Source organism: Phyllostomus hastatus, unplaced genomic scaffold (genome assembly GCF_019186645.2).
Source record: "Phyllostomus hastatus isolate PE091 unplaced genomic scaffold, TTU_PhHast_1.1 phas_contig_159, whole genome shotgun sequence".
Classification (NCBI taxonomy): Eukaryota; Metazoa; Chordata; class Mammalia; order Chiroptera; family Phyllostomidae; genus Phyllostomus; species Phyllostomus hastatus.
Genome location: NW_025333640.1, coordinates 6,181,750 through 6,245,688, shown reverse-complemented (window position 1 = coordinate 6,245,688; position 63,939 = coordinate 6,181,750). Strand labels below are relative to the sequence as shown.

The 63,939-nt window shown below is 48.7% G+C and overlaps 1 protein-coding gene across 6 annotated transcripts; it reads left to right on the top strand.

Annotated features, from left to right (window-relative positions):
- The first annotated feature begins 21,624 nt into the window (after nucleotides 1–21,624).
- ZNF395 (zinc finger protein 395) lies at nucleotides 21,625–62,814 on the top strand. 6 transcript variants are annotated; one of them, XM_045831162.1, is made up of 11 exons: nucleotides 21,625–21,709; nucleotides 35,849–35,993; nucleotides 47,568–47,814; nucleotides 49,175–49,410; nucleotides 51,398–51,507; nucleotides 54,853–55,088; nucleotides 55,606–55,706; nucleotides 56,444–56,732; nucleotides 58,064–58,156; nucleotides 59,033–59,136; nucleotides 59,428–62,814. In XM_045831162.1, exons 3-11 carry the CDS (start codon nucleotides 47,581–47,583, stop codon nucleotides 59,537–59,539), a joined length of 1,515 nt encoding a protein of 504 aa, XP_045687118.1. In that variant the 5' UTR covers nucleotides 21,625–21,709; nucleotides 35,849–35,993; nucleotides 47,568–47,580; the 3' UTR covers nucleotides 59,540–62,814. The 6 variants fall into 6 exon arrangements, with proteins under 6 accessions (XP_045687118.1, XP_045687117.1, XP_045687119.1 ...); XM_045831161.1 differs by lacking the exon at nucleotides 21,625–21,709 and adding an exon at nucleotides 21,825–21,917; XM_045831160.1 differs by lacking the exon at nucleotides 21,625–21,709 and adding an exon at nucleotides 21,944–22,080.
- Nucleotides 62,815–63,939: the final 1,125 nt, after the last annotated feature.

Here is a 63,939-nt window from a genome sequence, read left to right as displayed (position 1 = left end):
CTTGAGCAAAAGGTCCTGCGTTTTCATTTTGCACTGGACCCTGCCCATTATGCAGCTGGTTCTGGGTGATGGAACAAGTGTAAACTGTTCTTTCCTTTGGGAATATTTATTGGTGACAGTGACAGAGGCCAGTATCTTGTCCCAGTGGCAAAGTAGAGTTCAGAAGTAATTGGGCATATGTGTTGGCAGACGGCAGAGGTGGGAGGAGATTACCGAAACTGGTGGAGATTTACAGAAGAGGGGGAAGATGAGTTCAAGGCCCCTGGTGAGTCAGACTTAGCCTGGACTGGAGGCAAGTAGAGGCAGAAAGCCAGCTCACGAGCAAGCGCCAACATAGAATCTGGTCTGGTGCCTAGTACTGAGCGTGCCTTTACGATCGAAAGCGCTCTTGGACAGCCCGCGGAATCAGGCTCCAGGGTGCATGCGGGGAGAGGCCGGGCAGCCTCCCCGACGACAGCCCACACCGGCGCCAAAGCGCGCGCACAGCTCGACAACGCGATTATGAGCCTCTGGCCGAGCTCGACTGTGGGACAAAGGGGCTGAATGAGCAGCCGGGAGGGCCAAGCGCTGCGGCCGCGGGGCTGGATCGAGGTCCCCTGCCTCCGTTTCGTCCCCTCCGCAGGGCAGGCGGCCAGGGGAGAGAGAGCCCTCTGCGACTCCAGACCGCAGGCCGACCGAGGGTGGCGCAAGGAGGCCTCCGTGGGCCGGAGCACGTCCGCGCCTCCCTCCCGGCCTTGCGCGCCCGGAGGCCGAGCTGTCGGGGAGGGGCCTCGCTTTCCCTCCCCCGCACCGGAGATTCTGCTGGCCGCGGCCAGGCCCAAGGCGCAAGGCCGGGGGAGTGGACAGAGCCGGAGACTCTGCGCAGCGGCGGCGCGCGCGGCCTCCCGCTCCGGGGCAGGGCCGGGCTGGGCGGCGCGCGAGGAGGCCGGCGAGCCCCAGCACGGCTGCGCTGCGAGGGGCGGTCCCGGCCGCAGCTGCTGGTAGGACCGGAGAGAACTGCCTCTTCTGCGCCCGCGGTCTGGGGGAGGAGCGGGTGGGAGGGGAGGCGCAGAAACCAGTCCGAGCCAGATACCCCCCCCGGTCTCCTCGGCCTCTCAGATCTTCCTTTCTGAAGGCCCCGTGTAGCCTTCCGAACTTTTAAGCGGTGGCCTGGAGGAAGTGAAGCAGAGTCAAAGCGTTGAGAAAGAAACGGAGAACATTGGAGGCCGGTTTCAACCTCTGCCTGCCACCGTGTAATCACAGAAATAGGTGCTTACTGCCTACACTGTGGCAAACACAGAAAAGTATAAACATTTAGACAAAAAAAGCACCAAGATTCCACCACCCACAAGCAAACACTCCGCGTATTGCATTTTGCAATGTTGCTGTGCACATGTTTCTTTACATAAGTGATCGTTCTGTGCCCATTATTCGGTATCTTGCTTTTTTGTGCTTAGTGTCTTACATTTCCCAGTTCCTTGAACACGTCATAAATACGTTTAATGGTTCTATGATAACATCGTAGAGCTGGACCAAAAATGTGACCATCTCCATTTTTAAAGATCCAAAGGATACAAATATTTTTAAAGTTCTTGATTATTCATATTAGATTGTTCTTCAGAAACTCTGTCCTTACATGGTCAGTTGTGCCAGATGAATGTCCAGTCACTCTGTACCTGTGAGTGTTGACCCGGGCCTGACACTTGGCCCTGAGCAGGTAACCCCGCCTCTCCCTCTAGGCACCAAACCTCTGCTCTGCCGTCCTCCTTTCATTAAAAATGCAAAGAAAGATTCAGACTCTTTTAGCCTTGGGCATTCAGACTATTGGAGACACCAGCCAGTTCTTGTTTCTGTTTCCCCCATCACTTCCTATTCCTGTAAAGCTTCAGAACAATACTACCCAATAGTATCTTAAAAACGGAAGAGGATTCAGCCAGATGCTTATCTTCTCTGGAACGCCGCCGTCCCCTGCCACCAGGTGAGCCTCTGTCAGTGTGTGGTCACCTCTGTCAGCGTGTTTCCTTAGGAGCCTCTGTCTGCAATGGCTGCAGTGGCTCCCATGGGGCTGGCCAGGTGGGAAAGACCTCAAAGCTTAGGTGTTCAATAATTATTCCTATTAAGAATCCCCTGCAGTAACAGTCTAAGTGCATGTCAACAGATGAATGGATGAAGAAGATGTCACACACACACAGAGGAATTATCATTCAGCCAGGAGAAGGAAGGAGGTCCTGCCGTTTGTGACAACATGAATGGACCTTGAGGACATTATGGTACGTGAGATAAGTCAGAGAAAGACAATACTGCATGATGTCACTTATATGTGGAATCTTTAAAAAGCCAAACTCGTAAAAGCAGAGAGCAAAACGGTGGTTGCCAGTGGCTGGTGGGGAGGGAGGGAGTGGGAGGGAAGCTGTGTAAGGGTGCAGGCCTGCAACCGGTGGACAAGTAAGTCCTGGACTTCTGATGCTTAGCATAGTGACTACAGACAATGATAGTATATTGCAGACATTGAACTTGTTACAAGTCTAGATCTTAATTATTCCCATTTCACAAAAGAAATGGTAATTATGCCGTGGCTGGTGTGGTTCAATGGATTGAGTGCCGGCCTGTGAACCAAAGAGTCACTGGTTCAATTCCCAATCAGTTCACATGCCTGGGTTGCAGGCCAGGTCCCTAGTGGTGGACACACAAGAGGCAACCACACATTGATGTTTCTCTCCCTCTCTTTCCCCCTGCCTTCCCCTGTCTAAAAATAAATAAATAAATAAATAAATAAAATCTTTTAAAAAAGAAAGAAATGATAATTATATGTAGTGATAGAGGTGCTAGCTAATGCTACAATGGCAATCATACTGCAATATATAAATGTCAAATCAACATGTACATCTTAAACTTACATAATATTATATGTCAAATATATTTAAATCAAAGGTCCCTTATAACTGGGACCTTAGAGAATGAAATGAATTGGAGAGAAAAGAAGCAATGTTCTGCACACAAATGACCTCACTCTCAGCCTCATCCCGCAAAAGAAAGTACCTTTAAATGGACAAGTGCTATAGTGAAGGTAAATACTAAATGCCAAGCAGGGATGGGGGTGTGTGGGAGGGAGAAACATCCCCTGGAAAACTAAGTGTCTCTCCACTCAGGACTCTTGGGCAAGGCACAGTCCTGGAAAAATTTAATCCCCAAATCTGAGTGTCTGGGGGGGCTCTGAGTGACTGTGGGAGCTTGGGCACTGCGCTATAAGAATCTATCACCACGGGCACTCTGCTGAGCACTCGCTTGCACGCTCAGAGTGTTTGGTCATAACCACCCTTTGCGGAAGGCACGATGACGGCCCTCATTTTACCCATGAGGAAACCGGAGCTCCAAGTGGTCTAATTCCTTGATACTCTGTAACTAGGAGCATCAGTTGCTTACCTTTTCTTTCCCACCTTTGCAACTGTGACAGAGAGAGAAAGCGAATCCGATCTGCACTTGTTCTTATATTTTAAACCCTTGGTGCACTGTGTCAACCCAACCATAGCACAGCCCTGACGGGATCGAAACATACAGCAGCAGCAACCACTTTTCATTTGTTTACTTCTGTTTGGCTGCAAGTTTGTTATGTTGTAGTTTTTCACCACATTCTGTCCATTAAGCCCGCCTGCTTCCCTAGCCCAGTAAATTCACCTCCCTTCCGCTGCTGCACCTGGAGCCTCCTGTTCTGCTGTTATCTTTGAAGTCAGTTATTGTAGTCCCCCTCACCTGCGGGGCATGTGTTCCAAGACCCTGAGTGGAGGCCTGCAACTATCGAAAGCACCAAACACAGTACGGACTATTTTTCCCCCTTAAAGTTGTACTTATAAATTAGGTGCAGCAAGAGATTCATAACAATAACTAACTTTATAGTAAAATAAAACCATCGTGAGTGGCTTTGGGGTTATTGTTAAGTAAAATAAGGGATACTTAAACACAAGTTCTGGGATATTTCAGTGGTCCATCTGATGGCCGGGACAGCTACCGAGTTACTGCCAGGAAGGCAGCGTCTACAGGGCGGAAAACACACCGGTACACAAAGGGGTGGTTCCTGTCCCAAGCAGGATGGAAGAGGATGGTGCGAGATTTCATCACGCTCCTCGGGACAGTGCGCAATTTAAAACTTATGAATTATTTCTGGAATTTTCCACTTAATATTTACAGGCGTGGTCAGCTGTGGGTAACTGAAACCACAGAAAGCAAAGCCGAAGATAAGAGGGGGTTACTGTATATTGATTTACCTTGTGTCCCCCATTCGGGCCTCTGGCGCTTTTGAAGACTGCTTTGTTTTTTTTAGAGTTGGCCTGTTGTTTAATTCTTCTTTCCAGTCTCCTTAAGACTATTATCCGTCCTCTTTGTATCACTAAGTCACAAAATGATTGCACTTTCAAGCTGTAAAGAGCACATCCATTGTGTAGTCATCATTTTACAGAGGAGGTACTCTGGTCTTTCTTCCAGTTGAGGCACCAAGGCTAGGATGCAGGTGTCCAGTGCTCTTCTGCGGCATCCGGTCACTGGCTGTTTCCTGGGCCCCAGGCTCCCTGGAGCTAGCATCCCCGATAGGAGCAGGTGACCCTCCAGTGCCTGAGACTGAATGGCGGCCTCTATCTCTTCGCCGCTCAGGTGGTTGCTCGGCGAATTCTTGGGCAATGCGGATTTTGCCTCTATTAATTCTGCAAAATATCCTAATAAAATGTCTTTTTTGATGTATTTGCTCTGGCTAGCACCTGACTCTTGGTAATATGGCAGGAAGAAGAGCAGGTACAAAGGAGTACCTTACAAAACTCCTAGTATGTCTGGCAGAAGAAACAAGCTTTGTTCCTCCTGGCCTAAGTCTTAAAGCTTCCTTAGAGCTAGAAAAACCTTTCTTTCTTTTTTAATGATTTAAAATTTATTTAAAAACATAGCCACATATACCATAGTCACACCTTTACAATTCATTGCCAGGAGTTTTTTACATAATATTGTTTGTGGTATATTTTTATGTAATTTATATATTGTTTTGATTCTGCAATTTGCTTTTAAAAATTATTAAATGTATACAGAGATGCAGATATCAAAAGTGTATAGTCTGATGAATTTTCTCAAACCAAACATACCCAATTACTTGCATTCAAATAGTGAAACATTTCCATCACCCCAGAAGGCTCTTTGTAGAGAGCTCTCTGTTGTTATTCTTTCTTCCCTCTTTTCAAAGATTTGTCTAATGTGAAATGGGTTTTTATTTGATGTAAAGATGGCACATTCCCCAGCTTCCTAGCATGCAGAATGCTTGTAATAGAAGAAACAGTTCTTTCCTTCTCACACTTATGAGGCCAACTTAACATCAAGTGCATTAAAAACTTTGACATATTAGGAGAAAGCTTGAGGGTGGAGATGTATATTTAAAGCTGGAAGAGATTTTGGAAAGAGGAGATTATTGGCGAGGTGTTATACCTCTCCAGTGGCAATCTGGAGCTGGAGCCCAGGCCTCCTGATCACCCACCGTTGTTCCTTGCTTTGTTCATGTTGTGAAAATAGCCAAAGCTGAGAATGGAGAGGTGCCAGAAGAGCTACGTAATCAAACAGGGAAAGAGGGTACAAGTATTTCCCTTTTTCCCATTCTCCTGGGAGAATTCTGCTGCCCTCTCTTTGCTTTCTGAATAGTCTATGACAGGTATCTTAAACCTGTAGCTCCCAAATTGTGTGCTGAGGCACCACAGGGCGCTGCAGAAAACTCAACAGGGGCATCTCAGGAGATTTTAAAGTTTTGAAGGAAACACAGTGATACTTGACATCTGTTGCACGCTGCATGAGCTACTAATTAAAGGAAATCCAGTTTCCTCATTAGATTGCGTCACATTCCTTTTGATGACATCCTTCCTTTATGGAGCGGGGTTTTTCGTGGATGCTACATTAAAAAGAAAATTGATGGGGAAAAGGAAATGAGGGTGGTTTTGTGCAATCTGATTCCAGGAGTTGAGAAGGTGTATAGTGAGTGTCCAGCAAGTGCACACATTTCATTAGGAAGTGATTGTAGTTATTTAAGAATAAAACAAAAATATCAATATTTTTCAAAGTACGTGTATATTATTTTTTAAAACAACCACTGAATTGTTAGGATATAAATATTAATTAAATTGTTTAAATCTAACTACTTGATAAATAGACTCATCAGTTGTTTTTGTTTTTGTTTTGCCAAGGGTCTCTGTGAGCTTTTGCCTTAGGCGTAAAGTTAGGTGTAAAGGAGATCAAGTTCTTCAAGTTAAATCAGCAGCTGTAGTACTGTTTGTCAACTGGATGTTTGCTGGTAGACCAGAGTCTGGAATGATTTTATTTAAATAGGGAAACTAAGTCTTAGAACGTAACTCAATGGATGTTATCCAGTCCAGGCAGATCTAGGTTTTTTGGAGGCCTGAAGCATATACAATTGTTGGAAGCCTCCTGAAGAACAGTAATGCACAAATAGAGACTCAGACCTGGGCAGAGGACTTGCCAGGGGCCTATGCAAAAGAAGTGTTCTGAAGCTTTAGGTTCTTTAGCTTGGGAGCAAATCCCCCTCTGGCCACCAGCTCCTAAGTGGTGGAAATGGAATTCAAACCCAGCTTTGTCTGCTTCTAAAGACACAAAATGGGAATTTCCTTTCCTAAAGACAAGAATAGAAAACCCAGGATGTGAAAGCCCTGGCAACGTGAGCCTAGCTGGGTCATGGCTCCCTCCCTAAGAAGGAAACCAGAGTGGGAACGAAATACCTGTATCTTCTCATTAGAGCGCTGTGACAGCGGCCCAGCTGGAAGATAAGGCTTCCATGGCAAAGCTGAGTTTGAATTCTGGCTCCACCACTTCCTAGCTCTGTGATCTGGGAAAGCTGCTTACCATCTCTGGGTGTTAGTGCGGCAACAATACCCACACCCCACGAAACTGTGTGGATTAAATGGGATATCACAGATGACAGTGCCTGGCCTACATCAGGCACACAAACTCTGTTGATCTCTCTCCTTCCTCTGCTCCCACACAGATATTATGGGTATTTGGAGATGAAATAAATATAGACAAGCTGGTTGGTAGAGGTTTCCTTTGTGTGTGGGTAAGTAAATGCACATATATGGCAAGCAACTGTCTAAAAAAGATGCAAATCAGACCAAGCTGGCAGATAGTTGCCTGGTGTGTTGTCTTGGTTCAGTGCTTAGCTCAGTGTCTATTTTCAGGGGTTCCCCATTATCCAGAGACTGAATTCAAAACTCCTTATCCTGGTATTTGAAATTTTCCCAAATCTGACCTCAATTTAACCTTCTGACATTTTCTTCCACTATGATTCAACCCAAACCTCTTTTCTAACCTAACTGGTTTCCTTGCTGACCCTTTAATACCCACCACGGCTTCAGTGGAAAGCCACATGTCCTGCCAGGAATCCTTTCTCCTTTCCGCAGTCCTGAATCCCACCCATCATTCAAGACCAGTTCAAGCCCTTCCGTGGCAGTAAGCATTTTCCGAGTGACCCCAGTCCCTGGGGATTCCTGTCCTCTCAACTCCTACCACTCGTCCCGTTTGTACTATGCATTTGGGTCTTAACCACACACTGCCTTATTTTGTTCTATAGCTTTTAGGGAGTTTGTTTTTCCTTTCAGTTGCATGTAAGTTCAGTGTGGTGTCACGGAAATAATATCAGACCAAAAGCAGAGACTTGGCTTCTGTTTCTAACTTGCTATATAACCCCAAGCAAATAACTTCCTTTAACTCAGAAGTGAGGGGTCTGGATATGGAATCTCTGAGATTCCTTTTCTTAAAATTAGGACTCTCTTCACAAAGCCCAGCTCAGTGATATACATACATAATTCATTTAAAGAACATTCAAACATTTGTTAATCACTTATCCCCAAAGCACTAAGCTAGGTGCTCAAGGATGAATAAAGGGGGTTTTAAATAAAGCTCTTTTTTTTTTTGGTTTTGTTTAAAAACACAGGGCTTACTCTCAAGAAACTTAGGAGGGGGCACTTGTGGGTGACTTATTGAATAGGGTCAGGAGCTCAAAGGTCAGGAACTGGTGGAGTATCTGTCTGACAGTGTGTCTGGTGGATGCCTTTGTCCCCCCACACTACTGTTTGGCCCATGGCTGACTTCATTCTCTGAATCCACTCTTTCCCCCTTTCCCAGCACCCAACCTTGCACAGCTTACAAGGGCAGAACTCAGAAGCTCCCTGCCTCTGTTCTCACTATGCCACACATCCTGTTTCCCTTGGCGTAAATGTCAGCTATACTGCTCTAGACTTGGGGATGTCCCAGTCATGGCTCTCCTGCCCTCTGCCCTTCTGCTTACTCTCTGCTGGCACCTGAAGTCAGTCCTCCCAAGCTGAGCCTGGCCTGGTAGATTCATCTGGCTGCAACATATAATGGGAGGAAAAAGGGATAGAACAGTAAGAAACCCAGCACAGTGGTCAGCCCAGAGCGATTTCTTTGATGGCTTTATTCTGCGTCAAGTGCTGTCCTAAACACTACCTATATTAACTCATTTAATCCCCACATCTCTGAGATAGTCACTATCATTATCTTCGATTTACAAATGCGGCCCTGGAGGCAGAGAGAAGTCAAATGACTTGCCTAAGATAGTTCGTAGGTGGAGAGAAGACTGGAATTCAGACAGTCTGACTCCACAGTCCCCTCCCAGCCTCCAGATGAAAACTGCCTCTCTTTCCTGTACTCTATGAAGGTTTCTGCCAGCTATGATCTGTTTCCTGGAGCTACTTCGAGACAGGCAGAAAGTGATGGACAGATACATTTTCCCTGGGGGAAAGCTCTGGAAGGTGTTAACTGGATAACCAAGACTAAGACCGGAGTTACCGGTTTCAGGGTAGTCAGTCCACCTGGCCCTGAATTGCAGGAAGGGGTCTGCAGAAAAAAGGTCCTGGCAACAGGAGGTCCGAGTTCCGCTCTTGGCTCTGATGTAGGAAATCTTTTCACCTTTCCGAACCTCAAGTTTCCCTACCATTAAAGTAAGAGAAAGGTTAAGGGAGTTGGGCTCGGTGAGCTCCCTGGGAACCTCTCACATTCCGGTAACGGAGCGGTAGGGGAGAGGTGTGGGAAGACCGTACAATACGGGTCTGTGTGTGCTGGAGGACGTCTCCGTGGGCGGAGGCAGGAAGGGGTGTGTTTATGCAGCGGGGGGCTAGTGACTATGAAAGATTCTGTGGAGCCAGCCAGGAAACTTAAGAGGCTCAGCCGAGTGGGACTTGGAGGAGCTAGGAGACAGTCCCGCGGCCCGCTGCGCGCGAAGGCTGCGCAGCAACAGTAACAAAGTCATGGGGGGGGGGGCGGGGCTGGCGTAGCGCTCGCTTGGCAAAGGGCCAGAGCGGGGCCCAAGCTGATCCGGAGGAGGGGGGCGGGGCAAGGTGGGCCCCGCAGGCCGCGGCCTAGGCGGGCTCTGGGGACTGAGGGAGGTGAGGCCTCGGCCCGCCCTCCCCGCAGCCACCGCCCGCTGGGTCCGCGCAGGCTCCGCCCACAACACGAGTCACGTGTGTGCCACGCACCCTCCCTCGGCGCGGGCCAGCGGAGCGCGGGCGGTGAGGGAGTGGTGTCCCAAGGGAGAAGGCTCCGGGGGCGAACTGGGGAGTGGGCACCCGACTGGGGCACCGCCAGGGCAAGCGCATGCCTCGAGGGTTAAAGCCAGCAGCCTGGGCTGAGCGGGGCGGGGCCTGTAGTGAGGGGCGGGGCCTGTTGCTGGGGCTGGCTCAGGAAACGGGGAGGAGGGGTGGAGCCTACCGGCTGCCTGTTTGGACGGCTTGTTTACTCCTGGCGGGGGAGCTTTAACCCGGAGGGCGGAAGGGAGAGAGGGAAAACGCGGACTGGATCCTCGAGCCGCTGGAACAGAAGTGGAGCGGAGGATGGGTGAAGGAGGGGACTGCAGCGGAGATGCCAAGGCCGCAACGTTCCTGGAAGGATCCAGATGAAGACGCCCTGGATAGTTGTTTTTGTGGGGCTTTGTGTGTGTGTGTGTGTGTGTGTGTTTTGAATTTTCCAGCCTGTTTGGCGCTCCCTTCTCCTCCTGCCTCCACCCAGCAAGCGCGCGCGCTCGCGCGCGCGCGCGCACACACACACACACATTAGTTGGTGAGGGGTGTGCTTCAACACAGTCCTTTCGGCCCTGAAATTCCTTAATCCTAGAGTGCTTTCCCTATAGGAGAGTGCAGTGGTGTGCGTACGTGCTCACAGGGATCTCTGCCTTATGAGGTGGTTGTCTGTGTGCGTGTCGTTCCTCAGCGAGGCTCTGTCACTTTTCTTAATCCAGGAAATGATTCAATTGCAGTATCGTCATGTATTTTGTGTGCCTGCGTGTGGCCACAGTTACACAAATGAGTTAATTTTAGTGAAAAGGCATTCTAGTTTCTTGAGCTTCATTTTCTAACTTGTATGGTAGAGGCAGAGCTTTCGTGCGTGTATTGGCATAAAAATAGAGGACGTGGGCACTGTTGCAATGCCTTCCACAGCTAAGGCAGTTTTTCATTATCTGAAAAATCATCTGGTATCTAAAGAGACACTGTAACATACAGTTTAATATTGTACTAGTAACTTCCATGTAACCATTTTATATGGTTAAAGCTCAAAAAGACACACTGGCCTATTGTAGGTGACACAGCCGGTCAAAGAGCACAGGAATACTAGTGTTTTGAATCCCAAAAGGTGTCCTCCTCTCCCTCCCTCCCTCCCACTGTGTAGTGGACATTTGTAATTTTCTCTGTCCATTCATTGCTTTGGAACATCAGTCCTCTAGTCCCTGTGGTTTTTATGTAAGTTCAAAGCCATAGAATGCCATCCCTCAGACAACATTGGTCTGAAATGGTGGGCATTTTAACTAAAAAGAGCCAAGAGCCTTCCTGGAACTAATATATGAATACAAGAGAGAAAAAAATTGTTTTCTGCTGGTGTTACTAAATTGGGATGTCAGAGTTGGTAGCTGCCAGCAATAGTTTTCCCAAGTGTATGAAGAAAGCTCTTTTTTGGGGGGATTGTGGGGAGCTCCTTTGAAGAAGGAAAGAATGGGACTAATAAGAAGGCAACAGAAGTGAAAGATTTAGAGCAAATGCTGACAGCTTTGTTTAAACCTGGGTTCTGGCTGCGTCTGTGGCCAGTACAAACTCCTGGGTTTCCCAGTTAAGTGAGCCAACAAATTCATTTTTTGCTTAAGCTAGCATGAATTGAGTTCCTGTCACTTCTCTCCAAAAGAGAGGCTTGACTAATAAGTCTGGAACAGTGTTATTTATGTATCCCTCAGAAAATAATGAAAGTTGGGCGCCAGCCACATCTATCACTCCTTAAGTGATCTAGTTCCCATGAGTCACACGGTGTGTGAGTCCCATAGATGGGTAGACAGAGGAAAACATAATTCTTCCTCAATATCATTGTGTAATAAACAGGACACAATTCAGCAAACCCATATTGGAAGCTGGATAGATTACATTTCACCTTGGGATGCTGTGACCATCTGAATCTTGAAGAGGATAAAACAGGTTTTTGAGATGAGCTTATTAGAAAGTTTTTAGTGAAATGGTGAAGAAAGAGGGAACGATAACAATTCTCTCAGCTAGTTAAAGCTGAAGAATGGGAGGTGAGTGGTCACTTTTAAAGAAGCAACTGGAAGGATAGGACATTGAACTCTAAGAAGCAGGGACATTTGGAGTCACAGAATTTTAGAGACAGGTGGAATCTCTGACAGATCATTCTTCTTCCTCCTGAACAATTCTGGTAATGGACAGCTAGGTAGGTCACCAAACAAAAGGTGGTCAGTGGTCCAAGGAGAGCAGAGTGGGACAAGACTTCACATCCTTTGTCAGCTGAGAATCTGGAGATAAATTTTAGAGGCCCTGTGTGTGTTCCTCGGGAACTCATCAGAGAGACTGGGACTGGTCTGATACTGTTGTCATGAGAAGAAAAACATATTTTAAATGTGCATGTTACCACCTTGGCTGGTGTAGCTCAGTAGACTGAGCGCGGGCTGTGAACCAAAAGGTTGCTGGTTCGATTCCCAGTCAGGGCACATGCCTGGGTTGCAGACCAGGTCCCTAGTGGGGGCCATGTGAGAGGCAACCACACATGATGTTTCTCTTTCTCTCTTTCTCCTTCCCTTCCCCTCTCTCTAAAAAATAAAATTAAAAAATAACATAAAAATAAATGTGCACAATGCCAATCCCTTGCCACTCCCTGACTTCCAGGAGGAGAATTCTCAGCTGGCTCAGTCAGCTGCTAGGTCTTTCACAAAATTAAGAGACATAGTCAGGAGCAGGCCATATTTTCCCACTTGAGGAAGGAGGAGGGAGAGAGGAAGGAGGTGTAAGGAAGCAAGGAGAAGAAGGTAAAGGACAGTGGAAAAGAGAAGGAGGAGAAAGGGAAAGAAATAGCTGTTGGTGGGGGTCAGGATTTTGGAGACAGAAATATAGAAAGAGGGTTTGGGGAAGCTTTATTGTGTGTGGTGAGCTGAAAGTCCTCCTTGGCTTCCTCCTAAAGAGAATGTCGACAAAGACTGACATGATTTTAAAGGCATTTCTGAACTGAATTTGGTTTTCTCCTGGCTGTGTCACCCAGATGTCACAGGTCTGCCACCAGCAGTTGCACCCCGCCCCCCTCACTGCAGGTGCTGTAGCCCCTCACCTCCTGCACCTCTTCTGTAGAAAGCAGAAATAGTGACAATGACAACTTTACTTATCAAGTGGCAGGCGAACATGTTGGCGATGGGGCCAGTGGATGCTCAAGTTCACAATGGTAATGACTTTCCAGCCGTTTTGGCTCCTAGTATTCCTGTCAAAGAAGCCTGGCAGCTTATTGGCTAGTGAATTTTAAAGATTCTCTTCGGGATGATTAGTTTGGTTTAGGAGGAAAGAAGAGAAATATCACAAATAACAACCTAGAATGGTCTTGGAGTGGGTAGAATTCTGGAGCCTGTACATGGCAGCTCTCTCCCACATTTGGGTGCTAAATTGACTGAAAACTCGGTTGCTGGCCATTTCTCGTGCCCTCAGGAATTAATTAAAGCTTCACAGGAGTGATCTGATAGGCAATCAATTATACTGTCCAGTGGAAAAGTTTGGCTTTTGGTGATTCAGCAGTTTATATGTGAGAATATTGTGAGACTGGCTGTGTCTAAAGCGAGTATTGGGAAAACAGAGTGCTCCCAGGTGGAGAATACAAAAGGGTCATTGAACGGGATTTGATTAATTCACATGACTTCTACTCCAGTGTATTATATGGATTATCAAGGCAGGATGTGGCCTAATGCTGGGTGGACTGTGGGTTAAAATAATAGTGTGGTGCCTGGGTAGACCGTATTTTGCTGTGTGTGATGTGCACTTGGTTGTCCAAATTTTTGAGGGAAAAATAAGGATGCACATTATACATGGGTAGTACTGAATCTGTATTTATATAAATGTTTTAATTCTTTTATTTATGTTTATACATTAAAAGCATAACTTTTTGAAAGCAATAACAATATCTGTATGCAAAATAATACCCTGGAATATGATAATCAGTTTTATATATAAATAAAAAATGAATTTAGAAATTAAAACAGAAGGAAGGAAGGAAGGAATAAATATTGGTATATTGTCAATCCCCTTTTGCATCTGGTGTCTTAGAAACTGGTGGTGTGAGGTCGATTACCCCACTGGGAAGAGGAGGGGCCAGCCTGTGATATGGGAAACTGTGCTGACAACAAATACAATAAGAAGTCTGACGCAAGTAGGGAACAGGACCTGCTATTCAATTCAGAAGAGCCAGAAATTGTCATAAAATGATTGGCAGCTTTTAAAATGCTTTTAGAAACAGGCTTTTATATCTGGAGTTTTGTTTGATTGGCTTATGGACTTTTAAAAAATCTTTTCATTTTGTCAAGAAGCCATTGAGTTGATCAGCCCCAACCCTAAGCAGTAGTTGGCTGGCACATTACAGGCGTGGTCCTGTGGAAGTTGTCTATTTCCCAGTGCTCAGTGGTGCTGCCGCTCCGCAGTCTGTCCTGGGGGTATGAGTTGACCTGTGCCCTCTGCTGCAACATCAAGTACTGCCATGTTCCCCACAGTCAGTCCCTCTGCTAGGGAGCGCCCCTGTAGGAGATAAATGGGGGCTGGGTAGTTCTGGGTGATCTGGGTGGTCTGGATCTGTGGCAGGCACACCTGCCTTGGGCAGCAATTGGTTCTGCAGAAGAGTAAAGAAAAATGGCAGAATGCTTATGTGGGATAGTGAACAAAACAGAACATGTAGGGGATGAAGGTGAGCAGCTGGACAAAAGTAAAACTGGTAAGTTCACTAGAGAAAAGGCCACCAGCCCCTTCTCTGGGGGGTTAGGGGGTCTCACTCTTATGGGAGGGACCGTGAGAATACAAACTGTAAGAGCAAAGTCAAGTGACAGAAAACACAGGGCAGAAAAGCAGTCGTTGTGTGTTGATTGGAACCCAAGAAATTAAAATAGGGGATGGCATGGGTGGGCATTCATAGTGTACACACACATTTCTGTCAAGTCTTTGCTTCTCACTGGTGTTTCTGCCTTTGCTTGATGGCTCCCCTCCCCCTCTTGCTAGCCCCCAATCTGTTTTCTAGTAACATAAGTAACTTCAGGCTCCCCCAACGCACCCCCTGGGGGTATAACTCGGTCTTCTTTTTACGTTCACAGTCTAGGTTTTCTTGTCCCGTCCCATCTTATTTAATACTGTTAATTGCTTAAACAGCTTTGTGTTCTCTCCCTGAAGTGTCAGGAAAGCTGGCTGCTTCAGTCCATTTTAAAGACTTTCTATGAGGAGACTTTTCATGGAGACTAGAATGTGGAAACCTAATGGAGAAGGTCTCCCAGCTACACTGGGAGCTGCTCCCACCATATTTGTTGAGTTGAGCTAAATTGATGTTTTCCCCACGTGGTATTTTCTGTACCTAGCATGCTTCAGAGTGAGAGTCCTGTCTACATAGTCTTAAGCCTGTGCAGGAATTTCTTCCCTGGCCTTCCACTCCTCTGGTCTCAGTTACTAGCACCTCCCCTGGGGCACAGTGTAGGGTGAGGCTGGAGTTGGTCCATTGTCAAAATGGTACTGCTCTGGATTTTATCTTCCTGCCTTGAACAGTGAGATAAACATACTTTTAATCCCCGTTTTTTATGTGCTCACTAGAAAGCAGACAGGGCTGTTCCAGAGTGGATTTCCTGTGTCATAGAAATCACAGATGCATAAAAGGAAAAACCAGATGTGCGCAGAGAGCCTGCCTGGGCTTCCACATTCTTTCATATCCAGAGTCACAGGGCTTGATGGTCTATGTTCCTAAAACCAGCTCATTTTTTCCTCTTTTGAACATGTACGCTTGCTCATACTCAGAGTTTCAGAGCTAGGAGGAAGTAGGCACGGGTCTGGGTGTTTATGCACTGGGGTGTATCTCTGGATATCTTCACACGTGTGGGGGGCTTGTTTGCTTGCAAGTGTGGCTGTGCAGCAAGCTGCTCCAGGGATTCCCTTAAACTTGGAACAACCTACTTGCAACCTATCAATCTTTTCTGTTCAGTGAAATGCAAGGTCCACCTTCTCCAGGAAAGCCTTACAGATTGAATAGATCAGAGAGAGATACCAGTTGCTCCAGGCATATCTGTAAACTACTTTCTCTTCAAATTCCTGGATCTTGTGCCTTCTAGAGTAAAAATGCTTATAATTGGTGCTGGGCCTGTTTTTGTCCACTAGGATGCATTGTGATTTTTCTCCATCAAAAGAAAAAGTATGCAAAATTACCAGTATTTTTTTTTTCATTTGAAACTCATAGTCTGTTTTGTGGTATAGAACTGTGTTTAGAACTGTGTATCATACAGGTTATATAGATCCCCAGTCTAAGTGGATGAGGAGCATTGCAGCCAACAATTAGGCAACTGGTATCTCACTGAAGGAGAGCTAAATTCTGGAGGGATTAGTTGGATGAAAGCAGTGGATAGATACCTAGTTCAGGGGTAACTTTTTGGTAGACTAAGCAGACCCTTGATTCATTATTTCTTGAATGCCTACTTTATGCTCGAATGCCCACTACTGTTTTAGCAGCTATGGACACAACAGTAAACAAAACATATAGACTCTGCTATTTGTGAACTTACAGTTGAGTGGATGGAGATAGGCTGTCAGTGGTAGTAAATGCTAAGAAGAAAAATATAGCAGGGCCTAGGGCAATGTTATTTTAGATAGGTTAGCAAGGGAACTTCTTTTTTATAAAGGATCCATTTGAGCCCTGGCTGGTGTGGCTCAGTGGATTGAATGTTGGACTGCAAACTGAAAGGTCACCAGTTTGATTTCTGGTCAGGGCACATGCCTGGGTTGTGGGCCAGATCCCCTGTTGGGGGTCTGCAAGAGGCAACCAGATGATGTTTCCATCCCTCTCTTTCTCCCTCCCTTCCCCGTCTCTAAAAAAGGATGCATTTGAACAGGGATCTGAATCAAACAATGGAGCTAATCATGTGGATAGCGGAGGAAGAGCATTCCAGTCCAAAGGAATAGCCTTGGAAAGGCTGAGTTGGAAGTCTGTCCAAGGACCAGCAAGGGGGCCAGTGTGGTTGATGCTGGGTGAGGCAGGGAAGAGTGTCAGGCAGTGGGGCCAGAGAACTGGCTGGTGGCAAGACTGTGCAGGGCCTTATAGTGAGGGCAGGGGGAAGTGATGGAAGGTTTTGAGCAGAATAGTGATATGATGTGACTTTAGGTTGTAAAAGGATCACTCTGGCTGCCATGGTGTTGACTAGAGTACAGGGAGGCCACAAAACCAGTCAGCAGCCTATTGTGGAAGTCTAGGGCAGAGAGATGGTGGTCTGGCTAAGGAAGTAGTGCAGGAGATGGAGGGACATAACTGGATTTTGGATATATTTCATAGATAGAACCAACAAGGTTTTCTGATGCATTGGATGTAAAGTAAGAGGAAAAAGAAAGGAGTTAAGATGACTCCAAATTTTTGTTTGTGTGCCTGCTTTTTGAGCAACTAGAAAAATGGAATTGGTGTTTATAGAGATGGGGAGAAGCAGAGTTTGGAAGGAAGTCAAAAGTCTGGTTTTGGACATGGTACATTTGAAATCTGAGTAGACCTCCAAGTGGAGATGTTAAGTAGGTAATTGGTGACAAGAATCTGGAGGTCAGGAAGCCAGGTTAGGTATACAGTGAGACTCTGGTGGAACCTGAGGGCTCAATTCATTCCATGGGCCTCACCCTATTCTAAACAAATGCTTAAAAAGTCTGCGTCAGCCCTAGAATCCACTGAGTGTCTGAGGAATGCTATGGGCCAACCTGGACCCATGGATAGAATAGCTCTAGTCAGTTCCCTGGGTCCAACTAACAATTTATCATTAACCAGTGTTTGTAAGTGCCAACTCTATGGCAGGCATTGTGCCAAATGTTGGGTATCCAGTGGGGAACAAGACATGCTCCTTGTCTTCATAGAATGTTTAGTCTTGGGTGGTGGTGGTGGGGAGATGGAACAAGAGAATGGCGATTTTGGTACGATGCAACGGGGGTCAGTGTAGGGTTCTGTCGGGCATAAAGGAGAGGCACCTAATCCAATCCTGGAGGACAGGAAAAGTACAATCTAAGCTGACTCCTGAAGAATGAGTGGGGCCATGGCCAGGTGGTTCAGTTTTTTGGAGTGTTGTCCCATAAACCAAACGGGCACAAGTTTGATCCCTGGTCAGGGCATACACCTAGGCTGTGGGTTCGATCCCCAGTTGGGACACACATGGGAGGCAACCAACTGATGTTTCTTTCTTACATTGATGTTTGTGTTTGTTTGTTCTCTCTCCCTCTCCCTCTCTAAAATCAATAAACATATCCTTGGGTGAGGATTTAAAAAAAGAAAAGAATGAGTAGAGGTAGCCACCTAAAGAGGTGAGAGAGGGGTGGAGAGTGTTCTAGGCAGAGAAAACAGCATGTATCAAGCAAAGCAAAAGTCTGCAGGCAGAGGACAAAAGTTCAGGTTAGCATGTCTGGAGTGCAGAGTGAGTGAATGGGGTAGAGACAGAGAGGGGAAAGTAGTGGCTGGAGAAGTGGTTAGGAGCCACACGATGAAGGATACTAACGAGCACTGCTGGGACATCGTTATAGCAAAAGCTACAGGAAGCATTTGCATTCTAAGCAGAGGAAAGGGGTTAGTGCATAGAGTGGGTTGGAGGGATGCAAACCTGGAAGCAGTTTCATCAGGGGGTTGGGGATAGTGGCAATTTCACACTCCTACCTCATCTATAAGTGTACCCATATATTATGAGACAGGGCCTGGGTCTGCTGTGCTTAACCTCAAGCTAAGGGGAGATGCTCTCCAAGAAGCTAATTACTTTGATGGAAGAAAGGCACAAGATGCCTGCATTTTAATAGGGAGGAAGCAAGGTGAATCACAGTTCTAGGATGGGCCAGCTTCCAGGAAGGGTAAGCTGTAGTTATGAGGGGTTGAGGAGCCAAGATTGGAAACCAAGTTACAATCTTTCTATGTACATCTTGCTTTTTGTAATATGTATGCTGTGCAGTGTGTGTTTAGGACAGAGCCTAGCTTCTGTGTGAAGGTGCTGAGTGATGGGTGTGTGTTTTGGAATGGATGTTTGCGGTGGGAAGTTCTCCGCGAGTCTGTGTTAATGTGCACAGCTCTGGAATGCATGCCGTGCAAGTACATACCTGCAGCAAAAAGGGAGAGACGTGCACCCTGTGCTGTAAGAGAACACATGCCTTTTGATGGCCTGCATCACAAGGCGCAGCCTCAGACGGAACAAGCTGTGGGTTCTGCTCAAATCTAGGGACTCTTCTGGTTCGCTTTGCCCACAGCAGGCCCTCACATATTTGTCAAGTGGATGACTGGTTCACTTTTATTAAAATTCAATTGTTTTTGGAAATGTATAGGTTTGGTTACAAGTTTGAACAAGAGGTTCTAAGGAAAACAAGCTCACAGTCAGGCACCAACCTCCACTTACAAAGCTAGCCATTTAAATCTGGTCATGAGGTGTGTAGCTATCTTGAGACCTAGCTTGTGTAAAAAACTTTTGCTATTTCATTTTATTCGGCAAACATTTACTGAACACCTCCGCCACATAGGCAATACTGGACTGTTGCTGGTGGAACTCATTGCCCTCTCTTCTGAGCCACCTGCATCTGGGTGTTGCAATTAAGCTTAATTACATACTATCTTGTATTGTTCCTTAATTGTTGCACATGCATTAATCCATTTCCAACTAGGTTGTATGTTCCTTGGGGGCAAAGACTGTATCATAAGCTTCAGGAGAGGTGAGGGACTTAGCAGAAAATATGAGAACACTTCCTTAGCGGGAAGTGAGTGAACACCCACCGTCTGAGGAAGAAGGAAAACAAGACCATAAAGCTATTTATGACCTTTAGCGATACATAATATGTAAGATACCTTAAGAGAAAGGGAGCACGTGTTGTTGGTTGACAAAAATATTCCTTTAATGATAAAATGTAAAATTCAAGTCTGCATCTTCACATGAAGGGGGGGATTTGTGTTTTAATATAATTGTTGTGATCCTCCGAATGCCTTCATTCTTGATGTTGTTTTCAGTGCATAAAAGAATGTTTCCTTGAGGAAGAGAGTTAAAGGGCAGAATTTTCCTATAGCTGGATTTCTCAACAGTGGCATGATTGACATTTTAGACCAGGTCATTCTTTGCAGTGTGTGTGTGTGTGGGGGGGGGCGCTGGGGGGCGGCACTGTCTTGGGCATTGCAGGATCTTAAGTACCATTGTGAGCCTATATTTATTTGATGCTAGTAGCAACCCCCACTTTTGTAACAATCAAAACTGTCTTCTTTTTTGAGAAAGGTTCCTCAAAAAATTAAAAATAGAACTACCTGATGACCCAGCAATTCCACTTCTGGTTATTTATCCAAAGAAATTCAAGAAGATATATGCACCCCTATATTCATTGCAGCATTATTTGCAATACCCAAGATATGGAAGCAACCCTAGTGCCCATCAATAGACAAGTGGATAAAGAAGATGTTGTACATATATACCATGGAAAGTTACTCCGTCATTCAGCCATAAAAAAGAATGAAATCTTGCCATTTGTGACAACATAGATGGACCTACAGGGTATTATGCTGTGTGAGATAAGTCAGAAGAAGACAAAACCATATGATTTTACTTACATGTGGGATCTAAAGAACAAAATAAACAAACAAAACAGAAACAGATGCAGAGATATACAGAGGGCTGCCAGAGGGGAGGGGTGTTGGGGAGCTGGATGAAAAAGGTGGAGGGATTAATGAGGGCAAATCGGTAGTTACAAAATAGTGGAAGGGGTGTAAAGGACAGTGTAAAGAATATAATCAATAATGTAATAACTATGCATGGTGCTAAGTACTACAATTATGGGGGATCACTTCATAAATCATGCAATTCTCTAACCACTATACAGTACACCTGAAACTTTTAAAAAATAATATTGAATATCAAACATAATTAAAAAATGGATATGAGGCAAATTTGACATATACAAATAAAAATATTTCAAAAATATTGAAAAAAAAATGTCTCCACGAATTGCCCTCAGTTGAGAACCAGTATCCTATAGGAATTTTGGTTCTGTTTGGATATTTTTCTTATTTAACGAAATGGTGGGAAATAGGGGAAGGGAAATGATATTTATTACTTCTTTGTTCTGAGCAAGGAGCTCTGCCTCCTTTCTTTTTTAAAAAAATTTCATCCTACAGATTAAGAAGCTGAGGTTCAGGGAGATAAAAGAACCTGCTGAGGCTCATAAAGCTTGTTCAGCAGTTTAATCAGGATCGCATGCCAGGCTTGTCAGACGGGCAAAGCCTTTAGGCCTTTCCAGCACACTCCCCACCGCCCCTCTGCAAGAAAAACAGCATACCTCACATTGGAGGCGAACTGCGCATTCAACAAGTATGCCCCCAAACATTTTAAAACTTTTTGGTGGAGGCAACTATTACTCTCCTAGTCATTAACAGCTATTTAAATATGAATATACAGGCCCACACATATAGACACTGGGGCCCTTCATTACCGTTGTGCCTCTGGTCTTATCTCTGAAAAACACAGAGCAACACAATGGAACAGCTTCAATTCTCCTTGTTACAAATTATACAAAAGCCAGAGCCTAACGGTGCCAAAAGCAACTGGTCTTGTTTACACAGGGCTGAAAGCTAATAGTTAACTTTCTCCCAGTCCAGAAAAAGTAAATAACGCCTCACTTTACAACTACAACGAGTAAAATCGAGTGAAATAATATAAAACGGAGAACACATTAAATCAAAAGAAAGAAGTGGAAAACTTGGTTCTAATGCTCCCTCTTTCTCCAGTCTTCCCTCGCGCCCCGGGCGGGTCCTGGCTGCGAAGCCTGGGTCCCTATCGCCCCCGCCGAGCCGTGTTGCTGGTGCCTGGGGTTTTCTGGCTTCCTTTCCCGCCCTGTGGCAGCGCGGCCTCTCTCGGAGAAGCCTGTCCCAGAGCCAGGCCTGAAAAACAACTGCAAGAAACTTTGGCTCAGTTGGCGGTTCAGTGCAAAAAGACTCTCAAGTTTGATTCGGGGCTGCAGCCACGGGTTCCGATTTTGGGGTGGGGCTGGGGGGTGGGTCATAACGCGGTCAGATTCAAGGGCGCATGTGCTTGAGGAGTCGCTCGGTAACTTATTGAGCGCCCACTGTCTACAAGCGGCCCGGGGGTGTGCATGCAGGCGTGTGGTTGGTGTGCTGGAAGGGCACTGGCGCGCGTGGCCCGCGAGAGGCGCGCAGGCAGCGGGTGCGCGCGGAGCCTGGGGCTGGGGGGCGGGGAAAGGGGGTGGGGGGCAGTGGGAGGGCGGCGGGGGGGTGTGTCCCAGAGTCTAGCTCTTTCACTCGCTGGTTGGCGCGCTCCTCCGCTCCCTTCCTGGGCGGGAATCCGGGCCGGGTTGTGGCCGCGGCCGCGTACGTGAGCGCAGTGTCCCGGAGAGGGAGGGCAGGCCGGCCAGGTGGGCGCGAACGGAGCCTCGGAGGGAGGGCTGCCGGAGCGGAGCCGGGTGGTGGGCCGCGCCGGGTGGGTGGGCAGGGGCGGCGGCAGCTGCAGCCCAGACCCGAGCTGAGCTGTCCAAGCCGGAGCTGTCCGGCCCGCGCTGCTGCTGGTGGCGGGGCGAGGTGAGCTGCGCGGGGACCTCGCGTCTCTGCAGCCCGGGGACGGGGGCGGCCCGGAACTTCCCACGCTCCGCACGCCTGCGGGGGCCGGGTCGGCGGCCTGAGGGCCCTGGAGGCGGGCGCGCGGGGGCAATGGCGAGTCGGGGCGCGGGGACGCTGCGGCAGTGCCCGCGCTGGCTGGGTGGGGGTGGCTGTCCGCTTTCCCATGTAACGCCTTGTTTATCTCGCTCGCCGCGGGCGCTGGCCAAGGCACCCCCTCCCCAACTTTGAACGGTTGTCCAGAGTCGTCTCTCCGACGGAGATTGACCTGCCCCCTCGCTGACCCTTTCCGGCTGGGCCGCCAGCCCAGCCCTCTCGGCGCCCCGCGCGTTCCTGCCCACTCTACCGAGCGAGCGAGTGCCGGGCTCCGGGACGCGCGGCGCGACACACCCTCCACCGCGGGGGCTGGCCCCCACCCTTTCTGTCCTCTTCTGTCCACCCCCACTTCCGCGCCGCTTAACCCTGCCTCTCCCCACTGGTGGCCCCTGGCCCTCCTGGGAGCTGGCACTGTGGGCATGCGGGGTGCCTCGTGGGGGCCTGGATGGGGAGTTTGTCATGTGCAAACAATTTCAAAGGTAGTATTTCCACCTCCTGCCTTGGAGTTTAGGGCGCAGCACCTTCACTTTAGGATTGACGGAGAAATCTTAAGAAGCCCACCTGCCAGGTAGTGAGGGGGTGCTGCTGCCTGCTTGATTTCAGGCAGCTGTGGCCAATTCCTGGGGGCTTTGGAGCACTTCCATCAGGCAGACGCGGTGCCAGGCTGCCAGGGGCAATGGATACCTATAGGCCACCACTATGTTCTTTACACCCCTGTTTCCAGATAAGTGTACCTGGTGTAGTTTGCCTGAAAGTGAGTGATCAACGGATATTGAAGGTCTTTTTTTGACACTCTCCTAAGGTGTGTTGTAAACAGAAGTTTGGGGCTCAAGGAACTTGAAACACAAGGAAACATAGCAATTCAGGTAAACTGCACAGGTACTTTTGGGGGGGCTGCTGCGTTCTCAGCCCCATGCCAGGCTCTCTAGGAGATGATAGGAGGCACAGGAATCTGAGGCCTTAGAAAGCCTGTTGACCAGGTGGAAGTGATTTTGGAGCTCAAGTTCAAATTAATGTGTTATGGCTGCCTAAATTACTGTAAAAGCTGGGGGGCAGAGGGAATATCAAAGGAAAGGTTAGAGCTGGGGAATGGATTTACAGTACTAAGTTCTGAAATAAGTTGTGCACTGGAGAATAACTTGCTGGCAAAGGCCCAAAGGCAGGAGAGGAAGAAGTAACAGGTGCGAGAGGTTGCAAGGGGACTACCAGAGGAGAAGAGGTTCAAACAGGGATCTCAGTGAGGGAGGATATAAAAGATACATGAGATGATGCCCTCTAGGGTTTATAGTCTCATGGAGGAGATGGGAAGACTGGGCAGGTGAAGGAAAACTCAAGATAGGGCACAATTAACTTAAAACGCAGCAACCAGAATAGCTGCTCTTGGAGTTCAGAGAAGGGAGCATGGGCAGAAGTCACCAGGACTATATTCCTGGAGGATGAGACCCTCGACCTGGGCCGTAAGGTGCGAATGAACGTGGCTTTCCCAAGACAAGGAGCTGGCCTTGGCCAGACCAGGGAATGTGTCCTGAACAGTGGTAGATAAAGATGGAGAGGAACAAGGGTGGAGATTGCGAAAGCCAGACTGGGTCCTAGAAAGCCAGACTGGGGAATTGCACTTTACCCTGTGCGTACTGGGGAGACATGAAAGTTTGTGAGGCAGGGAGTGACATAATGAAAGGGTGTTTGGAAAGGCTTTAAAACGTAATGCTAGGAGACAACTCAGTTAGCCAGTTACAGTTGTGGGGTGCCCAAGGTTTGGACTGGGATAACTGGAAATGGAAAAGAGGGTGAGTTTTAGAAACATTACTGTAGCAATAATCTGTTGACAGGGGCAGGGTGAAGGAAAGAGATGAATGGAAATTAATTCCTTGTGGAAATTGATTACACGCCAGGGTCTTGGAGCTGCTATAGTTGGTAACTCAAGAAATAGGAAATGTGTGTTTTGGAGAGAAGTAATTGACACTCAGGCTGCAGAGAAGTTTTCTATTTGCCAAGATAATACAAACAGAGCCATCCTGCAAGAAACTGTGACTCTGAGACTGAGGGGAAACCAGGCTGTGTAGTGTGGGGAAGGCTGCCAAAGCTGGGAGGAGGAAGGCGCTCCCGAGAGAAATGGGGTGTCTTCTGGGTCATAGGGAGGCAGGAGAAGATGGGATGCTAGTGAGGGTCCGAATTGCCTTTCGGGTGACATCACCTGGACCTCAGCCTGCACCTGGCACAACAACTCTGGGAAACTGAGGCTTCAAGGAGAATAGGCCACTTATTCTTCTAACCATGAGGGTGATTGAAGGGGCGTAGAATGGAATTTGGTAAAAACATAAATTGTTGGGTTTTGAAATGAGCTGATTTAAAAACCTCTGGGTTTGCTCTCTGCTGAGAGCTTCAGGCTAGTGTTGGTGTCCCATTCATGGGTGGGTGGGTAGGTGGGAGAGTAAGATCATCCAAAGGGGCAAGGTGGAAATTATGGGTTTAGGGATATTGCCTTTCCCAGGGCCAGGTCAGTCCCAGCCCGAACCATTGCCAGTTCCCAGGAAGCCAGCAACCTGCTGGCAGAGCTTTTTCAGAGCTTCTTCCGGAGCTCTGAATTCTGCCTGCTTGTTGCAAGGGAGACTTAGGGTGATTTGCTGAACAAATTCCCCAAACCTCCACTTGCAACATTTGAGGGCTGGTGAATTTGAAGGGTGATTACGGAAAGTTGCAGAATGAGTAGAGAATGTAATTGCAGTTCTTCAGCCCCTTACTCTGAGATGCAGGATGGGCGAACCAGCAGGGGAAGCTGACTTGCACAGGGAGAGGTGTCCCTCAGATGTTTTTTCTTTATAGGGAATATGTGATGGTCAAAAAAGAAATTCCACGGAGCAGATGTTGAGCTAATTTACTCTTTATAGAGCAGTGTTTTCTGCCCTGCTTTGACCATGACCTACATTAAGAACTAAGATTTATATCACGGCCTAGTATACTCAGTCATGTATGTAAAAATCTAATTTAAGGTCATGAAGTAGTACTTTCCTTGGCTTCATTGCAGTCTCCTCTGATACTTTTATTTTCTATTCTATTACTTTTTATTTAAACATGCCTACTGTCTCCTAATAAATTGGTTTAACCACTCTGTAATGGATCCTAACCCACTGTTTGAAAAACACCGTTATAGAGAATTTTCAAATCTTGTAAGTATTTATTAAGCTGCTCACATGCAGAGCTATGCTTACTGGTGCTGTACGTGGAAGGAAGCACAGGGAAGAGACTGGAAATTGACAGGCTCATTGGGGAGTTAAAATATAGCTGATTATGGAGCAAGGCAAAGTGATCGAATGCCAAAATGGAAAATAAGCACCCGCAGACTTCAGAGGAAGGGTGAGCAGCCTCTGCCGGAGTGGCTTAGAAACACCGTTTTGGAATAGGGAAGGAGGTCTGGGAGGAACCTGTGCCTGGTGCTGCCCAGGTGGGAAGTGTAGCATGGGCAAGGCTTGGAGTTGGGGATGTCCACGCTGTGTCTAGAGCGATGAACGGAGAGTGGGGGGAAATCAGCCTGGTCAGGTGGGTCAGGGTTAAAATGTAGCATAGCGGTTGTAAATAGGTGGCTCGAATGTGTTCAGCCTTCAGACGTGTTACAGTTTGGACTTGGGAGCAATCCAGAAGAACCTCTGGATTTGGGTTGTCTTAAAGAATCAGGTCAGGCAGGCTTCCAGAGCTGAGTGGTGGCTGCTCCCTGGGCATGGGAGTCAGTTGTCATAGACCTCGTGCTCTCTGTTGCCTCAATCCAATCGCTTTACCCTCCCTGCTTAGCCCAGCAGATCTTTGGGTTTGCGACCTGAGTCTTCAAGAGGAGCCTCGCATTATGGGACCTCAGACACTTGTGTGCACATGATTTGTTTCAGGCAAGTCAACAGCCCTTTCTGAGTTGCTGTTGGCTGAGACTTTGCAATACTTTTGGATCGATTGGAATGGCACTAATTGGAGGACTTTGAGACATTCTCTGTAGTGAGGCACATTTCTGGGGACCTCAAGATCTCCCAAGCCTTCCCGCGTTCCACTACTGGCTGCCCCGGTTGGATCGCGGCTCCTGGCAGGTATAAGAACGATGTCGAGGTCATAACTTGGTGAGGTGGGAGTCATGACTGCCGAGTGCCGTCCAACATTAGACTCTAAGGAGCGTTGGTTCTGTGAGTCAGTGATAAAGGAATAGCCTGGAGAGGCGCGGTGCCATTTCTTCTCTTACATCCTTAACCCTAGGGTGGCCCCGGGGTAGGCCTCCAGGACCCAGAGAATCGCAATGTGGAAGAACGGGTCCAAGTGCAGGTGTTAATGCAGACAGCTTCTGGAAAACTCGGCTGCTTTTAGGACCAGCCAAAGTGAGTAAGTTTAGGTCCCCGTGGTCCTGAGACAGTTTGGTTTACCCTGGGAGTCCATAACCACCTGTTATGCTTCCCCAGGTGAGGGACAGGTGAGCAGGGTGGAGCAAAAGCCACCCTGTTTTTCACAGGTTGCACATCTGATTATTTTAAGATTTTATTTATTTATTTATTTATTTTTGGAAGGGGGGAGTGGAAGGGAGGGAGAAAGAGAGGAAGACAAACACCGATCAGTTGCCTCCAGCTGAGGACCTGGCCCGTGAGCCAGGCACGTGCCCTGATCTGGAATCTAACTGGCAGCCTTTCAGTTCACGGGCTGGCACTCAATCCACTGGGCCACACCAGCCAGGGCTAATTATTTTAAAATATTGCTTTTAGTGCCCTGGCTGGTATGGCTCAGTGGATTGAGCACTGACCTTCGAACCAAAGGGTCACCAGTTCGATTCCTAGTCAGGGCACATGGGCTTTGGGCCAGGTCCCCAGTTGGGGTTGTGTGAGGCAACCGATCAATGTATCTCTGACACATTGATGTTTCTCTCTCTCTCCCTTCCTTCCCTTCTCTCTAAAACTAAATAAAATCTTAAAACACTGCTTTTATAACATTAAAACATTTGAAACTGTGGTGCTTTTTGCTAAAAAGTGTGTGGCCCGAGGATGCAAGGATAACCAGGAGCCTGCCGAATTGGATGAAATGAAACCTATTTCCTGTTTTATATGACGGTTTGGTTACTGTGAGGTAGCAGCTATGGTGTGCTTTGGCTTGGTAGGGAAGTCTTTAACAGCTTCTCGAGCTCTGCCGGTCCATATTAACTAAGTGGTAGAATGTGGGCTGGATGGTGTTACTTAATTTGATGGTGTTATTAATAGGCAAAAACTGTTAATTAGTGGCACTGAGTCAGCCTGGAAGGGGGTCTGAGAGTGATTGCCATCCGATTCTATTCTCGGCTTTGAGCTGTTCAACATTTTTTCCAGTGTTGTAGATGAAGCTCCAGAAGGTATGTTTTGTCAGCCTTGTTGTGGTGGGAGGGATTGCTTATCTAGTAGGTAAATCAAGGTTCAACATCACCCAGAATGAGGGTCCAAGCTGAAAAAAGAAATTCAGTAAAAGATACGTGTGAAGTCTGATTTAGTTTTTAAAATTTGAATTATAATGCGTTGAAATGTTCTTACATTCTGATCGGATAATTCTACTTCTAGAGATACAGCTGAGACCATATCTAAAATGTAGATGATGTTTTATGCACAGAGATTATTCAGAGCTTTTTTTAACTATATCAAAAAATTGGAAATAAATGACCAGTGGTATATGAGCTGGCTGGCAGTAGTCTATAAGTGAGTGAATTCTATGAATGTGCCTTTATAATGGAATTATTATATTGTGGCCATTAGAAATAGTGGTCAGGAATAATTTGAAAATAACACGGGCAAGTGTCTCTGGCTAAAAGTTAAGGTGCAGCCCTGGTTGGTGTGGCTTGGATGGTGGGAGCAGCATCCTGTGGCTGAAAGTTTGTGGGTTTGATTTCTGGTCGGGGCACATGCCCAGGTTGTGGATCTGATCCCCAGTGCGGGTACAGGCGTGTGCCACCCCCAGTCCGGGTGCCGGTCCTGGGTCCGGGCATGTGCTGGAGGCAGCCAACTGGTGCTTCTTTCTGCCATCGACGTTTTTCTCCCTCTCACCCTTCCTCTCTGCCTAAGAGCAATGAAAAAAATGTCCTCACGTGAGGATTAAAAAAATAATTGTGCTAAATGCAAATAAACTGAACACTTTTTGAAAAAGTTAACGTGCATCTACAATATGATTTCAAATCTTAAAGAAACAAAAGTATATAGAAAATGACTGGAAGAAAATTACTAATTTTAATACTGAAATACTTAATACTGGTTGCTTCTAGATAGATCGAGTTGAGTGACATTCTTCTTTTCCCACATTGAATGTATCATTTGTATTTTTTTTATAAATCCGTGTATCACAGTGTGGAAACACAGCTATATATGTATATTTAAATATATTTTACTTTTGGAGCAGTTTTAGGTTCATAGCAAATTGAGAGGAAGGTACAGATTTCCCATAACACCCCTGCCCCCACACATTAGCAGCCTCCCCCACTGTCAGCATCCCTGTCAGGGTGGTGCCTTTGTTACCACTGATGAACCAAAAGCAACACATTGTCGCCACTCAAAGTCTGCAGTTCACGTTAGGGCTCACTCTTGCTGGTGTACATTCTGAGTTTGAACAAATGTGTAATGAAATGTATCCACCATTACGGTATCATATAGAGTGCTTTCGCTACCTTCAAACCTCTGTGCTCTGCCTGTTCATCCCTGCCTCACCCCAGCCCCTGGCCGCCAGCGATCTCTTTACGATCTCGGCAGTTTGGCCTTTTCCAGTGTTAACATGGTTGGAATCGTCCAGTGTGTGGCCTTTTCAGTTGGCTTCTCTCACTCACTAATATGCATTTAAGCTTCCGTCATTGCTTTTCATGACTTGATAACTCATTTCTTTTTAGTGCTGAATAATATTCCTTTGTCTGGATGTACCACAGTTTATCCTAAATTTACCTGCCGGAGAACATCTTGGTTACTTCCAAGTTTTGGCAGTGTGAATAAAGCTGCTGTGGATATTTGTGTGAAGGTTTTTGTATGGACACAAGTTTTCAGCTCCTTTGGGTAAATACCAGCAAGTGCTATTGCTGGATTGTAGGGTAAGAGCACGTTTAGTTTTGTGAGAAACTGCCCAGCTGTCTTCCAGAGTGGCTGCGCCGTGTCACGTTCCCACCAGCAAGGAGTGAGAGCCGCAGTTGCTCCACACCCTTGTCAGCGTTTGGTCTCGGGCAGTCTCATAGGTGTGTAGTGATACCTCGATTTCATCCGCATTCCCCTAATGACAGGTGATGACCTTGATCTTTTCAAGGGCTTTTTTTTTTTTTTGCCATCTGTAGGTTTTCTTGAGTGAGATGTCTGTCTGATTTGTTATTGTTTTAAGCGTCCTTTGTATATTATGGATAATAGTCCTTCATCAGCTGGATCTTTTGCACATGTTTTCTCCCAGTCTGTGGCTTGTCTTTTTATCCCCTTAAACACTGCTATTTTAAAAAAACATGTTATTGTCCAGGGACAGGATGGGGTAAAGTAGATGACTCGTACAGTGGCGAATCTTGGGTCCCTACCTGCTTGGTGTCACGTATTGGATGACTCACTGGAATCACAAAATATGACATAGTCCCTGACCTGAAACTGATGATCCACTTGAAAGGGGCAGACCCACAGGTGAACAGACAGGCACAGTGTAACCCCGGTGGTACTCTGGGTGCACTGAGGAGGGGCAGATCCTGGGGGAAAAAGTTTTGAGATTGTTCTATTGTTGGTGAGTTTAATGTGAGCCCTGAGTGGGGTGAGGCTTTTAGAAATTGAATCCAGTTCACAACTGGTTCGGGGATTCATCCATCCAATCATAGGATCTAGTTTTAATGACTCCTGCTGGTCATGGACATTTGGACCACTGGGGAAGGGCGTGATTTACAAGAAACATAAATAAGCAAGACCATCCATGGAAAGGTGACTAGGGTGCAGTAGAATCAGGAGAGACTGCGTGTACTCCTGGGGTGGGTACCCAACAGAGCTTTCAGATGTTTTCATGGTTCTCAAGCGTAGGAGAGAGTAGACTTGTTCATTTTTGCTCCTGGGTGTGGGAATATGACCGATGGATGGAACCATAGCTTCATCCTCCCCAGCTTCGGATTCCTCATCTGGAGAATGAGTGCACAGAAGTTGATGAGCTTTACAGTTGCTTTTAACCTGAAAGACTAGAACATCAGATTTCAGTTCAATAGGAAAAAGGATTTTCCAGTTGGCAGAGCTGCCCAACAGTGGAAATGTTTGCCCGTGAAAGGGTGAGCTTCCTGTTGTGGGAGGTATTCAAGTTGGGTTGAATGCTGTTGGGTGGGAACACTGGAGAAGAGAAGGACAGGAATTAGGCTGATCTCCAAAGTCCTTTCTGGTTCTTAGGGTCAGGCTGCTAGGTAACCTGTCACGGCTGAAGGATAATGTGGAATAGAGGCTACACCTCCAGTTGCGTAGTCTTTGAGTCAACATCATTGTGTAAGCGCTTTCAGAAATGTTTATAGATGGGTCCCAACATTTTCCAGAGACCTGTCTAGGGTCCCTTTAGAAAGGGTGAAGAGAACTGTTCCAAGGTGGGTCAGGACTCAGTCTGTGGCCAGAGGGCTGCTGAAAATTGAATTTGGTCTTTTTTTTTTTAAGGATTTATTTATTTATTTATTTATTTATTATCTGTTTATTCTTGGAGGGGAGGGAGAAAGAGAGGAAGAGGAACATCGATCAGTTGCCTCCAACCGGGGACCTGGCCCACAACCCAGGCATGTGCCCTGACCAGGAATCGAACCAGTGACCTTTCAGTCTGCAGGATGACGCCCCACCCACTGAGCCACAACACCCAGGGCTGAATTTGGTCTTTAAGAAAGTGAAAATGATGGGGCTTGGGTGGAAATGGCAACTGGTAGTAAATAAAATGGATTGACACAGAGAAGACTAATGTGTGTATTGGCAGTTCTAGTCAGTATAATGAATGAACCTAGATGGGGCCCTTTACTGAAATGATGGGCCCTCTGCTTGGCTGTGGAGGGCCTGGCAGTGCCCTTGATCGTCACCTTCCTCTTTCCAACACCAGGGATTTACGTCCCCATGCACAGCACCCTACCTGCCGTCCTGACGCCTGGGAAGACACTGAGCCTTGTGATTGCTCGGTAGGTTTAGCGGCAAAGAGGACTCTTAAGAGGTGGATAAATTTAAAGAAACTTTTGAGTGGGATTTTCCCAAAATGCATATATGTAGTTTATATCAGACAATAAGTTTGTGGTTTGAGTTAGACATTTTGCATTTTTACTATTCATAGCTTACATGTAGAAATGTGATTAGTTCAATTTTGCCTGAAGTTTACTTAAACTTATGGTTTATTTAGAAGCTACCCTGATTATTTAAAAATTTTAGATTTTCTTTCTGATATTTTCGGATTTTTTTTTTTGCGGCTGGGGCACTGCCAGGGCTGACTCACGTGGCGAATGTTCTGAGGGTGCTCCGCAAGGAGAGCCAGGTCCCTCTCGCCGCCCGCCAGAGAACGGCACAGGACGGCTCCCCTCCCCGCGAGGTCCCGGCTCCCACTTTGGCATTCAAACAATCAGTATCTGGCAAGAAAGTGCTCTCTTGTCACATGGAGTGAAGCAGTTTTGGGGTGCATGACCTAGAAAATGACGGTTTTAGAAGTATGTAAAAATATAGGCAGAACTTGTTTAAAAATTATCATTATTGTTATTATTATCCTCCCCTGAGGACATGTTTCCATTGCTCTGAGAGAGAGAGAGAGAGAGAGAGAGAGAGAGAGAGAGAGAGGGAGAGAGATGTGAACGAAAAACATCGATTGGTTGCTTTCTCATATGTTCCTCACCAGTAATCAAACCCACAACTTTTTTTGGTCTACAGGATGATGCTCCAGTCAATGGAGCCAGGCTGCCCAGGGCCAGAACTTGGTAATTGTAGAACTAAAGTTGGAAATCTTTGTGCATTGGTGCTAAAGGGCCCAGCGGTTCTGGATCTCAGTGCCGTCAGGGTCCCACTCAGAGTCGGGCACCTCAGCTTTGCGTGCTGAATCGCTGCGAATGGGTTCCCTGGGCCACAGAGATGGTGTGGGAAAAACTTAAACCGCCATATGCTGCTTCTCCTTTTTTTTTTAAAAGAAAAATACAATAAGAAATAACAGTTTTCGGCCTTTTTTGTCCTTTGAGTATTGGGAAGTCATAAAACACTTTTAGTGAAAACAACCACATTCAGCATTTTTCAATGCGCAGGGGGAATGAGAAACTCCCTCTCCTCTTTCTATTTTTCCTCTGCCGAAAATGAGTTGCTCTTGGTGTGCTGTTCTTAAATTCGTGTGTCCTCTATCCATTTTAATCTTGTTATCTATTTTTATGGCGACTGTCGCTATGGTGCTCTGTGCTCTTTACATAGCATAACAGAGATTTCAGATGTCTGATAGGACAGCTCAAAGTTCTGCTGCAGCTGGCAGGGAAACTGTGCTTGAGCAGTTCATTTTTTTTTAATTTGAGGTATAATTTGCATACAGTGGAATGCTCAGATCTGAAGTGTGCTGGCTAATTGGTTTTGACAAATGCATTTCAAGACAGAGCATTTGCATCACCCCAGAAATGTTCCTCGTGACTGTTTCCAGATTATCCTCCCCTCAGTCAGAAGGCCTACAGCTCCGATTTCTATCACGCTAGGTTGGTTTTGCCAACTAGGTTCTTAATGTTAGAATTTTGTGTTCCTGAGGACTTTGTACATAGTGCTTTGAAGGGGCGGAGGGGGTATGTGTTTAAAAACCAGTACCCTAATGGTTTAGGTAGTCCTGGTGAGTCAGTCATATTTTGGAGTCTGTCTAATGGAGTGTTCAGGTTTTTCTCAGTGTCCACAGGATCCAGATTAATGTTAGGAATAAGTGTGATTGGGTGAGGGCTGCCATTATTGGTGTGTGTGTGTGTGTGTGTGTGTATGTGTGCGTGTGCATGCTTGTTGTGTCGGAGAGCTGGAATCCTCAGCTGGAAGAACTGGAATGATTCCTAGGACATCCCTTTGGATTACCCAGAAGCCCCCAACACACTTTCTCTTTTTTTCCTGCCTCTTCCTTGAACTAGCATATAAATTTAACAATCCACAGAGTTGCAGAGTTGGGCTTGTAATATTGAAACAAGATCCGTGTTGCAAAGCCCAGTGCTTTGCACTGCAGAGCTCTCTGCCTCCTGGGAAGCATGTGCCCCCAGACATATTACTGAGAGGAACAGGGTCGGTTTCTTTCTCTTTCTTTCTACCTCCCTCCCTCCCTCCTTCCCTCCCTTCCTTCCTTCCTTCCTTCCTTCCTTCCTTCCTCCCTCCCTCCCTCCCTCCCTCCCTCCCTCCCTCCCTCCCTCCTTCCTTCCTTCCTTCCTTCCTGTAAATGGTTAAGTGAAATTTTATCACACAGGTAGTACATGAACACGTACCCAGGAGAAAAAATGCAAACCGTCCAGAGCAACCACATCTTCCTTGACAACCACTCCTAATCCAGCCCTTCCCCAGAGCTCAACCGCCGTCACAAGGTTGTTGGTACTTTTCAATTGCGCTTACATGTGCTCACTTCCACCTGTAGAACTTGAAAGCAGTGCAGCGTGTTGTCCTGCCAGAGTGGTCCCCCCGCCGCCCTGCCCCACAACGGCACGTCTTGGTCATTGCTTCCTATCCTTATGGAGGTCTTCTTGATTTTGTTTAATTCCTGAAGGGCCTTTCTTAGAATCAGAAGGGTAAACAATGGTTTAGCCTTCCCCTAGCTGGTGGACATTTGAAGTTATTTCTAAATCCTCTGCAGTTGCAAATGTTGTTAAAAATAAACTTGGCTACACTTGCCTCTTTGTAATGCAGGCGAGTGTTTCTCTCTAGGGCAGCGGTCCTCAACCTTCTTGGCACCAGGGACAGGTTTCGTGGAAGACAGGTTTTTCACAGAGGGTGGGGGGCAGGGGGAAGGAGCTCAGGTGGTAATGCAAGCAATAGGGAGCAGGATGAAGCTTTGCTCACCTCCTGCTGTACGGCCCTGTGCCTAATAGGCCACTGACAGGTACTGGGCAGTGGCCCAAGGGTTGGGGACCCCTGCTGTAGGGTAGATACCAAGAAAGGGCAGTTGCTGAGTCATAGGGCACTTTTAATTTTAAATCCTAACAAAGACATGTGACCAGGTCAGTTCCTAGCTTATACTTAATGCAGGCCATGGCATACCTAAAGCGTGCTCAGACACAAAGCAATTGTTTTCTAAGGCCAGGGCAGGGTTTAGGGTGTGCTAGGTGTGTGCCCCGTGGGTTGGCCAGGAGGGTTGGGCTGCATACTCAAATCTGTCTGGTCCGCACCCCCCCCCGCCCCCCAAACTGAGGGACTTTGGCCTGCGTGCTGGTTGTGGTTGTGTGCAGAAGAATTGCAGGACCGACAAGCAGCACATTGTGGACTGGATGGTAAATGCTAAACCCAGTTTATTCCCTAACTGGAGACCAACACATCTGATTCTTCTCCGAGCCATCTCTAGAATACAGCGTGCTGTGCCTGTAAACACTCAAGCCCGGGGTGAGGCGTTGGGAAGCATTTGCATGTTCTTAGAAAGAAACCTAGAACCCTGTCATATACTTCTATTAATAGTTTCATGTTGTGTGTCTCTGGATTTATACTTCTTGATGTCATCTCTAGAGCTCAGAGAGCTCCTGGAAAACATGAAAATTTGCCATATCAGGCCAGACTCATGCCTTTAGAAGCCAGCGTAGCAAGCAAGGGCCTAGCTGCGTCCCTCTTGAAGGGCACATGCTACTGCCAGTGGTCACCTCACTGGGGAGGAGCAGCCAAGTTCTGCAGCCTCAGTTGTTGCACGTGCGTTCGCCTTCAGACCCCCCTCACACAGGGGTTGATGAAAATAGTTCTGGATCTGACCCAGGTGGACCCCACCGCTGCATTTAAGCAATTGCCCAAACCTAGTCATGCATTTATGTTGCTTTCTTTTCGGGGTACAGAGGCACCTCTTCTTCTGGTCTCCCGTGAGTGTTAGCAGGTGCTCCCTTTGCTGTCTTTTCACGAGTTGGTGATGAAGTTAGCGTCCCACCTTATCGCTCCCATGTGCTAGATTCTCACAGGGCCCCCTGGGCTTGCTTGTCCTGGCCGCTTTGGAAGGCCGCCCGCCCCACCCCCACCCCCGCCCCCAGCCCATTTAGGTGACTGTCTCCTGTGTTTACAAGTAATCTTTCTTGTTGGGCAGCGACCAGTGTTCCCAGTGTGGACAGGTCTCTAGTTTTATAGGGGGTAGGTGGCAGTGTGTTTCTTTTTGTTTTTAGCACTTCTGCAGTGGCGCTGGACAAAATGATTTTCTGTTTGTTTGCTTTGGCCTTGGTGAGCACGGTCGGATAACAGTCTGATCTGCAGTGATGTCGAGGCCCCTTTCCTGGATTCTGGCTGTCACCACAGAGCTCTTGCACGGTCTTGAATTTCTTTTTCCTTAAATGTATCACACTGCCCTTGCCTGTGTTAAAATTGACTGGCTTCTTTCCCCTCTACTTACAGGAAGTCTCCCTTGTAATCATTCCATAGGTTTGGCTTGTCACTACCTGGAGTTTGGCTCCTTTTTTTTTTTAAAGGCTAACGTTTACTGAGTGCTTTGTGTCAGGCACAGTGCTCAGTATTTGAGGTGCATTTTTAAAATTCTTTCCTAGGGCCATTTCTCAGAGGAATCAATCTCTAGGAAGAGGAGCTCGGTGACTCCGAAACACCAAGGCGCTGTTAGAAAGAACTGCATTGCCTCGTCAAAGCCTCAGGTCATCCCGTGGAGTAGGAGCCCTTGTCTTCTTCACTTCAGAGGTAAAGGCGCTGAGGCCCAGAGAGGTGACGTCATTTGCCCAAGGCCACATACTTGGGAAGTTGGAGTTCATTTGCAGCCCTGAGGGTTTTGCTGTGCAGTCTTTCTGGGACATTTGTAAAAGTGTTTAATGAGAATAACTGTAGCCCCGATCCCGGGGGAGCCCCCCGCTTGATGCTTTGCTGTTGGAATGCCCGTTTCATTTCCCTTCCTTGCCCAAACCACCACCACCACACTCACCTCTCGTGACTCCAGCTTTCACTAGCAAGGAGCAGTGAGGAGGTCACCGGTCGAGCCTCTCCGCCTCCCCCTGCGTGATGCACGCTTTTCCTGCAGAAGACGGAGGAGAGAGCGTAGCTGTTGGAACCAGACCCGCTGGAGCTCACCTCTTAGTTCTGTCCCTTTCGAGCTCTGTGGCCTTGGGGACGTTTCTCAGGGCCTCGGTGTCCTCCCCTGTGAAAGGGAGGAGATGGTGCTAATGACATTATTGTGAGGGTGAAATGATATAAATGTCTGTGAGGTGCTTCGCCAGTGCCTGGCACGTGAGTCTTCAATAAATGGTAGGTGTTAGAACTTTCCTGAAGGAACTTTAGTCTTCGGAAGGCTGTCGATTGCTTTGGCTTTCTGTTTTTCTCTTTTTAAAAAATTTTACTTATTGATTTGAGAGAGAGGGAAACATTGTGCTTTTCCACTTATTATATGCATTTACTGGTTGATTCTTGTATGTGCCCTGACCAGGGATTGAACCCACAAACTTGGTGTATTGGGTCGACACTCTAACCAACTGAGCTACCTGGCCAGGGCCCTGTTTTTCTTTTGTCCATTTGCCCTAGAACAGTTCTAGTGAGGTAGTTAGATGTGATTTTGTTGCTTGTGAGCATCTCACTGCCTTTTCCCTGGGAAGATTCTAGTTTCCTGCTGGCCCTGGAGTAAGTGCAGTCTGCCTGTCAGCCTGGTGGGAGAGATTCCGTGCGGCGGTGCCCGCCGGCCTCGAAGCAGGCAGGGGCTCACCAGCGCTGTGCAGCCGCGGCCTGTGTGTCCTGGCCTACCGGGCACCCTCTTCGTCCTTCGCTTCTCTTAAAACTCAGGTGCGTGGGACATCTGGCCTGTGGCTGAGCCACACCTGTTTTGTCACTTTGGCTTACAACAACCACACTGTCCATGAAAGGGGGAACATCCAAGAGTGGACACCCCAATATCGTGTGCTCAGCCTGGGGTGACCGCTCATTTTCTTCATCCTTCTTCCATCTTCGAGCCCATCCTCAGCCCCACTGTTATGGGGCAGGATGATTCCTTAAGTGGCCTCCTCCATAGAGAGGTACTTCCCCGGTAGTGGGTCGAGCCTCAGGCAAGGGCCCCTCCCCCGCCAGGCTCAGGTTTCACTGTGTGCTTAAAAGATCTTCCTTTATGAGTCTGTAGTCTCTTTACTTTGGCTGAGTTTGTGTTTTCTGGGGGAAACTTGTCTATCTCCCTCACACTCCAGTCACTCAGCAGGTTTTTAAAAAACCCATAACATGTTTTATTTTGACTTATTTAACGTACGTCAAACAAACACTTAGAATTTTAACACGCACATTGATCTAACTTCATGGGCTTAGTCTTGAACACCGTCTCTCTATCAGGCTTCAGTGTCAGACTGCTGGATGTTTCTTCGCATTGTCCTGAAAGAAGCAAATTCTGATTCATTCATTTAATCGTAAAGCACGAAAACCTGAGTGTGGCTCTGGAGCACATTACGTGCTTTTTTAATAAACAAGTGCTGGATGTAAGATCCAGGCGGGAGCTCAGCTGGGCCCGAGGTTCTCTACAGGCAGCGCGTGAAGCTTATTCTGTTCAGTTCGTTGGCAAGAGCCCGGCACGTGTCGAACGTCAGGTTTTTAGGAACGCTGGTGTTTGTGTTCCATGGTGCCCCTTCCCTTGAGTGTCTGGTGCGTTGGTACAAAATTATTTCCCATGTGGGTCTGCACTGGCGTGGCTCGGGGCCAGATCCGGGACACCTGGGACCAGGACTGAAGGACCTGTGGCAGCCCCAGAGGTTGGGCACAGAGGCTGGCCGGGGTCCATCCACTTCATGGAGCTTTTGTGACACTCGTCCTTGCCCACCCTAGGCAGGGCACCAAGACTGAGACTTGGGCTCAGCAGAGAGCAGGATTGTGGTGGCGTGTCCGCTGGGAGTGCGATGAGGGGCCGGGTGGTGTGGGAGGCGGGCCGTGGCGGGTCCTGGCTCTGGGGCGTGGTGTGGGGCAGGCTCAGCCCTGAACCCAGGAGTGGGTTCACTGTGGCCAACCAAGCAGGCCTCTAGATGGAATGCGTTGGTTTCTCAGTTCCCCTGTATTGTTGCAGTCGGTTTTGTTGTGATTTCAGTTATTTAGTGGCTCACCCATGGTCAACATCTTGATTTCCTCTAGAGGCAGTAGTTGAAGTACCAGATCTGGTCAAAGGTTCTCTTACAACCTCAATTCCCAGATGCTTGCCTGACGGCGGTGGCTACTGAGCAGTCAGAGCGGCCTGTTGTGTTACTTAGCTCTCCAGCCCCCATCTAACATAGGGGGACAGGGCCCTGGCCGGGTTGCTCCATTGGTTGGAGTGTCGTCCTGTACTCTGCAGGTTATGGGTTCAATCCCCAGTCAGGGCACACACGGGAAGCAACCAGTGGGTGTTTCTCCCATTGGTGTTTCTCTTTCCATCTCTCCCTTCCTTTCTCTCTAAAATCAATAAACACATCCTCGGGTGAGGATTTAAAGATAAAGCAGAACAGGGGGGCAGGGGAAGGGGACACATCTTGATTTCCTTCCAGATGCTGGAGGCACTGTTCTCGTTTTTCACAGGTGGGGAGGGAAGTTGAGGCTCCCAGGTGGTGGCAGACTGTCGCGAGTGACGCAGGTCGAGGCGACTGGCTGCCGCCCTCTCTCTCCCGGGCGAAGGGTCCTCTGCAGTCAGGGGGCCTTGGCCTGGCTTCTCCTGCACAGGCTGGGCGCCCATTGTGAGGGGCCGGTTTCGGCACTGCAGTGGCATCCAGCCTGTCTTTCCTGTCAGCCACGGCGCTGGGGGCCTGCCTGGGAAGCATTCCCTTTGGTGGTGGGAGAATTCTGGCTCCAATTCTAGGAGAGCAGAGCCGAGTTTCCCCGGAGAATGTGATGGAGCCACAGAGTGAAGAGCCGACCCCGCCCCTCCTGAAACAGAAAATGTGTACAGTTAATTGGGGAGTGAGAATAAAGGGGAAAGTTGGTTTAAAAGTAGATCTGTAGAAGCCTGGTTACCTCCCTTCTGGCCAGACAGATCTATTCCCATTGGCTTGTCCACCATCCTGGTCTTGGAACAAACTGGTGTCCAGCTCTCGTGTCAGGGTTTTAAGTGTTATCAGCCACTACGGTGTTCGGTCATCCCAACAGCACAGGTTTCTTATCTTGGGCCTCATAATTTCCCAGATTACAGCTTTGTTACGATCAGCTTACGTTTTGGACGATGGCTCCCGGGTGAGGCTTGGATTGCTGAGGGATACCTGGGCACTGCAGTCCCTTCCCTCACCTGTTGATCTTTCCTGGCTGGCTGTCTCTAGGTGACTGATCTTGCGTGCGTGAGCTTGGTCTCTCATGTTTCATTTTGGATCTCACCCTCCTGGCCTGTCTCTCAGGCCAGGTGACTTGCTTCTCGAGTGCCTGCAGCTCCGTGCACCCTGATTCCCCACCACAGGAGAGGGTCCCTGTCTTTTTACTCCCTGTGGATTGCAGCCAGGCAGGTCCCCAGGTGGTTCTCACCCCCTACAAGCCCTGCTGCCTGTTTACTCAGTGCTGTGGGGGAATGCCATTATTCATTCGAATGACTGCTGAGTGCCAAATAGTTGTTCTATTTTAACCACTTAAATAAAAAAAGTATAGAAAGTCGAGTCTACATTTCTCTGCCTTCTTAAAGGAGTGAGAACATAAGGAAGCCTCTCCTTGTGTCTCAGGCCTGGCAGGCACCTTGGGCACCTCGGCCACAAAGTCTTCCCTTATGCCAATGGGTCCTGGATTGTCAGGCTTTTAAAAGTCTCCTCTCCATGTTTTATATTTTGGGAGTACTTCTTTTGTTGCTGGCTTTTGCTTTTCTCTCCTGTAACTACATCCAGATCTCTTCTTCCCAACGAAGCTCACACGTTGTGAAGGTCAGGTGAGGTGGCGTAAATGCACCAGGGCTGTGAACTCCAGAGCCCAGCCCTCCTGTACCCCTGCCCTGCGCCCCCCTCCTGCTGCTGGGCCTCCCCTTGTGGGGAGGAGAGAACTGGACCAGCAAGTAGCCAGGAGAGCAGCAGTCACTGCTGCTGGCTAGCTTTGGCAAATAAGTGACCTTCTTGAGGAACATCAGTTCTATGAGCTGTAAAATGGAGATTATATTGTCTCTCCACATTTTCTTAAGTTGCTGGGAGCTCGGGGGAGAAAAAAAGGAAGCTCCTGAATGTGTGTATTAAAGTGGGTGTGAGCCTCAGTGCCACTCAGGCTTTATTCATGGGTGGCTTGAGTTAATGCGCAGGTCTCCTGAATGCTCACTCTGAAAACTGCTTGAGAAAACTGTTCATTCTTTGAGGCTTGTTCTCCCGGAGATACTCAGCTCTTGGTTCTCTCCTTCCCGCAGGCTCTGGGTAAAATGCCGAGTCAGCAGTCACACATCTCCCCGCCTCCTTCTGGAACTCTCACATAGTTTTAGCACAGTGCAAATGAGGTTTAACTGCAGTGCATGCACGTACCCACACGTACACACTGTGCATGCGTGCTCCTCCCTCCCCCCATGCATGTGCCGAGCAGTGCCGGACAGCCCCTCTGCCTCCTACCGCACATTTGTAAGCAGGGTTTGCTTACGCCTGCTTCCTTATGTAGTATTCTCAACCCGTTTTCGGGACAACACTACTCTCTTAGAACTGAGTTTGAACACTAAAACTCTACCTTTTCTTTTGACACCTGTCTTCATTTCAGGGCAAGCAGCAGGTATTATTTCTTAGAACACATTATTTTTTTTGAATCTGGGGCTCACCCCATTCATGGGAATATTGTCTCCTTAAAATCATAAATCTGATGAGATTAGCAAGATATGGCCTGGACCCTCAAAAGGCTTGCAGTCTAAGGAAGATGAGCTCGCATTGGGTCTCGTAGAAATAGTTGCAGTTTACCAAGCCCTAACCACGCACCAGGACTGTGCTCAGAGCTGCCTTCTGAATACAGAGCGGTGCACTCATGCATGACGGAGCGAGGAGCAAAGGGCAGTGGCAGTGGTGGTTTTGAAGCAGATGGGGAGCTAGGTGTGAAGGAAGGGGAAGTGTGCTTATTCCTGGGTAGGATGGTGAAAAAAAAAACAAAAACGCTTTCCTCCCCTGCCGGCAGGGCACACACAGAGTGGCGGTCTCTTTTCCTTGACTGAACGACTGACTGTTGTGCACTCGGACCAACAGAAGTCTGTGTTGATCAGGTCATTTATTATCTGCCGGAGAAAATTCAGTGTAACCAAATCAGATGACCTATTTCTATGGCCCATCTGCTGGAGTATGAAAATAGCACTGCTATCTCGGGCCCGTATTTTTTCCTTCCATTATTCTGTTACAGCGATTACAGTAATGGGAAGGCTGGGTGCTGGCTTATAGGGGATGCTGTGACCAAGGTGCCAGCCCCCAAGTGGGGGATGGGCAACCTTTCAGGCTCCTGTCAATCCTGAGTCTATAATTTTGATTTTATGAGTAGTTATACTCTTATACATGGATGCAGTATGATCCAGTTTTTCCCAAACATTCAGAAAAAGACAATGATTTACATGTTTTGAAAGTCCAAATGGTCATTCTCTGAGAAACTGATTTAGAAATGTTAGTATTGAATGAATGACTAATGTGTTCAGCGCTGTGTATCTTCAGATTGCATTGTGAAACTCTAAAATGCACACCACACATTTTTAAAATGGTGTGATAGAACCTGTCAAAGAACTTGAGAGAGAGAAAAGTTTTAGCTCAGGCCCTTAGCTACTCTTGGAGGGATTTCTATCCAAAGCCAGGCTGGCAGAGACTCCTCTGGAAGAAAAGGTCAGTGTATGCTCAGTGAAGTGAGTTTTTTTTCTTTTTTCTACATCTTCTGAATAAGGCAGCCCAGGGAGTGAGGGGGTGGGTTGGGGGTGGGGATGGGAAGATTTGAGAACCACCAGGCAGCGTTAGGGTGGTGAGGTCAGGGTATGACATCTTGCTTCTGCCAAGTTCAGCTGCTGGCCTGTACTGGGAGAGGACCATAGGCGTATCTGCACATGATTGTAAGGATGCTGCACTTGGCATCTCTCACAGAGACAGTCCTTGGCTGAGGTGTTGCTGGAAGTAATTGGGAATCCCATTCTCTGCTGAGTCGTGTTGTAAGGGAGAGTTGTGGTTTGCTACATTTTAACCTTTGCATGAGCATAGAATATCACACCAAAAATTTTTAAGTTAAAACTTCATAGATTAAAAAAATAATAATGAACAACTTTCTGATAAAAGATTAAGGATGATATGCAAAATATTAGCAAGAACTAAAGTCTGTGCAGTGGTTTCCCCGTGGAGATCAGGCAGCAGAAAGCTGAGGCTGAGTAGAAAACCTGAAACTGTCGGTGGAGGGTTGCTGTCCCTCGTCTTGATCCATAAATGGTTCATCAGAGAGTTTGTAGTGGGCACTCAAGATTAAGCAAATGGTAGTCAATTAGTCCAAACTTAACTCTCCTTAACAAAAACAAAACAAATAAAACCCACCCAAGCTATTAGCTGTGTAATGAATCACTCTGACTTAGGACCTGTGTTCTAGAAGTGCCACTAGGTGATGTCATGGCTCGCGGCAGTGTTCCTGGGTGGTAGGAGAGAACAACCATTGTGCGTGAGTGTGTGTGCACACACGTACGTGTGCTGGGACATGCGGTTGTCCGGCAACAGTCACATGTCAAGTAGCAATTTGTAGCTCAGAACCACAGAGAGGGTTTGTTTTCCTCTTCTGTCTGTTCCAATTATTTAACTGATGGCAGATGTCCTCATTAAGGGCTATTAGCACATCAGAATATGTTTGCTGAGCCTGGAAAGGGGCTAACCCCTTTTGGACATTGACCAAAATACATATTCTGGGATAGCCACCCCTTCTATTGGTGACAGTGGAAAAGGTGTGAGCCACAGGAGGGCTCAGGATACCTTTAAAACTATGTATCAGGGGGAAGTCCTTTGTAGCAAGAGTTTGTTTCAATTAAGGAATCCGTAGGTCAAAAATGTAACATCATAAAGCACGATTTGGCTGCATGTGGAAACATTGTTTTTGTTACCCTGAAATGGATGTTCCTTGCTTTCTTTGCTGTATCAGAACCATATGGCAAATTAGGGGGTTGCTGGTTTATATGGACCTTTGATCACTCCCAAGAAAGAAACCAAGAGGGGAGTGAATAGAAGTTAGAGATCAGGGAAGAGAGGTTTGAAGGAGGCTCCAGTTAGATTGATAGAAGCGTGGTAGGAGGGAGCGTGGGACCCTTACTCCCAGATGTAAAGTAACAGGTGAGCCTGAGAAGTCACTCTAAAGTCCAGAGTTAACCTGGCTCCTCCACCCCACCGCAGGGCTGACCTTGGTAGGTGCTCTAATCCACTTCTGAGTCCCTGAAGGACACTGTTATCTGGAGAGCCTGTCCAGGATATCATAACGAGTATGCTGATAAATGTGGGCAAGGCACTGGACCCCACCTGGTGATGCTGCCCAGCCTACATTTAGTCTAGATTTGTATTTTCCACTTCCATTCTCTCAGTCGCTAGTAGAAGCTTGGCTAAAATCTTTTAACTTTTGAGACTGATTGCATTATCTCTCTGGTCCCTCCCAGAGGGCAAGGTGTGCATAAAAGTCTTCCTAAACCACTGAATGATTAACAGCGATTTGAACTGTTGAGCAAGGTCAGACTAAAGCATTGACCTCTGTTTGTAGGTAAAAGTCTAAGATGCTAGTGGAGAAGAGACCTCCAAGGAAGGAAAATGATACAAGGACACAGAAGTAGAGGCTTGCAGGATCAGAGCTGTTTTTTTTTTTCTATCAAGGTTTACTGACAAAGGAAAAAAATGCCCTGTAAATAAAAAGCAACTTAATGGAGTGTTTTATTTTGAGAGATCCCATACCTCCTGGCTAATGGCAGGATTACCACCTCTGACCCCAGGTAGACAGGAGGTCAACCTGCAGGGCTGCCTGTCCTTGTGGTGTAGCCTCGGCAACCTCAGCTCGCTGGCTCGGGTTTCCTCATCAGAAATGAGACCATATGTTTTCTCAAATTGTTCCGAGGATTAAATTAGGTACAATTTGTGAAAGCTAGTGCCTAGTAGGCATTTAACAAAGACACTTTCCCTTCCTCCTGTCTTCCCTTCTCTTCTGCTTTTAAAAATTAAGCTTTGGGTGTACTCTACATGGATCGAATAAAGCATGTTTCAGGGTGGAATTTGGAGAAAGGCCAGAGAAGAGAGCAAACATACGTGGGAACAAACCGGAAGTGGGCAGGTTCACCAACTCTGCAAATCTAGCAGGCTTTGGAGGGTGCAGGTTCACAGACCAAATGAAGAGTATTTTTTTTTTAACTAAAGGGAAAAAAAGGCTTGTAAAAACATCGTCATAGTCTGTTAGCCGAATATTTCAGGCCCTGTCTGGAGACAGGAAGCCCAGGAATCTTGGAAATACTGTTTTTTCTTCATTTTCAGAGGTAGAAACCTCAAACTTCCTGCTTGTGGAAAGTGGGGGTGGCCACCATTTTTTTGGTTTTTGTTTTTTGGTGGAGAAAAGGGTTGTTTCTTTCTCTGGATGAATGCTGACCCCTGACGCCTCCAAGTGGTACTGCGTCTTCTCCTCTAGCTCTTGGTTGCTCCGCGGGATTAAATTGAGAGCCAGGGGTTCTTGTTTCTGGCTTGAGGCTTCAAGGATGAAGGTAGGTGAGTGGGTTTTAAAAACAGTTCGTTTGGATGTACATTTTTTAATAGTCATTAAGAATTTACTTTGTACATTTTTCTTACCTTTTTTTTTGTTATAATAAAGCTTTTCAAAATAGATATGAGGTCACCAGACTCATGAGCAGGAGCTCGGTAGGGCGCTGCAACCCCGACCTTTCTCTTGCCTTTTTTGGCTTTCTAGGGAATTCCCGGTGGAGCCGCCACACTCTCTGCTTCCAGCCCTTGAAGGTCTGAGTAAAAGACTTGTAAAAACCCTTTTTTTCTGTCTCACTTTACAGGTTGTGGAGAGCTTTTAAGAAATATTCTCATGTGCCCTCCCAGGATATTGGCGAAGGGGAGCATCAGGGTTATGCTTTATTTAGTTTGTAAAAATTTTATAGGAATTTATAAAGTTTATTGGGCCAAACTGACCACAGTTGCTGGGGAGCAAAATCTAAAGTGTTCCCGGCTTTGGGATTTCTAGGTGAGGACAGAGGCTTGGAGTAGGGACCCATGACGGAGTGGCCTGAGGGTCAAACTGTGTTTTCCCTGAATCTCACTTAGCAAGGGGGGGGGGGGGGAGGGACTTGGTTGGGGGGGGAAGGGGGGCGGGGAGGCTGTGGCCAGGGGAGGGATTTCTCAAGCAGAAGCTTGTTGACTGATTCAGATCACCCGGGGACCTGGAAGATAAGTTTTTGTTTCTGGAATGGCACAGCAGCCTGAAGGTCAAGGAGCAGCCCGGAGGGCCCCTGCGGGCCCCACCCGGCCCTGGGGCTCGTTGAGTGTCACTGCAACCCCTTCTCTTAAGCAGGAGGACTTTGACTCATGAGGTCTCAAACCCGGGTTTCTAGTTTTGATCCCCTCCCTAGCCCTTCCCCTCTGTGCAAAGAGGAGGGTGTTGCCCAGTTCCCTGCTTTCTGGTGTAGGAAGGATGGTACAGTTGCCTCAGAGCATGCAGAGCGGGCAAAGCCAAGGCAGTGAGGTTCCTGGGTCTAGAGTCAGGAGACCCGGTCCTGCTCAGGCTCTGGCGTCAACTCGATTGCAGTGAATGAGTCACCTAAGCTCGCTGCGATAGCGCGCTAACGTGTGCGACTAGGAGGGGAGAGTTATTGAGGAGGGGAGAGTTAGCGTGGCTCGTTCCCTGGCTCTCGGGAGCTTTAAAGCCACCTCGGTGTGAGAATCTGTGAGTGCCTGACGGATGCCCTCCCCCTCTGACTGGGCAGGAGCCATGTGCTCATCCAGCGGTTAGGGCAGCGATAGTCCGCAAGTACGACAGCCGCCCGTAAGACTTGAGTGGACCTGAAACGTTCCTGTCACCTAGTGACATCGCTGTCACCACGTCGCAGCGCAGTGCACTACTCGCGTGCTTGTGACACTGGTTTGAACAGGCCTCCTGCTCTGTCAGTTGCATAAAAGCTTAGATAGCAGCGCAGTTATGCCCAGTACACGACTCTCAATGATGATAATAAATGACCGTGTTCCTGACTTATGTGTTTACTGTACTCTCCTTTTCACTTATTTCAGAGTGGACTCTTTCTACCTACAAAACTGTGCTGTAAAACACTGCCGTGTTACCCTAGCAGCAGCCTCATACATGTTGTGCTTACCATGTCTTTTTTTTTCCTGTTAGGATTTTATTTATTTCTAGAGAAAGGGGAAGGGAGGGAGGAAGCAAGGGAGAGAAACATTGACGTGTGAAAGAAACAATAATCAATTGCCTCTCACATGCCCCCAACTGGGGACCTCGTCTGCATCCCAGCTAGGCATGTGCCCTGACCAGGATTGAACCGGTGACCTTCTGGTTTGCAGGCTGGCACTCAATCCAGTGAGCCACACCAGCCAAAAATACCACGTCTCTTGACTGCATTATTTTCTCTCTTCCGCTTGGCTTAATGTGTTCTGTGTCCAGTGACGTGCTGTGCAGGCTTGTAGCTGAGGAGCATCAGCTGCGCCGCGGGGCCCAGGTGTGCAGTAGCTGGCCGTCCGGGTTTGTGCAAGCGCACTCTGATGCTCGCATAGCGACAGAACCACCTAGCAACGCAGTTCTCAGAACGCATCCTCATTGTTAAGTGGTCCATGACTGTATCGAGTATCAGAACCTGACTGGTGTGTGCGTGTGCAGAGGTTTAGCTCAGAGAATGCTACCCATAGGCAGAGCAGTTCAAACAGCATGATACTGGGTACAGGCTGTAGGTATTATACAATAATAAAGGATTTGTTAAATCAGCGATGATGCATCTGCCTAAGAAAATACTGAATGGCTTCTAAAGGGTTTTTACAGAATAACATTTAATGATCTAGTAAAACTTACACAAAGTGAAAATTCAGTTTATCAAACCACGATCCCATTTTTGTAGAAATAAAAGTATGTAAATACATGTATAGAGGAAAGCATGGGATGATAAATAAGAAAGTGGGCATCTGTGGGAGGCAGCTTCTTGAATGACTTGTTTTTCTTTGTGCTAATCAGTATTTTCTAAATGTCCTACAAGGAATGGGTGGTACTTTTGTAACGAGAAAAAAACTGTAAAAGTCACTGTAAACAGCTTCATCCACTTTGATGGACACCCACAGCTGCCGCTGCTGCGTGTCGGACACTGGGCTAGAAGCTTCCTGATTCCTCCAGATAATGGCTAAAGGATTCCGTGTCCCCTTGCCTCCCCAGGAACGTTAGCAGCATGGCCAGCGTGCTGTCCCGGCGCCTCGGCAAACGGTCCCTCCTGGGAGCCCGCGTGTTGGGACCACCCGGGGCTGCCCCACCACCGGAGCCTCAGGCAGAGCTGCTGGAGGCTGTGGCTCCCCAGTCCTTCTACGCTTCCAAGGACACTTCCTGTCAGGAGCAGCCCAAGGAAGTCCTCAAGGCTCCCGCTGCCTCAGGCCTCCAGCAGGTGGCCTTTCAGCCCGGGCAAAAGGTAGGCTGATCCCTGAATGGGCAGGTGCCCGATCTCCCCAGGCTTGGGGCCAGCAGACGAGTGGTGCCCCCAGTGACGGGCTGGAAATGCCCTGGGCGTCAGTCTGGACGTGTACAGACTTCAGCCTCAGTGCTGGGGGCCCCTGGGCGGCAGGCCTCCTGAGAGAGTGCGCCGGCAGCAGCACACGCAGGGCTTCTCCGTGTCAGTGCTGTCTGGGGGAAGAGCCCCAAGACCTGACACCCCACCCTCTGAGTGCAGACCTACGCAAAACCTGAATTTCAGGCGTGGCCAGAACTCAGTTTCTCCTGATCCATCTCCGTGTGTAACTTTACAAAACAAAGGGATGACTCTCGGAGTGGTGAGAGTCACATAAGGTTGTGTCTTTGAGTTACCTTTAGGAGTTTTCAAGAGAGGAAGGTGTGTGTATAGACAGAATACCATTTGGACTTTCTTTTCTGCTGTCCTCTCCCCTTGTGGCGGGGCCCAGCTATGATCGTACCTGGTGTCATCGCCGCATCCAGGCGCATGGGCTTCTCTTCCATTGCCTTCTCCACAAATAGATTCTACCTTCTGTCTCCCTGCTGAGGCTTCTGTTTTCCACACCTTGATCCCCAACTGCTAAGCAGCCCTTGAGAGAGGGCAGCCTACCTGTCCACATGTCCGTCCCCAGGTAGACTGAGGAGTCTCTGAAGGGCAAAGTGCAGGGTGAGAAATTCATGGCAGCAGGTGGAACTGGCAGATACATAGGACTTCAGGGGCAAGGCAGGGCAAGAAATCAGGAGGGTGGACAGATCCCAAATTTATTTTACTGGGGAATTTAATCCCTTTACATTTAGAGTAATTATTGATAGATAAGGACTTACTGTCGAGATTTTGTTGATTATTTGCTGACTGTTTTGTAGTTCCTTTGTTCCTCTCTTGCTCTCTTCCTTTGTGATTTGTTGCTTTATTTTTGTAGTCATATGCTTTGATTCCTTTCTCTTTCTCTTTATCTTTTGTGTATCAACTTGAGGTTTTTTCTTTGTGGTTACTATGAGGCTTACAGAAAACATCTTATAGTTGTAACAGTCTATTTTAAGATGGTAACAACTTAGCTTTAATTGCATACAGATTCCAAGTTCAGAAAAAAAAAATCTCTGAAACTGACATGTTTGCTTTCTCCATCTGGAGAGTTTCTAAGGCTCTGTTTTGGGAAGAGCCCATCCACTGGGTGCTCAGGTGTCTGCGAGCATGTGCTCGAATTAGACATGAGTCAGAGAACTTGGTTTGTGTCCGGTGGATCCTGGCTCCTGGGACTTGGGGTATAGGGGGCACAAACTGCGAAGCGCTGACCTCTGGTTCGTTTTCCTCTCCCACCCAGGTGTACGTGTGGTACGGGGGTCAGGAGTGCACAGGACTGGTGGAGCAGCATAGCTGGGCAGAGGATAAGGTGACTGTCTGGCTGCTGGACCAGAAGTTACAAATCTGCTGCAAAGCGGAGGAGGTGTGGCTGGCTGAGCTGCAGGGCGCCCTTCCCCAGGTGCCCCTTCCGGAGCAGGGAGCCCAACAGGTGCAAGCCTACAGGCCTGTCTCCAGGAACATTGACGTCCCAAAAAGGTTTGTGTGGAGGAGCCCGGGCTCTGGAAATCACACGGGTGGTGAGGTCTGGGCTTGGTGGGCATGTCTGGTGATGAGGGAGGAGTGCGGGGGTCTGAGGGGTCTGGTTGTCAAGGTGCTGGTCGGATGGGACACAGAGAGGGGAGGGCACCCTTCCGCATAGCCCGGGGCGCCATCTTCTCTTCCTCGTAACTCTCTGTGATGGGCGCTGCATTTTCAGTTTGGCTAAGAGCTGTTTCTCCTCTCTTCATGCTTGAATTAAAATTAGTTCTTAGTTTTTCACGATGAGAGTCAGAAAGAAAGTGGCTTAGCTCGGGGATGAGCAAGCTTGTTCTGAATGGGCCAGGACATAGGTAGCACAGGCTCTGGGGGCTGAGCAGGCTCCATCAACGGGGACTCAGCTCCGCTGCGGTGGGCCGGGGAGCAGCCACGGGCAGGGAGGAAGCGAATGGGAACGGTTGCTCTCCAGGAAAACTCTACTTACAGACATAATTAGCATGTGCCACATGCCAAGAAATAACATTCTTTTGACTTTTAAAGCCACGTAAAGCTTATGAAAACATTCTCAGCTGGGGAGCCGTAGAAAAGCAGGTGACAGGCCATGTTCGCTTCACAGCCCCTGGGTTGCTGGCCCCTGGCTTTGATCATCAAAACCATGTTTTTTTTTTTAAATTTTATTTTTCAGTTAGTTTACATGCAGTATTTTGTATTAGTTTCAGGTGTACCGCATAGTTCAAAACCATTAATGCTGAATGAAGAATGTATATGGTTTTAGAATTTTATGATATAATTTTCCCTTGAGGGGGAACACACACACACACACACACACATACACACTTATCTTCTATTTTCTATGTTACATACTGTATATTTTTTATGCTCATTGACCTTTCAAGACTAAAAAAATCTGTCAGTGGAGAGCGTCTCACATCCAGGATGAGCAAGCAGTCAAGCCACATTCTACGTTGCACCCCTGCTCTGAGTTGTCTGTGGGGCCACTGTCCTCGACAGGGTGCTCCGTGTGCTGAGACCAGACCAGAGCAACGGTATTCGTGGTTGTGATCTCAGTGGGATGTCGGCAAAGACCTTGTTTTCCTGTTTCACAGAAATGAAAATACAAAGATCATATAAAAAGAGGGATGCTAACATGTTTCATAGATTACTCGTCTTAGTTTAGCTACTTCAAACCCAGTCACGTGTTTTGGTGGATCTGAAGTGTAGAGAATAGATTAATACAGTCCTTTGAAATAGATGAGCTACCTAAAAATTTATTTCAGACAAACTTTTCATACTTCAGCATTAATTTACAGACAGCTCTAAGTTTACTTCCACATAACGTAAGTTAAATGGATTTTTTAAAAAATTACCTGTAAAGTCTCTGTAAATTACTTTTACAGATCTCTGCTCTGTAAAGCACTGAGAGCTATTTCAGTGTTTCTCGCTCACTGTGCGTATAAATACACACGCCTCTCGCGTGCGTCCCGATGAGGGATCAGTCCTGCAAGCTTGGAGTATTGGGACGGCGCTCTAGCCAGCTGAGTTAGCGGCCAGGGTTCATTGTTCCGTCTTAAATTTAAGTGTAAGACAGGGAGAAAGAAAGGTGATTTTAGGGCTTTTGAATTCTAGTGGGCATCTCTTTTGTCTATGCAATTTTCTCATTGCTTTGATGCTTCTTTCTTTCCCTCCAAATACAATTTTCTGTCTTAAGCTGCAGAGTTAGTTAGGAACTGGACTCAGGGGAGAGAATGGTGTTGCCTCTGGTGTCAGCAGTGGGATGGGGACCACCCTGTTTGTGCCAGGGTTGGCCGATATTATAATTCAGAGTGAGTATATTTCATGAAGAATGAAGAGAGACCTTCATGCTTTATTTAACCCACACACTGGCTGATTGGATGCGGACGTGGGAAGGACAGTCCAGAGTGTATGACATGATCACATGACCCGCGGTCTCAGGAAATAACCTTGGCATCTACCTGCTTGAATCCAGGAAGTCCGACGCGGTGGAAATGGACGAGATGATGGCGGCCATGGTGCTGACGTCCCTGTCCTGCAGCCCCGTCGTGCAGAGTCCTCCTGGGGCAGAGGCCAACTTCTCTGGTGAGTCAGGGGCCCCATGTGGGTTCTGGGTGTGGCGGAGGCTCGCAACGGACTTCTCTGCTGGGAGCAGCAAATTGCCCGTGGACAGGCCTGGCAGTGGGACTTCGGAGTCCCTTCCCACTTGCACCCCAGCCTGGCTGAGTGACATTGAGGTAGATGCTTCCCTTCTGTCTCCTCAGTTTCCTCCTCTGGGGAGAAGTCTCCGGGTGCGTTGTGAAGATGATTGAGCACGGGCTGAGCCACACTGGCCACTGGAGTAAGTTCTTCTGTGGGAGTAAGTGAGTCAGGCACTGCGGTGGGAGCCTGAACACGGCCAATAGAGGAATATTTAGTTCACAAAGGTGTAGAAACTTACCAAATGGTCCCCTAGTGACCTCAGAAGATTCGTGTGCCTGTTCCAGGTGCCTAATTCTGCCTCGTAAATGAGCGTGGGCCTCCAGGTCAAGGACCTGGGATAAGCAAGCTGAAATCTAAAATGAATCTTATTGCAAAATAACAAAAAATAAAATAAGTCTAATTGCCAAATACAAGCTGATAGTATGATTTCACAGCAAATTTACAAATTAAAGGAAAATTCTTCTAGTGCGACCTCCAAAATACATTGCCAGTAATATGGGAGGAAGATGGGTTGCTGGATGTTAGTAGCTTGACAAGACTGGCCGTGCACCTGAAGGGCTTGTTATGGAAATTCATTACAGGGCTGGCCTAACTTACTCCCAGGGAATAACTTTTTCATTGGTGAACTCTAACTGACTTGCAGGCTTGCAGGAGAAAACAGAGTCAGAAAGAAAGTGGCCTTTACAAGTATCCTTCCTAAGTAATCTTTCTAGTAGAAAGTAGATTTAGAGGAGTGATGAGGCAGATTTACTTGCCCAAAGCCTGTCCGCAGTGACAAGTCTGCTAGAGTTAGTCATTGTGTCTGATCGCACCTCGAGGGGAAGCGTGAGTCGCGTACCTGTCTGTTAGCACTTGGGAGCCACATAAGCCAAGTGGCAGGTAAGGAGGTGATTTTACGTTCTTAGGAAATCCTCCATGTTTAGGAGATCCGGGAGGTTGGTCAACGGGGAATATCCAGAAAAGTGTCAGGAAGGGAAAGAAAACCATTAACTCCAGTTCCCATCAGGTGTGTGTGTATGTGTGTGTGTGTGTAGAATGCACACGTACATGTTCACCCCCCCCCACACACATCAACACCAGCAGATGCATGGCATGATATGCCGTGATCCTCATAGACAAAATTTTTTTGGTAGTTTATTAAAGGTGTTTTTCCAGTAATTTCTGATCTCTGTGGTTGAAATCGGTGGGAAAAATAAGGCTTCCTGGCAGGTAATGATGTTGAAGCATTCTGCCATGTGAGGTCTCTACAATAACCAGAACCGTACTCTATTGTGGATACTGTTCACACAGAGGCCCCGATTCCCCTTGGTGTCTGCAGTGCTAGGGTGGCTCTGCACGTGCGTGTGCGTGGAGAGCAGAGGGGATAGAACGTTTCTTGGAGGTTCGCTGGGAGCTGTTGTGGCTGTGCATTTGCAGAGGAACACTGTGTCTTCATGGTACAGAGTATCTACTGCCCTAGAAAATGGTATAATCTAAGGTACAGTAATTTGTGTTCATCTTATAACTTACAGATTAACTTATGATATTAACTTTTTGCTTCTTAAAATACTTTTCTTTCTGTTCCAGTCGGCCAGGGCCAGCGGCTGAGCCATTTGAATGGTTGCTTCCCTGTGGGGGGGTTGCCGGGGGTAGGGTTGCCCTGTGTGCGACCTGCCCCATTTCTCCAGAGCCCTGAACTCTGGGTTGCCAGGAAGTCATAGCTTTGAGACTTGACAGTGATTCTTAGGGAGTGGAGACTTCATCCGTCCCATTCTATTTGGGCGGGCTTCTCCTGGCACGTGCAATCTAATCAAAGAGCGCCTGCATTGGCAACATACAACATGGAATGCTGGGAGTCCATCCTAGGTGTCTAGCTCAGTCGAGAAGCAGTTGGGATGCAGAGCACGCTGAGAGAAAATCAGTATGATTTGTGTCCTGGCCACAAAGGAGGTGTTAGCCGACCTCAGAATCCAGGTTACTAAGGAGGCTCCACAGATGGCCACCCGTGCTGGGAGCTGGGCACATGGCCACCATACCTACACATAGCACATTGTTTCCCCCTTTTCTTGCTGTTTTTGTGAATAAGAATTTCAGATTCTCTATATTGTAAATGAATTGGGATTTATGGCTTAGGCATGTAAGTGTCTGGGTCAAGCCTAAAGCAGCCTAAAGATAGACGATTTTATTTATTTATTTATTTATTTTGATTGATTGATTTGAGAGAGAGAGGAACATTGACTTGCTGTTCCACTTATCCATGCATTCATTGGTTGATTCTTGTATATTGCCTGACTGGGGACCAAACCCACAACCTTGGTGTATGGGGACGATGCTCAAACCATCTGACCTACCTGGCCAGGCCCAGAAGACTGGCAGTTTAAAAACCAAACATTTCACGTCCCACCTGGATCTTTTTCCTGTTCAGTTGCACTGTCGGGAACAGGCAGCAGGTTCAGGGCATGCCGGGCCTAAGTGCCCCGGGCATCTGTCATTGGTCTGAATATCTCCCAGAGCTCGCTGTTCCTTCTCTAAGTGTGCTGCTTGTGAGCAAAAGCAGGAGCCATCTGGGCTGAAGCTACCTCTGGTCAGTGTTACCCATGCCAATAGCTATGAGAGCTGACGGAATGGTTTCTCCTCACATGCAGGTTTTGATGGACTTGCCCAGGTTTAAATGATCAAAAGGCATCTTTCAAGACAGCCTGGTCAACAAGCTCCTAACATGGCTTTTGCACTCTGCTCGGATGCAGGGGAGACCGCCCATGTGGTGTTGGCACCGCGACTGCCCTTCCACCCCTCCTGTTAGGTCCAGAGTCTTTCTCCCTCTCCACTCTCCCTGTTTTTTGTTTTTTGTTTTTAACATTTAAAGTGAGACGCATGGTTTAATTAGCCTCTCTGTTGATGATACACAAACTGAAGTTTCAGCAGTGGTCAGTGATTATCGGCGTGGCTGTGGCAGGAAATGCCCGCCTGGGCAGAGCAGGGCCACCCAGGGCCACGCAGAGAAAGCGCTGCAATGAGCTGCCCGCTCCTAGTTTCTACCGAAGCTCAGGAAGGGCAGGTTTGGGTTTTGTGCCCCTGAAGTGGCACAGCCAGGCAGAGCCAGAGCCAGGAATTGGATGCAGGACTCGCACTCCAAACGAGAACTCTCAGAGCTGGGCTGTCCGTGAGGAACCTGGCGTAGGCAGGGCCGTGCCAGAAGCTCTGCCTGGGGACAGCCCCGTGAGCATCCTCTGCCTTCTCTCCGGCCAGCTTCCCGCGCGGCCTGTGACCCATGGAAGGAGAGCGGCGATGTGTCGGACAGCGGCAGCAGCACCACCAGCGGACACTGGAGCGCGAGCAGCGGTGTTTCCACCCCCTCGCCCCCCCACCCGCAGGCCAGCCCCAAGTACCTGGGGGACGCCTTTGGTTCTCCCCAGACTGATAATGGATTTGAAACTGACCCGGATGCTTTCCTGTTGGATGAACCAGCTCCACGTAAAAGAAAGGTATGTGGGTGATGTGAGTGTGAGCTCGGGCTGCTGGTTCTGGGAGAATGGGAGGGAGAGAAACGTCAATGCATGAGAGATACACTGATTGGTTTCCTCTCCTACATCCCCAGCTGGGGCTCTGGCCGTGCAGGCCCCACAGGTCCCAGGTGTGCTCGGGCTCCCTCCCATTTCAGCGTTCCTTCGCTGCTTCTGGCCCCTCACGGTATTCCCAGGAGATCTCTTTAGTGCCAGTTTCCTCTTACCTCAGCCTCAATTCCTGCCTTCTGCACGGTACTCCTGAGGCTTGTGTGTGGGGGACCTTTGGTGGGGTCTGACCCACAGCACGGAGCGCTGCTGCCGGCCACCGGGCCCCGCTCCTGGGGCCAGGCTCTCTGCCCCTGCTTGCCAGGCTTTGGGCCCCAGAGAGCCCTCTGTCAGGTTTTGTTTGAAGGTGGCTGAAATCCCCACGAGGTGAGGATGAGGGGGGACAAGGCAGAGAAACATACCCCAATGACCCTGCCTTCCTTCTGTGTAGAACTCCGTGAAGGTGATGTACAAGTGCCTGTGGCCAAACTGTGGCAAAGTTCTGCGCTCGATTGTGGGCATCAAGCGGCACGTGAAAGCCCTCCACCTGGGGTAGGTGTGGAGCCCCGGGCCTCTTGGCCTAGGGTACCATTCAGGCCTCCTCTACTCTGCTGATTCCCTGTGACCCACAGCCCAGAACGCTTCCAAGAAAATGACTTGCTGAGGGTGCCCTCTGCTCCTTGTCCCTGGCCCTTGCACCCAGCAAAGTAGCCATGTTGAGGATATCTTTGCTGAGAAGGAAGGACCCTCCTATCGTGGGGAATGTGGCTGCTCCTCATGGGAAGGGGGCTCCGTCTGCCTTAAAGATGCGCCATCCTGCCTCACTGTGAGACGTGAGAGGTTTTAGTTCTGGGTGGGAGTAGGGTGATTTAGTGCGACCCCATAGTGAGGCCCATACCTGCTTCCTTTGGGCACCTGGGATACTGTGAACACAGCCGCCCGGGAGCCAGGGCCGCTCTCGGCAGAGGACCTGGCTCACAGCCTTTTCCCTGGGGGAGAAAATTTAACCACAAGGAGTGGGGCCCAGACAGGACCCGTGGCAGAGCTCCGATCGGACGACACCCGCGGGAGGGGAGGTTCGGACACACTCGGCCCAGGAGAAGCCCCCGGTGTCAGGAGGGACAGGTCCATCGGCGTGCAAGCACCTCCAGACTCTCCGAGTTCCCTTGGGCTCCTTCCCTTACTCGCTGGGTGGCCCTGAGCAAACACTCCCTCTTGCACCTCTGTCTCCCACGTGTCTGACGGAGGCGACTTGCCCCTGATCACCACCGCCTCTCCCTCCCACGCAGAGACTCCGTGGACTCTGACCAGTTCAAGCGGGAGGAGGATTTCTACTACACAGAAGTGCAGATGAAGGAGGAAGCTGCTGCCGCTGCTGCTGCTGGCACCCCCACTGCTGACTCAGCCCCCACCTCCAGTGTGACCAGCCCGCCCCTCGCAATCCTTCCACCACCTCCTCCCAAAGCCCAGACCTCGGGCCCAGAACACCCCGGCCTGGAATCTTACCTGCCCTCTGGTGCTCTCAGCAAGTCAGCTCCTGGCTCCTTCTGGCACATTCAGGCCGACCATGCATACCAGGTATGGGGCTGGGGCATGCTGGGAGCTCGGCCTTGTGGCTCTGAGGACATTCAGTGTCTGACCTGTTGCCTGATCACAGGCCACTGACCACCCTGATCGAAGGCTGAGCCCTGTAGCTAAATGGCTCATCTCTTAACTTCTGCAAAGAAGGAAAGGAAAATAACTCACACTCAGTAAATGTGGGCATTACTGATCTCTTCATCAGTGGTTGTCATGCCTGATAACAAGAAATCTGGTTGAATCCCTGAGTAGCCAGGAGGATGGGTTTGGACCAGGGAATTGTTACATCTCTGGCTGTAAAAGGGGGTGGAGTAGTGTAGCTGGGCTTCCCCAGAACATGTCCCTAGTTCCCAGAAGTGTGTTACATCAACAAGCAATCCTGCACCCATTTTTTGAAATCCTACTATGTGTTAAGCAGTGGGCTAAGCTTTCCCGGTAGACTAAGACATTGTCCCTGACCTTGTGAAATTCATGGTTTAGCTGGAGAGAGAAATGAATATGTAACTATGATTAATTCTGGTGGGTGTACCTTACTAGAGGCACAAGACATGGTTGTGGATGCAGGAGGGACGAAGCTGTTATGCCCGTGGGGTTGGGAATGTTGTCCTGGAGGGGGCGACATTTAGGATGGTCTTCACTGCATGTAGTAGGTATTCAGTGAATGCACAGCTTACTATGTGCCAGTTTTTCTTAAAGTGCTTCTTTGCCCACAGCTTGGTTTGATCAGACTCTAGGCTGACTTGCAAGTTAATAATGAAAAAAAAAGCAGTGTTTCAATCAGAAAACCTTCACAAAATGGGCCAACTCCTCGTGAGAATGAGTGGTCACTTAGCTTTTTCATGTTTGGCCAACTTCAGGTGGCCCTTCGGGCAGCTGACGGCCCCCCTGGAGGGTGTGGCTGGTGTTTTCATAAACAAACCTAACCCTAGTGTCCAGGAGAGCGTTGCTAATTCCAAGGGGTTGCTGGCCTCCTGCCGCATCCTTCATGCTGTGGCCCCACCCATGCTCAGAAGGTGTTTGGATGTCTGGGGACACCTGTGGCGTGTTCTTGGTAGGTGATCCAGCCACGGAGTTAATCTGCTGTGCTGTGATGGTTCTGTCGTGAGGCTGGCATGCACACCAGCCCTGAGAGGGGCTTCTGAGAAGGAGGGTGCCTGGGACTAAGGAGACAACTTCAAAGAGTTGGGTCCTCCAATGTTTCTCTTGGGAAGAGCATTCTGGTGTATCCCAGCATTTTCCAGCCAGAGACCTGCCGTCATTGTGAAGTTACAGGGAGGGAGGGTGGGCCCAGAAAGCCGGGACCTAGGCTGACGCTGTCTCATCTCTGGCAGGCCCTGCCGTCCTTTCAGATCCCCGTCTCGCCACACATCTACACCAGTATTAGCTGGGCTGCCGCCCCCTCCACCACCTCTTCCCTCTCTCCGGTGAGTGTGCCCGCATCTGATCCCAGCAGCACTTCGGGGCCCTGGAACACGCCAAAGGTCCTTCTACACACATGCCCAGTGCTGGAGGCCTTCTCCCCATGCTCGTCTCCAGCACCCAGACTTCTTGAAGATCTCTATGTACTCGCCCCCTCGCCCAGCACCCTCCCACGCTGGCCGGTCACAGCCCCTCTGAGAAGGTGGAAGGAGGGTGCTTGCGGAGGAGTGACCAGATCATGCTTATTGCCAAGAAAATCATGGGGCGGGGCCGGGGTCCATGCCCTCTTTAGCCCTGAGTGTCTGCAGGTGCTTGTTAAGAGGGAGAAGATGTTGGAAACCTAGAGAGGAAGAGGGTGGGCCAGAAAGCAGGTAGGAGCTTGTGGGGGGAGTGCAGGGTGAGTCAGAAATCTTGAGGCCACTGCCGGCCACTGCTTAGGTTATTGCCTCGAAACTGTGAAATAAATGGGAAGTCATTTGAACCACACACAGTGGGTTCCAGTCTTAAGTGTCTCCTGTAGGAGGAGGTCACGCATTGTGGAGCCTAAGTGCCCGAAGGTGCCCCTGAGGCAGTGCGGTCCCCTGGTTTGTGTCACATGTGGTGCCTGTATCTGAGTCTGCAGGGAGCGGTCCCTGCCAAGGCAGGTGAAGTGACTCTGCTGCCGGCCTGTGGGCTCCACTCGATCCTGAGTGTGACTTGAAGTCTTGCTCCTCACCCTCCAGCCTCCCCTCTCTGCCTGGGCCCTGTTCACCTCTGCCTGGAGTATCCTTCCAGAAAAGGCACCCTGGCCTCTCGGCACAAGGAGGGCCTGTGCAGGTGTGGCTGCCTGCCCTGTAGGGTGGTTCTGTCACCTGTGCTTATGGCCCCTCTCCCGTACCCAGGTCCGGAGCCGGTCGCTAAGCTTCAGCGAGCCCCAGCAGCCAGCACCTGCCATGAAATCTCACCTGATTGTCACTTCTCCACCCCGGGCCCAGAGCAGCACCAGGTGAGATGGGCCATTCCCATAGCCTCCTTCTGGCTTCTGTCCCCATTGTCTTCACTGCGAGTGTGGACTCCACGTCCACGTGACCATGGTCCGGGGTTAGTCCTGCTAACCGGGCAGGGGCGGGGGTGAGCCCTGCTGGAGGACACACCGGAGGCTGGGGAGACTCTCCGTCCTGTGGCCCTGTTGGTTCCTACCCCTTCCCGCCACTGCCTGTTTGTCCAGCCTCACACCTGACCACTCTCCAGGTCTGACCGCCAGTGCGTGACCACCCGCCTTACTCTCTTTCGGCAGGAAGGCCCGTGGGGAGGCTAAGAAGTGCCGCAAAGTGTACGGCATCGAGCACCGGGACCAGTGGTGCACCGCCTGCCGCTGGAAGAAGGCTTGCCAGCGCTTCCTGGACTGAGCCCCTCCCACCGGCTCCTTCCCTTTGCTCCTGGCCCTGATGGCCGCCAGGTGACAAAAGGCAGACCTGTGAGCCCTCAGCAGACACCTGCAGAGAACGAATGGACCCTGGGAGTTTGGGCTCAGTTGGTTAAGGTTTAATACTTCAAACCTTTTTCCCTCCCTCGTGGGAACATTTTATTTTTTTAAAAAAAGAAATGAACATATTTTTTTTTCCCTCAAATAGGAGAGAGCCAAAACTGACCAAGGGTATTCTGCAGCGAACGGAGACCAAAGAATTAATTAGCCTCTCTTTCCCATATCCCCTCTCTCCAGGGGATTTAGTTTGTAAGCCTCAGAAGAAGGAACAGCTCATTCTGTTTCCTGCTGAGCTGGTGAATTCTTTGCTTTCTCAACTGGTCCAGAAGGGACTGTGAGCAAGATGGATTTACTTTTCTTTCAAAAAACATTTCTGGCTAATGACTCAGAGCAGGGCCCACCTGGATGGGGTGGGAAGAGTTGGGGTATCTGGGCGCTTTTGAAGGTGCAGTTGGCCCTTCTCCCCCTGAATCTGGAGAATGGAAATCGTGTTCTCAGCTGGCAGCCTCCCTGGAAGTCAAAGGAAAAGCTCTGGGGACAACCATTTGAATCTGGGTCCCCTCAGATGCTGAGTGGTGTCCCAACACATATTGTGTGGCTTCTGAAAGCCCAGACTAGCAGGGTTTTAAAGACTGGCCCCAATAACTGAGCCAAAAGGCTAATATGAATTCACTTTTTGAAACATGGCAGTAAAACACTACCTTGATTTTCTTTCCTCTTTTCTCGAGGGAAAAAAAGCGAGAGGGTTTTGGCGGCTGTGGGAGCTCTCTCCTGTTATCCGTGGCATGGAAATACAGCATCTCTGCAACACTTTGTTTTCTTTTCGGACGGTGTATTTGGAAGCCTTTAGCTGATTAAAGTTCCCTTTTATTTGGGTGGTAGGTTGTGCTTTGTCTCTGGTTTCACCGGGATTTCCCCACTTCCCTCCCAAGGCTGCAGGCGGGGCTGGTGGGGAAGGAGTGAGAAGAGCGCGGATAGGTAGGTAGGTAAGTGGCAGCTTGCCCCCACTGAGATGGAAGGAGTTGACAGTCTCTCATTGTTTGACGGGCTCACCTTCCCCTTTGGGAGCAAGAAGATCTCCCTTAGGTGACGGGTAGGACAGGGCTCTTCAGTCAAGGCAAGAGCCTTCTGGACTTTGGCCAGTGTCAGTCCAGTCTGGGTGACGGGGAGGGTCACTGCGATGTGTTGGAACCTTCCCGGACCCGCTGAGGGCCCTGCTGCCTGAAGGCAGGATGAAGAAGGTTAAAGAGAGTGCTGAGGAAATAGAGTGAGGGGCCTGGGGTTGGGTTCACAGCTCCTGGCGCTCCAGCCCCCGGTGTTCCTGGAGGTCTCGGGAGTGGAGGGGAGCCCGGACTGCATTGCTCGGGAGCACAGCTGGTCTTGTGGGGAAGGAGAGAGATGTGTGGGGCATAATGCCTTGCTGGCCAGTGGCAGATTGGGAGGGGTGAGCTGGGTCCTGAGGGCACGTGTGTGTTTTGGAGCATCACAGTAACTGCGGGGACCCCTTGGGGCCTGTGTGACCGGGACCACTGGTGCCCAGCTGCCTTGGACCTATGTGCTCGGTCTCAGGGGCCCAGGGAGCCCCACCACGCCACCTCTCTGGGGACTGAACAGCAGCATCCACCCTTTGGCTTTCACTGAGGTCCAGGTGGAAGTACCTGGCAATTGGAAGCCTACGTCTTTCAGTCTGAGACAGGTGGAGTGTAGAAAACCTGCCCACTGATGAAGAGGGAGGGGTGCGGTTTGTGAAGGGTGATGGGGACCTGGGTTTGGCGACTGAAGGGAAAGACAGTTCTGCACAGGTGTCTTTGGTGGTGATGGGCTGTATTTTTACAACTTAGTGAAAAAACACATGTGGAAGCTGTCCCTCGGTAAAGCTCAAATCCAGGCCAGCAAAAGGCGCCCGGGGTTCTTCCTCCTGTCCCTTCAGCCTCCCTGAGAATTAAAAGTGGATAGCAGTCCGTTGCTTGTCCCCACCCTGCTCACTTCCCACGCTGTCCGTTGTCAGGTCTGGAGGAGGGGAGGGGGCGTTTGAGACACAGGGGCTCGGCCCGGCAGTCCCTTCCCTTCCCCGGGAGCAGAGCTCTTGCCGAGTCTTGTCTTTAGAAAAGCTGTTTTTATTTTCCCTCTCGGTTTGGATCGTGTAGATATAACTGGATATACAGATTTTCTTTAAGGGAGGTAGGCTGTTCATGTCCTTGGCACACAAGGCAGAAAAGGAAGGGAGAAAGAAGAAATTGACAAAAGAGTGGAAAAACTGAGGTGGATTTATTTTTTTTTTAATGTTTTGTTTTGGTGCGGCTTCCCTTTGTGCATCTGTTCCGCTCTTCTTTTTGGTGGCGGTGGCTTCCCTGGCTCCCCTCGTCCCTCCCCTCCGTCTCGTGGCTGTTGTGTTGGTTCTTGACGTGTGGTCTGTCCTTGGGGTCACCCCATTCATTTCCTCTCGGAGGGTGGGGGTGGTTTGTGGACTGATCCAGCGATCACGCCTGTTGTTTTCATCTGTTTCTCTCTCCCTACTTCCCAGCCCACCTGGGCAGCAGAACCTGATGGAAGGTAAGATGCCCATTTGAAACTAACAGGGCCGATTGTCAGAAGCAGTTATCTTGGGAAACTTCAGGCCAGTGGTGTTGCCCTTAGTCAACACATTTCTTGGAATGACTTTGGGAGCCTGCGGTGCCTACTGGGTCCAGCCCCACTGATGCCGCCTCTGCACCAGGCTCCATTAGCCCAGAGCGAGACCCCACGTGTCGGTGGTCCGGCGAGGTCCCAGGTGCAAAGCACCGCACTGATAAGTGGGTGAAAGGGCTTGGCCGTGCAGGCGATGCCACAGTTTCAGAGAGTGCTCTGGGCGATGTCCACGTTGTAATACTAAGCCTCTGTAGCTCGACTACTTGAAGGGCATGATTAATTTAGATGTGGAAGCTCTCATTTGTTTGAAGAAATCTGTCCTGTTACTTTCTGGTCCTCTCAGGTTCTGACTTTACCAGGGGGGTGAAAGAGAGAGAGGGAGAGAGAGGGAGGGAGGGAGATAAATCCCAAATCCCATCTGTGAATTTGTCTTATTGGCGCCTTTTCCCCCAGCTGTCTTCCAAGTATTATTTTTACTGTTAAAAAGTTTTTTTTTAATGTGAAATGTAATGTTTTTACAACAACAATATGAAATATATTTTATAAGGAATAAAATGGTACCTTGTCTGATTGGATGTGTGCCTGTCCCTTTGCGCCCTCCCCCTGCGAAGGCTGATTGTCATCACCGTTGGTGTCGCACCCATGACAACGTGTCATCCCGCAGGCTCAGTGCACGCATTCATTTGCTAATCACAACAGTAGGTAACACGATCGGGGACCCGGCCAGGTGGTTGCATGGATGACCTCGGTAACCCCATGAAGGAGTTGCTGTTATTGTCCCCACTTTACAGATGAAGAGAGCGAGGCACGGGGGTTCAGTAATACTCCCAAGGTTGTTCACTGGGAAGGAATGTCACCAGGATTGTGATCCAGGTGGTGGTAATTGTTCCCTCTACTGCTCCTGTTGACCAAGGGGAGCATGCTCTCGGCCATGTTCCTGAGTCTACCCGTGAGTTAGTAAGTGACTTAGGAGAAAAGAATCCACACTCTACTTGTGGAACAAGTTCTGACCCCAGGGAACGACGTGGGCCGCACCCTGAATTCATCGATTCTTGCACAGTGACGGCCCCCATGGCCAGTGAAAGCTGGCCTTGGTGGGAAGGGTGCTGGGAGCAGAGAGCAGCATCCCACCCTTGCAGCACTGGGACCGTGAAGAGCGGGTTCTAGGGACCCTGAACAGGGCCTGATGGCGAAGGGGATCCTGCTCCCAGAAGACCCAGGAACTTGAGTCCGTTGGTCAAGCCCAGAAACCGTGATGCTGGTGTGGGAGGTTGCCCTTTGACCTTTTTCCTAATCTTGGGTTGGAACAGAGGGCTTCTTTCTCCACTTTCCCTTTGTCCCTGCCCGCCCCAGCTCTCGAAGAAAGCCCCAAATAGAATCTGCTGCTTTAATGGTCTGTCCAAGCCCCCACAGTTGGTTCACTGCCTTGGAGCTGGACACTCCTGTTTGCAGCCCTGGGCCCCCCTCAGCTCACCTCGATGGCTGCATCTGTGGACCCCCCTAACTTTCTTGCTTCTGGTTGGTTGACCAACAGGAGACACCAGCTGCAGTCTGAGGGGCGAAGGAGAGAGGGGTTGGAGTGTTGCCTCTCCCGGCCCCTCCCGCACAGTGTGAAAGGCTGTGCTTCCCTGCTGAGAGCTCCAGCTCAGTGGGTACCAGTAACTCCCTTACGGGCTCTGCCCCTGCTCAGCAGAG

Excerpts from the sequence above, each read along its gene's own strand:
- ZNF395 (XM_045831162.1), top strand. The coding sequence starts at position 47,581 with ATGGCCAGCGTGCTGTCCCGGCGCCTCGGCAAACGGTCCCTCCTGGGA. Across the intron at positions 47,815-49,174 it reads CCTTTCAGCCCGGGCAAAAG|GTGTACGTGTGGTACGGGGG; the intron begins GTAGGCTGATCC and ends TCTCCCACCCAG. Across the intron at positions 59,137-59,427 it reads CGGGCCCAGAGCAGCACCAG|GAAGGCCCGTGGGGAGGCTA; the intron begins GTGAGATGGGCC and ends CTCTTTCGGCAG.